At 42.6% G+C, this 72,089-nt stretch overlaps 2 long non-coding RNA genes across 2 annotated transcripts; both read left to right on the forward strand.

Annotated features, from left to right (window-relative positions):
* The first annotated feature begins 6,196 nt into the window (after positions 1-6,196).
* Positions 6,197-17,719, forward strand: LOC141575994 (uncharacterized). Its single transcript, XR_012504142.1, has 3 exons — positions 6,197-6,323; positions 14,717-15,027; positions 16,921-17,719. It is a non-coding gene; the product is annotated as an uncharacterized LOC141575994 (long non-coding RNA).
* Positions 17,720-23,114: 5,395 nt separating this feature from the next.
* LOC141576034 (uncharacterized) lies at positions 23,115-43,545 on the forward strand. Its single transcript, XR_012504250.1, has 3 exons — positions 23,115-23,324; positions 26,992-27,081; positions 42,544-43,545. It is a non-coding gene; the product is annotated as an uncharacterized LOC141576034 (long non-coding RNA).
* Positions 43,546-72,089: the final 28,544 nt, after the last annotated feature.

Consider the following 72,089-nt stretch of genomic DNA (forward strand, 5'->3'; position numbering starts at 1 on the left):
CATTTGCTGATTCCATCCTTCGTCAGCTCCGTTCAGGTATTAAGTCCAATCAGTGCATATTTATTTCATACATTGCTTTCCTCCATCCTTGAGTTTCCATTTGTGATTTTTTTTATAATTTCTAAATTTTGAGGAATCTTCTTGTATTTTTATTCATTGAGAGCATATTTTTCTTTATGACACTGAGAATAGTAAATATAGTTAAAATAAAATTCCGTCTGCTTATTACCATATATATTCATTTTGGGATTGGTTTCCAATCTTTTCGCTTAAGAATGGGTTAAATTGTCCTCACTTTTTTTTTTTTTTTTTTTAGCCTGTTGGCTGAATTTGTATTGTTCCCTGAATATTCCAAGGTGCAGAGACTGGAATGCTCCTGTTTTCCTAAGTAGAATGCTGATTGTCTACATTTAGCGGGCAGTTATCTAGGGTTCATAAAGATCAGCTCAGAGTTCATTTCAAAATGATCTGAGTTTCCCCTGTGTGGGCGTGGTTCAAAACCAGCCAGTAAAATGGCGATTTTTTTACACAGGATTCCAAGCTCTACCCCGGTCTCTCGTCCTTTTGGAAACTTCCCTTCACTTTCTGGTGGCAGTGATTATTCCGTACTCCATCCTCCGGTTCTGTAGGCCAGAAAAAGTATGGATTTTCCATCAATGTTTTACCTCCTCAGGGCTGATTCCAGCCTGCTCTCGGGCTTAAGTCATTAAAAAACAGGAAAATCACTCCGTGCCTTTCTTTCTTCCAAACAGATTCTCTGCTATAATCTTCCTGCTTTTGTTCACTCTGTGCTAACTCCAGGCAGTTACCAAAAAAAACTGTCCAAGTTTATAACTGGTTTTTTTTTTGGGTGGGAAAATTGGTCTGGCAGGAGCTTCCCTGGCCACGCCTAAAGTGGAACACATAAAAAAGTGACATTGCATTTTTGTTGGCTGGAGCTACCAATGTTTCATCTTCCCAAAATATGTTTTCTCTTAATTTACCAGCTTAAGATTTCCACAGCCCTTTGATAATATGAGTTTGGTCTGGATAGCTGTGTGAAAGTCAAAGTAGGATTTAATTTCTCACAAAAAGTATTTCCTCCCCTAAATTAGAGTCCCAATGCAGATGGCTAGTTGCCTTTTAGTATTTCTGGCCCTCTCTGGGGCATGTTCCTAGCACTATTATTATGAATAGTATTCTTTCAACATTTTGCAAATACCTATTGGAAGTTCCCAATCTTGCATAAAGTAAGACGTTGACTATTCTGTTCTCTTCCCATGTGGGTGTTAAAACACCAACATTAATACCCACGTTTTCTTTTCATATCAAGGAAATTATCTTACCCTTGCTAGATAGCTACCGTCTTTAAGGACTGAAAGTAATAGAAACCTGTAAAAATAGTTACCAAGGTAACTACCTTCCATAGAGACATCTTGATGAGCAAGCAGGCAAGACTGCCCCATGCGTGGTGAAACCACTTAGAAGCTGATAAATGGGCTCCTTTCCGAGTCAACCAGGACAAAGCGGTCTCTGGATCTGGTAGAAAGACAAGCCTCAATCACGCAGAGTTTATGGGTCTTGCAAAAATAACAGCACACGTATGATGGCAGAGTCACTACCCTGCGCCTAAGCCAGAAAACAGACAGTCTAAGCCAGAACATCAGCCAAAACGCGTGTTATGACCGTTTAGTTCATGGGAAAGAGAGAATGCTCCTTGTTACATGTTTGGATTTTGTCCAAAGAGAACTGCAACATAATTTTTATGTAACAATAAAAAACATAAAACGATGTCAATTTGTTTGCAAAATCAAAATCCCTATAAGAAAGCATTGTAACATTAAGAAGAAAGTTATTCTGAGACAATGACTCATGAAAAAGTGTTTAGCGCCAGATGCTTAAAAGCTGAGAGCATTCCAAGAAAACCTCAGTGGTTTGCAACATTATTTTTATTACTGATTTAGCGATATTTTTGAAAGTCCAAATATGTAATTAAAATGGCAAGAAGAAATACATTACAATGATAAGCAGTTTAGGCATTTATTGTGAACAAGCTATGTTTTGATAAAAATGCCTGCCAGTCTATTATCTTCCTACAAACTCTAAGCAATTCTAACACTCATTTGTGATTTGTGTTTTCCTGATAACATTGCGTCTTTATTAAGCTATATACTCTGTGGCCTTCAGAACAAAGATTTTGCCCCTGGCAGTTATCTAAAAAGGCAACTAGATAAATATTATCTATATAGTCTTACTTGGAGAAATCCCTTAAAGTATTTTAAATTTCATGGAAGTTCAGATTATGGAAGATGTATTTATCATTAATGTTATTTTCAAAACCAAAATCTAGTAAAAAGGAAAATGAACAGATTGATTTTCTAAGCCTTCTTCTATCATGTACAGGCTGTACAACTTTGGGCTTCTTATTTAAGATCATCATTTTGTAATTTGTAAAATAGGAATGCTTTCCATTCTTCAGAAGATTGTTGGAAGTCAATTATATGACGCGTGAAAATGCTAGCACGGCACCTACAACATGACAGTCGATGTTCTATAAATGTCAGGGTGTTGTGGGTTTTTCTTTTAAAACCTCTTCCCCTATATTCACAGTTTATAAGTTTTAAATACATTATATTTTTCAAAATAAACCATGGAATTTTATAATACATTTGACTACATTTTAAATGGATTTTTAACAACAAGCTTGAACAATGCAGTTTATTAAGATAAATGATCATAGTAAAAGACTAACAAAATATTTATTTGAAATTTGAAACATTATTGTGAAATGCACTAGCAAGGAAATCAAAGATACAGAGAGAATTCTACTGTGAGGAGCGACAAGTCCAAGCTACTTTGGTTTAAGTGACATCTGGAAGGGGAAGAGATTGGACCACTCTCTATTGACTAGTAAATAATTTATCCTGCAGGATGAATTATACGTTGACAACGAAGCCAGGAGTAGCTTGCTTTGCTTCTTCTCAGCCGAGCAATGGAGATGACTGCCAAAAAGTGCAGCTTTCCCAAGGTTAAAAATGGAGCTTGCTTCTTTAGTGTATTTCCAGAATAATGCATGTGCTACTTAGTCAAATTAAGGGCTTCACATCTCAAGGCTATTTTCTCTGATTCTGATGAATTCAAATAAGGAAATGATCAGTCTGAAGAGAGATGGCCGTGGGATGTCGGGGGCGTTGACAGAGCAAGGGCTCCTGAAAGTTCCTCTGCTTTATAAAAGCAATCAGAACATTGGCAAAAATGATCAGAATAGACTTTTCTAGATCTCAGGAAATTAACCAAAGACAACAATCCAGGGAGTGTTTATTCAGGAAAAACCGCTTAGTCTCGGGAAGAAATGCAGTGCTGTGGAGTTTTAACATAACTTTTCCCGTCTCTCTTCCTCCCCTCCCAGCTCCCTGGTTGTCCTGGAAACAACACACATCTTGGGGAAAACCAGCAGCTTGGCAGCCACTGACAGTACAAGCCCAATTTCCAGAGAATAGTCATTATTTTAAATGTCTATGGGTCCCAGAAAACCGCACTTATCAGCTTTGCCTTTATTTGACCTGACTCAGAGCTCACTCAGAACAACAGCCTTTTTGCAGGGTATTTGCTGAAAACAGTCTGTGGCAATATTTTAATAATCCAGTGGCCCCAGTTGGTGAGTAACAGTAGAGAAAACAACAGGCAAACCAAAAAAGGCTAAAAGGAAAAGCTGGAGGAAAAGATAACTTGAGGGAGATTTACAAAACTCTGACATATCTGGGAATCTAGAAAGCCATGAGCATGCATGGAGCTGTGCACACGCCCGGGGCTGCGCTCATGTGTCGGGGAAGACCTACGCCAAAAGTTCTCACCTCTGGCTGACCTTGAAACTGCCCATGTAGAAAGTGAGGGATGAGGCAGAATTTTCAAATGCCTGGCTGAGTCCTGAAGGCACACCCAAACACCAACACAGAACGCATCAGCCAGGACTGGGAGACTCATTGTGTCCAGGCATTTAAGGAAAATCTCTTGAATCATTAACTGACTGCCTAGCTAACCAAGCAGGGACTTCAGCACCACATGTGACAAAGGATCTGTATTCTTTACAAAACTGGGTCTGAAAATTCTTTAGCAAAGAACAGCAAATACTGTGAGGGGAAAGAATCTGATTTCCAGTGTTGATGTGTTATGTTATTTAAAATTTTCATTTTCAACAAAAAAACTGCTATACATGCAAAGAAATAGGTAGACATGACCTAGACAAAGGAGAGAAAGCAGTGGAGAGGAATCATTCCTGAGGAAGCCCAGACATTGTACTTACAGAAACAACTGTTATACACATGCTTGCACTGGGCTCAATAACGCCCCTCCACCCCTAAATCCACACCTGCCCAGAACCTCAAAGTGTGAACTTATTTGAAGATAGAATCTTTAGAGGCATAATCATTTAAGTTATGGTGAAGTCATACTGGATTAGGATGGGCTTTGGCTAAAGGGATTATAGAATTCTCTGTTCAACAAGAGCAGAATGCACATGGAATATTTATGAGAATAGATTATAAGATATGCTGAGCAATGATCGTTCATAAAGGTAAAGGCAATTCAACAGGAAAAGAACAGTCTTTTCAACAAACAGGAGCAGCACAAATGGATACCAATGCACAAAAGAGTGAAGTTGGACTCCTACCTACGCATACAAAAGTGAACTCAAAAGGTAAATGTCATGATGATAAAACTCAGAAAAAATTAAACGTACATCATCATGACTTCGCTACAAGCAATATTTTTAAAGATATAACAGTAAAAGCACAAGTGAAAAAAGAAAAATTAGATCATTTGGGTTCATCACATTGAAGAAGGTTTGTGCACCAAAGGACTCTATCAAGAGAGTGAAATCCAGAGAATATGAGAATATGTTTGGATGCCAGACATCTGAAAATGGACTTGTATTCAGGATGTAAAAGAACTTGCAACTCAACAATGAAAAGATAATTTAAAAATGGATGAAGGATTTTCATAACATTTCTCCACAGAAGGCAGAGAAACAGTCAATAAACACATACAAAGGTGTTTCAGGTCGTCAGTCGTTAAGACAGTTCCACCCACGTCTCAGTGAGACACCCTTGCCCACACGCGGGGACGGCTATGGTGAAAAAGCCTCGCAGTAAGTGTTCACAAGGTGGAGAAATCAGAGCCTCACGCGCTGTTGATGGCAATGTAAAATGCTGCAGCCACTTTGGAAAGCCGTCTGGCAGCCGGCAAAATTGTTAACGTAGAGTTACCATTTGATCCAGCAGTTCCACTTCTGGATCTATATCCAAGAGAGACGAAAACATGTGCCAAACAAAACCTGTACATGAACGTTCATAGCAACATTTTAACAGAGGAGTCCCAAAGTGGGGGAAAACCCAAATGTCCACCCAGTAATGGCTGGACAAGCACAACACTGCACAGCCATGAAAAATGAATGACTCTCTGGACTACCTGAAAACATGGATGTACCTCGAAAACTATGCTGAGACAGAAGTCAGAAACATTCATATAAAACGTCCAGAAAAGGCAAATTCACAGAGAGAGAAACTAGGTCGGTATTTGCCAGGGGCTGAGGGGAGGGGGACAGAAGAGCGACTGCTAATGGGTGTGGGATTTCTTCTCTTTTTTCTCCTTTTCTGGTTTGAAAATATATGGGAAATACACAGTGGTGATAAACACACAATGTTGTGATATACTGAAAATCGCTGAAGTGCACACTCTAAAAATGTGAAACTCATGGTATGTTTAATCTCATTTTAAAAATGTGTAGGAAAAGAAAACATAGACCTACTGTATAGCACAGGGAACTATATTCAATGTATTGTAATAACATAGAATGGAAAAGACTCTGAAAAGAAGAAATATATAAATAAATATATATATGTCTGTATCTGTGTAACTGAGTCACTTTGTTGTACACCTGAAACTAACATAAATCAACTACATTTCAATAAAAAATTTAAAAAGAATAAACAGATACACACATCAAACCTCAAAAAAAAAAAATAAAGAAGACATAGCCATGCAATGGAGAACCAGACTTTATCACTATATACATATTATATACTTAAAAAAGAGTGCCCATGGCTAGAAATGGACATATCTGGGCATAGACTTCCTTTTTACAGGAAAAGTACAAGCACTCATTTCCTGTATCTCAAGCGACTTTAATTTTGTAACAAAACCCTCAGTGACATTTGCCGTGTGATCGTCGTTTGAGAGGCTCTGACTCAGGGAGGCCAGTGCGTCGTCAGCGCCCGTTTATCTATGCAGCCCTCATGAGATCTCATCAAAGGACGGGAAGCCTTCACCATCCCAGGAGTTGACAGGTTTGGGCGATTCTCTCTATATTTTTCGTGCCACCTCGTTTCAGACTTTCAATAACCTTTTCACTTAGACTCAGGCTCTCTTGTTCTCATGTTATGTGTGAGGGGCTAAAATAACCAGAGCACTTCAGGGTCGTTTTCAAGACACAGTAAACCAGCAGTGCCAGTACCCGTCTCCTGACCCCCACTCTTCAATGATTTCTTAAACGCGTGGAAGAGAGAACTTGCACAAAGTAAAGTGCCCACTAATTTAAACAACTGGTGAGCACATTTTCCCTACTGACTTAGAAAAAAATTCCTGCCACTCTGCAGTCTCCTTGTTGTGAATGAACTGTCTTCTTGTAAAGCCTTCCTCCCCCGGACGGTGCGAAGCGTGCTCGGGAACCATCAGTTCCCAGCGTGAACCGGAGTGTCCCCGGCGTCCTGTCACCCTCGTACAAAGACGCTTTGACTCTGGTGGTTTACAGACCGAAACACGTTAACGTGCAGGACATTCATCTGTTTACAGAAAGTACCAAGGCAGACGGCGAAGTCATTGTGAGTAAAAATAGGTCCATTTCTCACACAGATTCCTTAAGAGTCACTTAAAAAGGGAACTGAGAGCACCCGTGAAACCTGGCCCAGGGAAGTGACACCCTGTCCCGAGCTGGCGAACAGGGTGTCGCCAGGGCAGCCTGCGTCAGCCGGGAGCGGCGTCCACACACGACCCGCGGTGGTTTCTATCATCGGGAGCTTTTGCTGGGCCACCTAGACTTACTTGGCTGTGTCACCGGAATCTCTGACTGGAGCCTGAATGAACCCGGCGCTTGTTTGCTGGGGCTGGATCAGCTGACATCCGCCGGCGCCGCACCCGAGCCGAGGTGGAGGCTCCCCGGGGACGGCCCTCCTGACTCGGGCCGCTGCTGTCTGCGGACAGCCCGGGGGCGAGCGCCGGGAGCGCCGTCACTCACCGCGGTGGCCCTGATTTTGCCTTATTTTGGTTGGGGCTAAAAAAGCAACCAGAACCAGAGAACACACTGTGACAAAGGCCTTGCCGTTTCTCCTAAAGTGAGGCCCTGTGGGGAGCCACGTGCAGCCTCCTGGGCCGGCCCGGGGACTGGCCTTTACGGGGAATGTTTACAGGGAACGTGGCGATCACGATCGTCCAGGCAACGAAGGTAGAAGCCAGGACTGTGAAGGAGGGGGAAGTCACAGCCAGGCCAGCTGGGCTGCGCGCGGGGCGGTTAACATGCTTGTTGTAAGATCGTGTTTGTTTGTGCCATTCTTAAATAGAAGGTGTTTTATATGAAGTCAAGTGATTTATCCAAGCTTTTTCTAAAGAGGGCTGTTTGCTTCTGGTTAACTTTTTTTTTTTTTTTAAGATTTTATCTTTTTCAGAGCAGTTTTAGTTTCACAGAAAAATTGAGAGGAAGGTCCAGATTCCCATCTGCCCCCTGCCCCGCCAGCCTCCCCGTTGTCCACACCCCTCCGCCAGGTGGGACACCCGTAACAACCGGTGAGCCCACACAGACCCGTTGTCGTCTCAGAGTCCACTGCTGGCAGCAGGGCTCACGCCTGGTGGCGCACATTCTGTGGGCCTGGACACGTGCACCCTGACATGTGTCCACCATTAGAGTGTCACACAGAGACGCTTCAACTGTCCTGAAAGGCCCTGCACTCCTTCTGCCCTTTCTGTTCCCACCCCCTGGCGTCTCCTGACGCCTTTACTGTCGCCGTGGTCTTGCCTTTTCCAGAATGTCACAGAGTCAGAATCATGCCTACGTAGCCTTTTCAGACTGGCTTCTCAGGTTTTCCTTTGGACGTTTTCAGTTATTAAAACTCTTATGTGAAAAATACAGGAACTATTGCTGTAAAAATATAGTAAAGAGCCTTTCCACACTCTAGCACTTTATGATAGTAAGACTACAATTCGTCTGGATGACCGGTTCTTGTAAGCTCCGGGGATCGTTACAGAGAACCGCAGGATGGACATCACGCATCTACCCGAATGCACACGTGTGTCCACACCGCGGTCTACGGAGAGAAACAGAGAGTGAGTTGAAGGGGAGAAGTTAAGGAAGGGGGTGGGGTGCTAAATTGCTCCCCGGGAACTCAAATATCAAGACTTTCTGGACACTGGGTCCTGGCCCAGCTGGGCTCTCCACACCAGCTCTGTCTCTGAGTAGCACACACTTGAATTTGCTTTATGTGCTGGAGTGCAAAGTCGCCGAGTGAACACGAGAGACAGTCTACCTGTCATTCAGAGACAGGTGAGAGGGATGGGGCTGTGAGCTGAAAATGGGGCCCTTGGCACAAGCAGGCCCTGGACGGGAGGAGAATGGCTGGAAACAACATGAAGGGAAGGAACACTTAGCAGGTTGGATTGTTCTGAGTCTGTGAGCCACGGGCTCAGAGCTAAAAGCAAACACAGGACGTGTGACCCTCTCGCCCATTGCTGTGGTCAGAGAGGCTCCTGCAGGACCAGCCAGTGGAGGTGGCGTGGGAGAGGAGGCCAGGAAGGGGCTGGGAGGTGACCCGCTACGTGGGTCATGGAGCCTCCCAATTTCACATGCTCGGTCCTTCCACGGGCACACCAAAGGCTCATTTCTTAATTTATTTTTTAAGAGAAATTAGAGAAAAGGGAAAACAGAAAGACTGGAGCAAAGCGGTAGGCAACAGCCCTGCCTGCTGCCTCCGACTTCCTCGGCCAAGTCTGCTCATCCGCCCGCCGGCCGCAGAGTCGGAGGGACCCGTGCTAAGATGATCACTTCACGTTAAAATCACGATTTGTAGAACCCCTGTCAGATACGGAGCGTGAGGTGACTTTCCACACACACGTCCGCCTGGAACACGCTGCCTGCAGCCAGTTCTCTGACGGGAGATACTGCACAGCTGTGTTCTTGGCCATTTGGCAAAACCTTGTGTTCCCTCCCGAGTTACAACAGCGAAATCTGGTTGTTTTTCATCACGGACAGCCATTTCGTTAAATGATACGACTTTTGCACATCGGGTCATTTATTCCCCTTTGACATTGGACCCCAAAGTTTGGCTCCTAGGCTGACTTCAGCCACCCCCGTGCCTGCCCCAACCCGGTCACGTGGATCTGTTAATAGACTGAGTCCAGCCTCGCGCGCCCCAGTCCTCCACGGTCCCCCATGATTCAGAGGGATTGAGGGAGCGGGAGGGAAGGCGCAAGAGTGGGCAGGGAGAGAGAGAAAAGGGAGGGGGGCAGAATGTAACTGTCATCGGAGGAAAGGATACATATCTTTCCTCAATTTAACAGCCGTGAGAAGTTAATAGCACCAGGTATGACGCTTCCGTCATATCATGATCTGTCACACGGTTTACCTCTTGTGGCCCTCACGTTGTCCCATAACTAGACAGAGCGTTACTCCAGGACAAATACAGCTTACTAGGTCCTAGAAGGGGCGGGGGGGGGCCTCACAGTAGCTCTGCACACTCTGCGAGGGACGGACGGCTTAAATACTAGGCAGGTGTTACATGAAAAGGAGTAAATCCTTCTGCTGAAAACGACAAGTTCCTGCTTGTAAGTATCATGAACCCTAATCCAACGTATTTCTGAATCTTATGTTTTATATATATATATATATGGACTCATTTTTAAAGCAATGATCCCAGGTTTTTAAAACAGATTTAAGAATACGGCATTTAAAACCCTGGACTAAGTTGCAACATTTACTGACGAAATCTCATAGAACAGTGCACAGTCACTGAAGTACTAGTGCTTGATTCAGGTACGCCTCACGGGTCAGAACCCACCCTCGGGAAACGCCGCGTAAGCAGCTTGCATTCACGCTGACTCCTTCTCGTTTTCTTTTCCGTCCATTTGATTCCCTAACTGCAGCGTTGATGCGGCTGTTTTAATTTGGTCAAAGCGAAGGCAGGACTGTATTTATCACATCGCCCACATTTTCCCTTCAAACCGGCGCCTGTAACTGAAGTCAATGGGCGCTGCTGAAAGCACGTCTAAGAAAGGCATTTGGCTTCAGAAGTCTTTTACTGGCTGTAAATAAACTGCTTGTGGGACTGCAGATCTGAAGGCTTTATTGTATCAAAACTGGCTCCGAGGAAATGCTGAATTTCATAAATAATAACAACAACAACGAAAAACTTGGATGTGTCAACTTCTAAACCAAGCTGGAGCGTCAAGTAACTCCCAAAGGAAGAAACGCTTTTAGCAGCTGTAGAGTCAAAATGCAGGTGTTAGTCACACGGTGGGCTCTTCATTAAAAATAAAACCCTGACGAACACAAAATCACTTGTAAAAGTACGTGTGTGTGAATACTATATATATACCATATGTATTCTACGTATGCACATCATTATATCATACATATGAATATATAAAACTACATGGATATGAATACATATGCGAACATATACATACATTTTAAAGGCATGTATACTATAAGATGTATATGTACAAAGCATATAAAGTATATAAAATATATACAAGTATATTAAAATACTTATATACCATGACAAATATATAGTATATATAAAGTAGTATTAATATACTAATATCAAAACATTAATACGTTAGTATTATTAATGTTAATAGTGTGTACTAAGCATACAGACTAATTTTTCAGTATATACTATATTAATATATACTCTTCTGATATACACTATACTATATAGAAATGTGTTTTTTAAAAACTGAAAGAAACCTGGTTTCCTTTCTATTTGTGTTCCTACGTGCGACATCCATGTTTTCCCTGGTCTGTCTCATCAGCTGTGATCAGGATTTCCCTGAATTCTGAGTCTACGTTCCTCAGTGTAGTCTGAGGGTCCCCGGAGGAGGGAGCTCAGGATTTTGCAGGCTGAGGATCACGGATACTTACAGAGGATGGACAGTAGGGGGCAGAGGTGTCCACACTGCTCTGTTTTGGATGCTCTGCTTCCCACCCCGGGGGAATCTGACTTCAGATACTTAACTGCCCTTAGAACTTTGAGGTGAAGACTTGTTGCCTGTTCTCTTACTTTCCAGCTTTAAAACAAAGAACTTTTTAATCATTGTGAAGTGAATACAAATTCTTTGAACAAAATGTGGAAAACTCTTAAGGTGTAACAACAGGAGGAAAACCAGAAATGATCACTGAAATTTTCATCACCAAGGAATAAATATTCTGTCTTATTTGCCTGTATACTTTTGTGTGTCTATATATGCATATACACAAAATATATTATTAAATGCATATAATACATACAATTATATTGTATCATATTTATATCATAGGTCATTCACACATATACAGTTTTCAAAAATGCAGACTGCTTTGAAATTATATTCTGTTCCTTTTCTCACTTAAACTATACTTTTTCTGAGTTTCGGTGGTGAGCAGATAAAGTTCCTTACAAAATATACCAGGCTTAAGCACTCTACAAAATGGCGTTAGTATTGTGCTGACCGTAGGCTACGCGAAGGAAAAAAGGTGTATCTCTCATTTCCTTCAGCACCTCTGGGCCCGAGACCCAGGTGTGAGCTCATGACAAACTCATGTTCAACCAAAGAGCCTTACCCAGTGCAAGAGCGTCAAAGTCTTAGCCTGTCCCTTTGTTTACAAGCTCTGGTTTTACATGCACTTACCTACTATGAATTTTGTGCCTTAGAGATTTCCATCTTGTGAGGTTCAAGCCTTCTGAAGGCATTTTTTTTACCTCCAGTATTTACTTAGAATATTTTTCAATCATTTTTTTTCTCTATCGGGTCACTTGGAAAGCCAGACAAAGATAATCTTTCAGACTGCCAAGAACTAACAGTCAGAAACGAAAGCAGCTAGGTTTACGCTTTCTCTTAATAAATATTTTGAGATCCTACTACAGTCTGACTCATGGACCAATGGTAAACAAGGCAGAGTCGGCCAACTTCCTAGCCGCTGCCTAAAATGCCACTCTTGGCAGCAGAGAGATGCTTTTCTCCATAACCTGTATGTTCACTAAGAGGAACCTTACTTTGAGCGTTACTGAGTCAGGCACACAGCCCTAGAGATGCCGCGGGCCTGCAGTCAGCCCCAGGGTACCTGCTAAAAGCACCCCCTGCACCCCTGGGGCCCACTGACCACTTGCAAGGCCTTCCCGAATCCCCCGGGCTAATTAATTTAATCAAAGTCAACTTTACTTAACATCAGGTTCTACTAGAGAATTGGTTAGATACTCTTGTGGATTAAAAAAAAGATTTGCTTCTCATTCAGTAAATATTACTGGAAATCAGATATCCATGTGGAAAAAGTAGGCGACATTAAAAAATAAGTTTTACCTAATGTGGAATGACATATAAAGAGCAAATCTTTAAAAATGTAGAGGAAAACATAGAAAAGTATCTTTATGTCTACAAGGAAGAAAAGAATTACTTACACCAAATCATAAAGGAAAAACACAAATCATGAATACAATCATTAATCACTCAATAAAATTTGATAAATTAAATATTTGATTAAATGTTCCATATAAAAATAGGAAGCAAGCCACAGATGGGAAGAATAAACATACTCTTTTTTTTTCCAGTTTTTTTTGGTGGGGGGAGGTAATTAGGCTTATTTATTTATTTATTTATTCTTAGAGGAGGTGCTGGGGATTGAACCCAGGGCCTCATGCGTGTTAAGCATGCGCTCTACCACTTGAGCTATGTCCTCCCCTCTAAGAATAAATGTATTGACAGTGCACATAAACTACAAAAAACTAGCAATCCTATAGTTAGAGTTCCCTAACATATCTCCAAGAAAAAGACCGAAAAAGGAAAGCAAAAAGCATAAGAAGAGTATTCACAGAAGATGAATTTTTATTGGTCAATAGAGTGACACGGTGGTGCTAAATTAGTGGGGAAAAAAGAAAATAAACCGAATGTCTATTAGCAGAATAGGCAAGTATCGTTTTGTATGGTTATAAGCCGGAACACATTATTGCCTGGATTTTTGTATTCCTGGAATTTCTTATTACAGTAGTCTTGGTTTGTCTTTTCAACAATTTAGACGGAGCCACAAAATGGATCTGGTGCCCTTCATTTAAGGTAAATTGTACGTGCCAGCGGACAGAAGTGGATTCAGCATAACTTTGTTTACGTTTTCTCAGAGCAATGTGTTTTTTAAGAACTAAAGCAAGGCACTAAATGAACTAAATTTGTGCAAAAGAAATAGCTGCCTTTGCTAAATGGCTCTTGTGCCTGAAATGAAGCAGGAGGCACCTAAGTGGAAATTAAGGTGCTGTCCAATTGTGAATTTGTGTTTGAAGGAAAGCTAATCTCAGATGAGTGGCGAGTTCATGAGCGTTAAGATCTGAAGGAAGATAATTCCCAGACCAAAACTACGAGCCAGAACGAAGGGGTCTAATGATATCAAAGCTCCGGTCTGGGAGGTGAGCAAGCGGTCAAGTTTAAGAGCTGTGAGGACGGTGCTCAGGGAAGAAGGCTACTAGTCCAGGCTGCTGAGTGCAGAAGAAAAAAGGAAAAGGCCACCCTTCTAAGGATGGCACCATTTTCCAAAAAGATGGATCTGATCTCATTCCCACTTAATAGCTTTGAACATCTCCCAACTGTCTGCATTTTTGGTTTTGTACTCTTTTTTGGAGCAAAGGTGGTAGGATCGAAAAGCTATCACTGTTTCTAATTCCAAAGCTTCTGCTTGGATCTTTCCTAAGACTCTGTCCGTCACCTCCTCTCCGGACAGTTCTCCTGCTGTTCCCGGCACCCACGGAGCAGAAAGATGGCACCGTCAACCGCTCTAAGATTTAGTTTAAATTTAAAATAGGCCCTTGCAATTAACTCATGGGTAAATCCTTTAATACCCTAAAATACGTATGGAGGATTCGGATCTCGGGTCCTGTGGATGACTCAGCGTTGGGCAAAGCCTCAAGCGTCGGGGTGGGTCCGGCGAGGCACCCCACATCCATGACGACGGGTGGAACTTCCTCATCTTTTAATTACTGGTTGGGGAGCAAACCGGGGACTGAAAGGAGCCTTTTATGATTTTACAATGCCATTGCGTCTGCGAGCAACTATCACAGTGAGCTTCACAGCCTTTCTGGTGGTAGTTGTGACACTGTGGAGGTTGCTTTCCAAGATAATTTTGTCAAGTTTATTTATTCATTTGTTTCAATGACGTTGGCGGCATGGAAGGATTATTCAGTGCCGTTTAGCAGTAGGCTGTGTTCCACTGAGACGCTTTTCTGTTACAGGCAAATCCTATAAAAATGGAACATCTTATCAATCTATGAACGGATGCTGAGTGAGTTCTGACCCTAACACTTAACAAAGTTCAGAATCAAAATGTATTAAACCTATTTGAAAACAGACATGTGTGTATTAAGCGAGGTGTGAGAATGTTGACATCTAGCTGTAAAGCTTCTTTTCCATCTTCTTTACTTTTTATTAATGAAGAACCCTTCACCTTCAATTTTAGGTCCGCATTTTCACATAATTCCCAAGAGGAACCTATCAAATAAAAACTGATGGGAGCAATACCATTATTTCTCCCCAGCAAATCCCGGTCTCCGGGGAGCAGTCAGTGTCCCTTGGGTCACAAAGACCAAGCTTGGAGCATCGCATTTTACTGGTATGAGAGACCCTCAGATAATTTTGTTTTCGAATCTGCATCATTATGCAAACAGAAGACTAGACAATTGAAGTTAGGAAGACAGATTTCTGGCTGTGGAAAGTAGTAAAAGCTGTCTGTCCAGAGAAAGAAGACAAGCAAAAGATTTCAGAGCAGAGGTGAGTGGTGCTGTGGGCTGGGAGGTGGGCATTCACAGGACGGGGACACCAGGCACTCGGTCAGGGGGCATTCGTGTGTCAGCGTTTCAGTACTGACCTACATCCTGACTTTTTACACGCAAGATCACCTTCTCAGGGGGAGGGTATAGCTCAGTGGTAGAGCACGTGCTTAGCATGCATGAGGCCTTGGGTTCAATCCCCAGTACCTCCATCAAAAAACTAACTAACTAAATAAAACTAATTACCCGCCCCCTGCAGGGGAAAAAAAAAATCACCTTCTCAATAAACAGGCTGCTTCAGCCCTGGATGGTCACGTGGGTCTGGAAGGTGTTCAGGCAGTGGGGGACGTACAGCACTGAATACTTACCCATAACATTGACTTTGAAACCCAGATGGGCATTTAGAGTTTTAGAACACCCAAAAGCACCACACCGTCTTAAAAGGATGCCTAAAAGAAGCGTCACCCAAGACCTTACGGTCAATTTCCCCAGGTACTCCAGTTTGCTTTAAAAGATTTTATTTTTTTCAGAGCAATTTTAGAGTCACAGCAAACTGAGGGGGAAGGTCCAGAGATCTCCATATGCCCCTGGCCCCACTCATGCCTAGCCTCCCCCATTATCAATATAGCTCACCAGAATAGGAGAGTCATTTTTCAAACCAAGGATGAACCTGCATTGACATGTCATCATCACCGGAAGTCCATAGTCTACCTTAGATTTCACGCCCGGTGTAGCGCAGCCTGTGGGTTAGGATAAGCGTGTATGAATGAAGCTGCTATAAACGTCCACGGGCAGGTTTGTGTATAGACAGAACTTTTCCACTCCTTTGCATAAATACTGAGAAGCAGTCACTCCAGTTTTAATCAAGGAGCGACAGAGGTCCTGGGAAGTCGGGGGTGGGGGAAGCAAAACAAAATGAAAACAGAAACTGAAATGAAGCTCTTGCGTTGCGTAGTAGGCTCAGAACACCAGACGGTGGAAGAGGGTGGTAACCCGGAGAGCTCCTCACCCACGAAATGAATAGTTTGTGAGCAGGTTAACCTCTATCTATTGAGTCAGAACCTGGATTTGTCACACACGTCAGGTGACAGACTTGTCAAAACAGCCTCACGATGAACCAAAGGGTGTGTCACCTGGCAAGGCAAATTCAAACATTGAAACAAACACCTTCCAGAACGCACCTTCTTTCCCCTCGAGGAACCTTCTGTGTCACGTGCCACCTGGAGCACGATGCTGGAGCTGGAAATACATGCCATGCCTGCCGCACTGTTATTTTCATTTCAGGGGACTGATGACAGTGATGGAGAGGTTCATAACTTGTCACGTTTCCCAGCATAAGAGCCACATTTCTCCTAACATCATTTAATACTTCATTCCTAGAATTCTCAACGACGTCAAAAATCTGAATCCTTTTGCTTTTTTGTCGTGTAAGCCAGAAAAGGAAAACATCCATGTGCACAGTCATCGTGCAGATGTCACTTAAAATCAAGTAGCAGATAATAAAGGCTGGCAGCCACCGTAATGCTCAGGATTCTTTATGATTCAGAAAACATCACAATCAGATTAAACAAATACTGTTTTTTATTAAATGTCACTCAGTCCCAGGGCTGCTCATTCATCTGTGTCCCACTCAAAGACTCAAAGAATGTAGTTACAATCAAAAGACAGCTTGAGCTGGAACCCACAAGTCCTGTCAGTCATACTCTGCAAGGAAAAGAATTTTAAAAAACAGGAAGAATTGGGCGTTGAGGGAGTTGCAGGGGGACAGAAAATGGTCTGATGAGGTGGAAGATGGAAACCTTTGTGTTGTGCCTTTAAGTAAAGCAGTTACCTTCTAAAGCTTAGAATCCGATGGCAAAGAAACTTATGAGTCCCACTGGTTCTTTTGTTTCAGAATCCATGCGGTTTTCTACATAAAGAAGATTACAGGCGTACCTCGTTTTATTGGGTTTCACAGATACTGCATTTTTTAAAAACAAATTGTAGGTTTGTGGCAACCCTGCGTCCGGCAAGTCTGCCAGCACCATTTTCCCAAGAGCATCCGCTCACTTTGTGTCTGTGGCGTTTTGATAATTCTCACAGCATTTCAAATCTTTCTGTTGCTATTGTATTTGTTACAGTGAACTGGGATCTGGGATGTTTTGTCATTGTTTTGGGGGGCTGTGAGCCAAGCCCATATAAGATGGTGAACTTAATAGACTGTTGACATGACAACAAGTGATCTGGAATATTGCATAAGCGTAGCTGATAGAACAGCGTCCTCTGGCAGTCCCCGGGTAAGCGGGACCATGCCAGTCCGGTCGTCGGCATTTTAAGCTGAGACACTGTTGTCGGTGAGATCTCCCTGGCCCACAAGCCATGCTGGCTTTACCACACCGCCAGCACATACAGCCTCCGGATCATCAACTCGCTGGTCTCCATTACCAGACCGTCTGCTCCTGGATGACCCAGGGACGCTCAGTGAACATCCCTTGAATGAGTGGCAGTCAACAGTCAGTGGAGGATTTTATATTTATATGGACATGGTTTAACTTGCTGGGAACGCAGTGGGAAAATTTAAATGAACATAGTTGTGGCATAATTTTCCCGAGTCACAGACACCAATGCGGTAAAGAGAAGTGGTCAGTGGTTACAGATCAACGAGCAATTACGAGATTTTCTTCCTAATAAAGATTCGGTTTGTGTCTGGTTTTTTCCAGTTTGGGAGAATATTCAGGGTAGGGATGGGGATCTGTGATTTTGAATTTCTATATTTGAAATACATGCAGTACCTCCATCAAATTTGTTGCAAGGGATCCAAATCTGGGCGGTTCTTGATAAATTCTAAATGATATTTGAGTGGTTCTTCTGACTCGGGCCCACGCCTGATTTCTGGCTGACCGAGGGGATGGTGACCGTGTCCTTCTCGGGGCTCAGGAAGCAGGCGGATACCTGCTGTCCCTCACCCCTGCCGAGAGTCACACCCGCCATCTGTCCCCTCAAGCCTGCGTGAACAGCTGCCTGCATGAGTTATTCTAAGAGATAGTGGAGCTGGAATGTTTGAAAACGAATGGAAAATCTTCCTTGTACCAAGCCTTAAATGGCCGTGATTCTGCCACTGAAGAAACTCCAGGAACCCGCCTGGGGTGAAACAGAGCGCTGGGAAGTGTCCGTGGGACGGCGCCCGTGTGCTGAGCTACTGTTCCGCCTCCCAGCGTTCCCCGCACCCTCACGCTGCTCTTCGCCTCTGCCGGGCCGCCGCCGAGACGGGCCGGCCGATTCTTCGACTGTCTTTCCGTCAAGAGATGAATCGGGGTCCCTTCTTGAATATGGTCTGGGCTTCGGGGTGAAAAGAGTGAGGTTGAGATGATGCTGTGTGGCTTCTGAAGCCAGACTCCAGGCAGCAGGCTCGCTCTCTCCCCATCTCTTCCTGTCTCCCAGGGTGCTTGCTCTTGGAGCCAGACCACTGCCAGCTGCGCAGCCCCAGCCAAAGTGGCGTGGACGAGGGTGGCATTAATGTTGCATCTAGCAGTAATATTAATACTATGTGATTGGTTCTGGCAATGAAACAGAGGTGGGGTGGGTGTGTCTCCTTTCTGGGTCAGACACTGGAAGCCCCATGTTTCTCTCCTTTTCTACGGCAAAGAGGGGTGCAGCTGGGGAGCTACGAGGCGGTGCTGGTCCCACCTGTCTGGGATCCTGAAAGAGTAACAAGCAAACACACGCGAGGCCTTGGCTCTTCAGGCCCCAGTGATTAGACTTTTAATGGAAAGGCATGAGAATGTGTAGGAATGCACGCAAATAAGAGATGCGGCCAGAGTTCAGAATAAAAAATCTAGAGCTTTTCTTCCTGCTGGTGTCAACTGGCCACACCCTTCTTATTTTCTGAGACAACTTGCTGGAAAAATGTGGCACTCAAAGCCATCCAAGAAATTGATTTTCCTTCATGAGCAAACTTTTCTTTTCATATTTTCTTTTCATTTTTAAGTCTATACAGAAGATAAATTACCCGTGAGACAGGTTTTCCATCTTTGGGTTCATGTAAGTTGAGGATAAGAACTTTGAAGAATCGGCGTGTCTTTCAGTTGCCGGGAATGGCATACATTAACATTTAAGAGTCACTAATTCTATTGATCGGCTGCTGGAGGACGTGGCTTAGGTTGTTCTTGAGCCTCTGACGTGGGGGCGAGTGGGACGCAAACCGAAGCAGGAGGGGAGCTCGACGCTCTGTGTGTTTAGGATGGAAGAAAGCGGGCAGAGTCAGTCGCCTCTTTTCTTTTGTTCTAACGTCTTCCTTTTCCTTCGCTCTTCTCCTTTTGTCTTTGCTAAGGAGCGGCCTGTTCTAACCCCCCCCCCCCCATCCTGCCCGCAGAGTGCTCCGCCGTGGGGACGGTTCCCCCGCGCTCGGCGGCATTCTTGCCGGGAGAGTCCAGACATGTCTCACGTGGCTTCTGATTTCTATGGGGCTCACTTTTGAGCTCCAGGAAGACTGATGACAAAAGATGTATTTTCGGTGCCTCTGTGAAAGAGAAGCGCGGCGTCCTGTCATTTCCCGTAGTCCTGCTGTTTGGAGAGAGCGGTGCCCACAAAGCCACTCTTCATCACACAGCGCTCAGTCCTCCCACCTCCGTGGGTCGGTTCGTTATCCACTCGGCCAAAGTGCATCACATGAAGGTGAACTAGCGCGGCGGGTTCTCTCGCCCTTGTTAGAGGGACCGAGGGTGAGCTGCGCCTTTTGTTAAGCCCTGGATTACGCATTCTCACAACATTGGATTTTAAATCTTCAGATGTTGAACAAGGATGTCATTTTAGTATCTCATCAAGGGAGGTAATTTGGAAGTGTTTCTCCCTCTATTTCCTCAGTCTCTGCTCCCATAAATACAAAACACCCTTACATATTCAAATTAAGGTTTGGCTAATGTCACCAAGTGGTGAGAACCCCTATGATGCCAGAGCGGCAAGGTTCTCAGGGTCTCTCTGCAGATCCATAATTCAACAGCGTGCATCTGATAACAGGAGAGGGCGCAGCCTGTGTCAGTGCTTAAAGAAGACTATTCAAGAGAGGGAATGCCTGGGCACAGTAACCTGGCAAAGGAAAGCAGGTTGATGAGAGGAGTTAGGGAGAAGAGGGTGAACTTGCACACAATCCCCAGCACGGTTCTCCAGGGTGAGCGGGAGGGGCCCGTGGGGATGCAATCAAGATAATTTGGGGCATCATACATGTCATTTCTGAGAACAGAAATCAAAATAACCACAAGGCTTGAAACTCAGATGAGTAATAGAATGAGGTGCCTTCACATTAAAAAGAAAAAGGCCACTAGGAAGAGATTTAGAAAGACACAGGGTAGGTAAAGGAAAATGGGGTATGTCAGATCGAGGAAGAGAAAATGGGGATAGTGAATAAAAACAGTGTTCGAAATAGCTGAACGGTGTGTGGAGAGGATGGTCAAGGTTAGTGGGTACTTTATGTGTGTTTCTATAGAAGACGGATCTAAGAAGAATCATAAACATTAAAGACTATGGATCAAAAAGTTGAAATAAACAGGTCTGTTCTGTCCCAACAATGAATTAGGAAACCTTGGTAAGTAGTGGCCACACACGATGTTCAGGTTTGAGGTTCACGGTCCCGGGCGGCGTGCGGAGAATTCTCGCTTAGGGTGGGGAGCATGTAGCACCCTTAACTCCTCCCAGCACCTCCTTCCTGTCACTCAACGCCCACATCCCATGTATGAGTGGACGCCCTGTGAATTCTGCGCGGTTATGTATTAGACTCACGTTTACTATGTGCTGCGCGCAGTCAGGTGCTTGGATTATACTGGTGAAGACCACACAGAGAGGTGGTTCCTGTTTTCACGGACGTACGCCGTAGTGGTAGATGGAGAGCGACTTTCTGGTCCCTACGGGGTGTATGGCCCTACGAGCCTTCATGGTCCTCACCTGGGCAAAATCCTGTTTATTTGCCCCTCCTAAAATTTCTCTTCAGATTAACTTAAGACAGCTTGCCTGCTCATCTGCTTTGTCAGACACTTTGAAAGCAGGATTGTGTGCCATTTGTTCCTGGGGAGCCCGAGCTGAACTGGTTTTGCCACGCGGTAGCTGCTCCTTTCTCACTGTAAGCCAGGGTTCATCACAATGACAACGCACTATGCATTCTGAAAGTCTAATGCTACGGGTGTGGGTTTATGTGTAATTTTTCTTAAGTTTAACTTATTTGTGTTAGCTAAATAATTTATCTAGCTTTAATGAAGACTCATTTTGTCAGTTTTTGTCAGGCTCAGTTGGGCTCTGTTACAAACTGAAAAGCACTTTCTGTACCTATATTCTGTTTTTCACCCTAACTAGCGCATTCTTAACAGCATTTAATTACTTACATTACCCAAACACCGGTCTGGCCAGACCATCTCATTCTCCACTTTAGTAACATCAAACAGATTATACGTGGTTGGACCAAAAATGGGGGTACATTTTGAATATTAGATTTTCAGAGCACGCCAAGCATATATTTTTGTGGCTTTTAAAAAATAATATCAAGCCAAGTTTGACCTCAGAAATTTAAATGATACTAACAGCAAAGCACATAAACTTTAGATACAGTTGAGTTTCCCTGTGTTACCGATTTTGCAACCATTTCAGCAACAACTGGTAGAAATGCCTAGAAATAGACTAGGCAAAAAATGAAAGCAAATTCATTTTTGTCATGCGGTGATCTTATAATCCAGCGTTCCTGTCTGTAATTTCCCGTGCTCTTAGCCCATGGCTCTCCGCAGGCTTATTGTCTGTGAAATGATAACAAGGCATAAAACAGTATTTCCCACCAAGACAAAGAACTCTCATCGAATAACTGAAAGGTGACGTCTCCCCTGAAGTTTATTGTAAATATATATACCTGGTGGGTTTTTTTCTCCCTCTCTCTGTAAGCCCTGCTTTTCATGGGGTGACATATCTGAAGCTCTTAGGCATTTAGTCTTACCAGCCCGGGTTCAACTGCATTAGAAACTCAGACCCTACCGTAGGGTGTGCATACAGCAGGGGCTTTATAAATAGACAGACACACATGCTGTTCTGTATTTATACAGACACATTGTTTGTCACTTTTGTGTCCTGACTGAGTGGCCTCAATCCTTTAAATATATAAACTGATTTATCCAAGAAGTTATTCTGTCCTTAATATTTATGCTTATATTTATGTTTATTTAAAAAACACTTCAGTTTTTCTAGGGCAGTTTTAGGTTTACAGTAAAAATTGAGAGGGAGGTACAGAGACTCCCCACTCACCCCTGGCCCCACACATACATAAGCTCTGCCATCATCAGCTCCCCCGTGGAGTTGATGGCTACAGCTGATGGACCTCCAATGACACGCCACCGTCACCCAAAGCCCATCACTGACAGTAGGGCTCACTCCTGGTGTTGGGCGTTCTATGGGTTTGGACAAGTGTATGATGACATGTGTTCACCAGCATGGTATTTTAAAGAGTGTTTTCATTGTCCTCAAAATCCTCTGTGCTCTGCCTGTCCACCCGCCCCCTAAGCCCTTGCCAGCCACTGACCTGCTTATTTTCTCCACAGTGTTGCCTTTTCCAAAACGTCATATGGTTGGAATGAAGCCTTTCCAGGCTGACATCTTTCGCTTAGTAACATGCATTTAAGTTCCTTCCATGTCTTTTCATGGCTTGATGGCGCCTTTGTTTTTAGCACTGGATAATATTCCATTGTCTGGATGGACCCCAGTTTATTTATCCATTACCTACTGAAGGATGTCGGTTGCTTCTAAGTTTTGGAAATTATCGATAGCTGCTATAAATATTTGCGTGCAGGTTTTTGTGTAGACGTAAGTGCTCAGCTCCCTTGGGTCAGTTTTAGTGCTGTCTTGGTTCCCTTCCATTCTGAAGTCAGTTTAGACTTTTTCTCATCTATTTAAGGTACACTAAGAACTTTCAAAGCATTTCATTTTTTCCTTGTTAGCCAAGTTTCTTCGTGTTTCCTGCCAGCAGAGAACTCTAACAGACAGGCCCTGGAGTTGGGCCGGAGCCCACCGGCATAATTTACAGAAAGCTCTGTAAACAAACTAACTCCGCTGTGCAATTGCAAGCTCAGAGCTGCACTTGGACCGCGCTGTACCGGCCTGGGAGGCTGGCAGTGATACCCGGCAGGGAACCTGGTCTTGCCCGAGCGCGTGGTATCAACGCTGCGGGCTCTCTTTGCGCCTGGTGCGACGGTCCTGCTGCGTGGGCCACGCGGATGACCTGCAGCCGTACTGAGCGACGTCCCCCCGACACCCGCCCGTGTTACGTGCCTGCACGAAGAACTAACGCTTCAGGTTTGACACGTATTTTATATCATATGCGGACTTGGAGGGAGGAAGTTGATCTTCCAGACCACGCAACGTGCTGTTGCTTTTCCAGACGTTGTCTTGTGCATCACCGTGCTTGCTGGTGGTGATGTGGGGGTCTGGAAGCTTGAACTTCTGTTCCAGGTAAACACTGATGACTCTGACTGTTGTCCACGCCGACTCTGCTGACTTCTGTGCCCTTTAGATGACAGTCGCTGACTGGTTTACCCAGGAGCTCGCTGGACCTGGGTCCTCAGTTGGCCTGAGCCAGTTCCAGTGGCTGAGAGTTCACAGACTCAATGTTTACATGTTGCCCCGAGTCCTGCTTTCATAACTTTAAGTTATTACAACATTGCCTCCATTTGCACGTAGTGATCTGCTTATTGGGAAGAAACAATTCAAATGTTTAAACTTGAAAGAGGTGCTCTTCCCACATCTGCTGCTGTTGATTTGATTGTTTATTTTTGTTTTTCAATAGAGTTAGTTTCTAGAAGAACTGGCTTCTAAATGTAGCCTTTCACGTGGCCTTGTGACCTTGAACGTTCAAGCTCAGATAGATACTGTTTAAATCAACACTGAAATAAATCTGTTGTGTTAACTTGCTGAGTTGTTGTGGAAATTGAATGATACAGAATCTATGATTTCCGGGTGTGGACGCAAATTCAGACTATCACAATCCAAATCTTTTCAACATATGGATGTAAAATTGACGTTCACATAGTGTGATTAAATTGCCAGGATTATGCAGCTAACTAAAAACCCTGTAAAAACTATAACATATTTTCAAAATGTAATGTGCATAATAGACAAACAAACCCCCCCCCCGAAACTGTAATGTGATAGAAAAAGGGAGATAATATGCTTATTATTATTTCCTGGAACCATTTTTTTCCCAATATGATGCACAGGATGGAAGACTAAAAGTAAAATATAAGGTATTTATTTGTTTAGGTAAGAGCCACACTGTGAGTCCATTCGGACAGAACTGTACAAACGGGGAGAAAACTGTTGGCGCGCCGTTTGCATCTGCCACCACTCACTTATTTCCCTTCTTCTCTGTAAAATAACAGCATCTGCTGAAGTCAGAATAGTGAGAAAGAGAAGGGACTTCTGGGCAAACGTGGGAGTTTTTACATTTGTTTTTATCTTCAGCCCCTCCTGGGAGGGAAAATATGAAATAGATTGCCTAATGTGTCTGACCTTATTAAGAGATGCTTTGCATTTATATTGAAGTTTGAAAAGATCGATGCTCAGAGAACCAAGGGCCCTCACTCGAATTTCAGTCCTTCCTTCAGCTGATACTGGTCAAGCTTCTGCAGCAGCCATTGTTCTTGATGCTGGAGATGCGGGAGTGACCAGAAGACAATGGTGGGGGGTGGGCAAGGATGCAGTGGTGTTTTGAGGAACAAGAAGGAAGCCAGAAGCTGGGGAGAAGGACCAAGGGTGAAGCTTGTAGGAATGAGGTTGAAAGTGGGAAACCCCATAAAAAGACTGGCAGGACCCCTAGACAGGGCCACTGCTCCCCTGCCGGCACCACCCGGTTCCCTGGCCCAGAAGCTCTAGCTCACTTTTTGCCTCTGAAACGGCTTACTTACCCCTAAAATTCTATTGGTTCCCTGAGCTCACTCCTGATTGGTTATTTCTCTCTCTCCTGATTGGTCCATTTCTACAAAGCTTGTTCCTAATTAGTCAACTTTTGTTATACCTTATTTGCATATGATGTTGCAAAGTGTAAACTGGCAGCCGATAAAAGCCTGTGTAAACCCGCAGACGGGGTCCAGAGCTTGGAGTGTTAACTTTTTTGGGCGTGCTGGCGTAACAAACCTGAGTTCTCCAGCTCTCCCAGTGCTGCTTGGTCTCTCGCCCAGATCCAGGTTGCTGTCACAACTGAGCTGTAACACTGAGCTGTAACACGTTTTTTCTGCCACAAAAGGAGTTGTGAGGGTAAGAGATGGTCAGAGGGACTGGCCTTCAGCCACTGAAGAGAGTGGCTTTCCCGCCAATGGAGAAGAGAAGCCTTTTCATGGTTTTGAGCCGAGACTGACATGCCAACAGGATCGAGCTGGATGCTGTGCTGAGACAGAATGAAGGGGACAAGCAGAGATGTGATGTGATTGGCTAGGAGGATTATCTGTGAAGTTCAGGTGTGGATTGTGTGTGTCATGGGTACAAGTAGGAGCCCAGGGTGTGGTGAGATGAGGCCGGCTGTGGGCTCAGCCTGAAGGCAGACCTGGTAGGACTGGCCCTTGGCTTGGATAGTGGATAAAGAATGAGTTAAAGGAGAATTCAAGCATCTTGGCCTGAGCAATGAGAAGGATGGTGTTCTCACTTACAAATATGGAAAAATTTTGTGCAAGGAGGCATTTTGAGACCTGAACTGGGGCAATGGAGGTGGTATAAAATTGGGAGTTTTGTTTTGGGCATAGTCATTGTAAGTGTCTACTGGACATCCAGTAGAGATACAGATGTTCCAATATACAAGCTAGGGGCCCAAGCAGAGGACAGGCCCAGGGACTGAGCTCCACGGTGCTCTGACGTTTAGCAGGTGGAGAGACAAGCTGTAATCAGCAAAGGAAATGAAAGGAGCAGCTAGTGAGGTCCAGGGAAAGGTCTGTGTGGTGTTTGAAACCAAATGAAGTGGTTTCCATAAAGGGCAAATGACCACCTGTGCCAAGTGCTGTTGTAAAAGGAAGAGAAAAAATGACCACAGGATGTCGTCAACTTGGGGGAAAGGCTCGTCTGAGTTGGCGCAAGAGAAAGTGGGAACACGGCAAGTGTAGTTTTGTACTTCTTTTGAGGAGATTTTCTGAAGAGAGGACCAGAGACGTGGAATGACGGAGGTGGAGTGGGGTCAGGAGGGGTTCATTTGTTTTTGGTGTGCTTACATACTAAACAGAATGGTCTAGTAAGAAGAAAAGGGGGGAAAAAAAGGATGATTTTAAAAAAAAATCATTGTGCCTAATCAGTTTCCTAATTAGTTTTCTCCAAGTTAATTTTCACTTTATAGGACTGGAAAGTCTCTAGGCCCCATCAGTCGTCAGACAAAGTTACACGTCCGTAGACAGCAAGGCCCGAAGGTGGGTGACTGGGGGCTGCTCTAGCTGGACACCACTCTGGATGCGGGGCTTCCTTCAGGCAACACTCTCGCCCCACGTTTCGTAAGCTTACAGAGGCATCGCATTAAGAAATCGTCAGTGTGCCCACGTTCTCAGTAAAGGATGCTGAGCGTTATTTGATAAATTGCAGATAAAGAGTTATGTTTAAAAATCAACCATTAAACATCTAACAATTACTTAAATGAAGTCTACCATTATTAGAGGGGCTTTCTGGGATAGAAGAGGCCAGTGCAGTCTGGTTTTTTTGTTTTTGTTTCACAAAACAAGCCCTGCTCACCATCATGCTGGCTCCAACGTCGGATTTTACATGCTTACAATTTATTTAAGATTCTTCTGCATCAATAATCGTAAGTGGGATTAATGCGAGGCTTTTTTTAGTACAGTTTTTTGGTAAGGTTTTCAGATCAATGTTTCACCTCATGATCTGGCAAAAAGGAAGTGGGGTGCTTCCGTAAATACAATGTAAGTGTGCCTTTAGGGGGGCTGGGACTCAAACCACTGGGCAGATCAGCGTCAGCTCCTTTTTCCTTCATCCTTAGGCTTAAAAGCCAGAGCCCCACAGACCACGGCGGCCCGCGTGGGAGCCCGCACTCCTCCCACACGCGCAGGAGCGAGGCTGCAGGTCAGAGGTGAGTCTTAGTGCTTGAGCCCCCTCGTCCTGGGTGGGGGCGCAGCTCTCCGAGGGCGGTGACAGAAAACGCAGGGATGTGAGACACCCTCGTGGCTACTGCCTCCAGGGGTGGGGCTCGGGGTCCCTTCTCAGCTGATGGGTCACGTTACCAGGCCGTTTAGTGACGTGAATGAGTGTCTTTCATGGAATTGTGTCTGTTAAAATATAAAATATTTGCCCCTTCCCCCCAAAAACATTACAATTCAAGGCAATTTCTGTTCTTTTCCTAAACGTCATTCCTAACTCAGGTCAGGGCATGTTCGGGATGGGCTGGGCGTGAATGGAGGAAGGAAAGTAGCCACAGTGTGACGCTGGATGAAGTTCACGTGTGGCCGCGTTTTCGGGCTGACGCAATTGTACGAAACACATTCTTAACGTCTAGGTGTGCTGGATACCTGCCGTGTCTCTATGGGACGAGTGAAACCTTAAATTTTATTTACTTACAAGCTATTTTTTTCCTACAGATTTCTTTTTAATGCAATTTACTTAACATTAGAAATTTGTTTAACTGAGGCTCTATCTGCCGTCTCTGGGAAGTAAAACGTGTCTGTGGATTTTTAACAAAGACGAAGTGGACTTCTACCCTCCTACTTACTTACATTTTCATGCTGAAGTTTAAACAGAGTAACAAATTATACACAAAATGTTTGCCAGAGACAGTTACCTTAGGTCATTCATAACTAGCACGTTATTTGGAATCTGCAGAAAACATGTTGTTTACGACTTAAGGCTAGGGGTTATTTTTGAATCACAGTCTTAGAAAATTCTAAACGAGACATGAATAAGAATTATAAGCTAGCTTATCTGATACGTTAAGAATTTGGTTGTTAATCTAATAAAGCCCTTGAACCGTGAGGGTCAATCCTTGTATCGATTTTCACATGAAATGGTGTTAAAGCAACTTGATGCTACAGCCTTCGAAGCGCCCTAACTGGGCGTTTGGCATTAAAGGGGAACTAGCTGCATACTCAAAACCACCGAAGGAAAGGAAACACTCAGCTTCTGTCCACTCGAGTATAAAGCCTCCTGCAATCCCTTCTGAACCGTGAAGGATTCCGTTGCCCTTGAGAGGACTTCCAGCTCGGGTCCCTTCTCGCCCCCGCTTGCAGTGAGTGGGACCGGCAAGATTTGTGGAGTGCAGGGTTGTTCAGTAGCTGAGAGTCTATTACCTGCCAGCCAGTGTTCTAGATCCCCGAGAAAAGAAAAATGAGCATAAAAAGGACGGTGTTCCCAGCCCTCCTGGTGCACACCTGCTTGTAGGAAACACGTCCCTAAGAAAGAAAGACCCGTCCGTAGTACAGAAGGAGCTACCACAGAAACAAACGGGTGATGTACCAGTCCTGGCGCGGAGAGCAGGGGATGTGCGTGCTTAGGAGCAGTTAGAGAAGACCGATAAAGCACGGGATGAAAATATGCAAGATGACACCACGCATCACGGATTAACCACGTCACAGCAATTAACCTGAAGGTGATGAGTGCTCATTATCTAAAATAAAAAAGAGAGAGAGTAGTACTGCCGTTTCGAACTCCAGCTCAAGACATTATTGATACAGACACGAGCGCAGTGTGCTTTTGGTAGACATTCTGTAGCTTACTTGTAGGTGTTCCTCCGTGCTCTCTGACCAGGAAACACTGAACTGTCCACCAGTTGGCGAAGTGGCCAGAGTTTCCGGTAGAACAGTTCATTGAACTCCTCTAAAATTCCAGAAATGTGCTAATACTGGTTCAGGAATAACGCATTTCAATAAACCTTAATACCTTGGCGACTGAGTTCCAAATGAATAGCCTTCATCCTGTTCGCTTAGAATAGGGAAACCACTCAGAAGGAGCATGAGTGGCGTGTGGTTATTTGCTGCCAGTCACACAAGAAGGATGAGTTTGGTGCAGCCATTTCACCATGTTCTGTATGTTTCTTGAAATATCACCGAAGGAAGAAAGAAATTGTGCAGATTACCATGAGATAATGATTGCATTTTGGGGGGAGAATGTGCAGTGAAGAACCAGATAAATCATACCAAAAATCAGACTTATGCCTTATACCACCTCCCTAAATTGAGCACATCTAACAAATTATGTCATGAAGTCACAAATAGGAAATTAGTTTTTAATACAAAAGCCGTACCATTCAATTGCTTTAAAAATTCAGGTTTTTAAAAGTATATGAAGACAAATACACGTATGTATCTGTATGGATGGGACTTTGTGCTGTACATCAGAGACTGACATATTGTAACTGACTGTACTTCAATTAAAAAAAACAATTCAGGTTCTTTCTGGACAGAGGAGGGGAGTGGGTGGCTGGCTTTCCCCAGCTCATGCAGTAGGCGCCAGACCCCTGGTGGCTGGGCTTTTCTGTGGTCCTGGGTACATTAAAAGGACCTGGACAATTTGATATCCAGGAAGAGGTGTGCAGCAATCAGAAAAGATGCCAAAGCAAATACTGTGTCAGCTTCAGAGTGAGCCAGGGAAAGGCACAGGAAGAGAAACGCAGGAGGTAGAAAGCACTGGGAAGTGTGTGTTCTTCCCAGAACAGTTACAGAATAGCAGCTTCAAGACGCACACAAAGAAATGCTGACTCATACCTTCCAGCCCCCAGTGGTGTCGGTAGCCCGGTGCCCAAGCAATAGGGAAGGAAAAGAAAAGGGGACGTGGGTTGTTAGTCAGAGGAGCCTCTGTTGCCACAAGTAACATTGTTTTTGTCTCCTTACCCAGTTTTCTGGGAGAATTTTTACAACAGTTTTCTTTGGGGATAAGTGATGTGATAGAAGGTGCGAAAGTTTCCAGCACAGCTGTGCCCATAAGAGAATCCATCTGAGCAGGAGCAGAAGACAGCTCCCAGACACCCGTGAGATGAGGCATCACTTGTCAGAGCAGGAGCCGTTTGTGCGTGGTGTGGGGGCAGGGGTGTTGGGGGGGGGGGGAGAAAACATAAGCATCTTTAAAGCAAAGAAACCAGAAGTCAGGGAGGGGATTTAACAGCTGCTGTTAAATTTCACACTTATGTGTGAAACATGGGGGAGAGTGAGAGATGTCTGAAGAATAATTTTGGAAGTTTTGGATGTGTGAATGACTATGTCAACCCCTGATTCACCACTTCAGGGAGATCTACAGTAAGCAGATTCTTTTTCAAAGATGTTGGTTTTAGAAAAGGATTTCTATTCCAGGGTGGAGGCTGACCCTGGGGAGACTTGGCTTTGTCCAGATTACACATGTGTTTATCAAGAAAGTGTCCATAAAGAAACACTTCCATGCACAGTAATGGCTGCAGACATCTGAACAGAAATTCATCACTGCGCTTGCCCCAGGGCAACCAACCATTTCATGTGCCCTTATTTTGTTAAAGGAGACACTGACTCCCCAGCAAGAACAACATCAGCAGCTTTCTTGCGTTTTCCTGCGACGGTTAGCTTACCGGTGCCGTTAGCTGCAGTGAACGGGGAGAGAGCTGGTGACAGTTTACGCTGAACACGTGTGGTTGATTCTGACGTTCCGTGAGAACCAACAGTAACGGTCCAGCAGTGATCCTGGGAGGCAGGTTCTCCCAGTACCTGCTTTCCTGGTACACTGCTATGGTGTCATTGTCACCTGTCCCAACGTACAGCAATTTCAACAAATCTAATTGGCATAAAAGAGCATGGACTAATTATGCTATAATACATTAAATGTTGAATAGGTGTTCCAAACCTCTTATGCCCATGTTAAACGTCTTCCAGTTGTGCACGCGTCCCTCGCTTTGCAGACAACGCCTAAACATCGGAGGAGTGGCTCGGCGCCGGCATCTCTAGGTATGACATCACTGCAGCCCTCGGTTTGCATTCATGGCACGGTTGCATTCAGTTTGTGATGACGAGGGGAAGTAACTGTCTTGGTTTTACACAGCTGCCTTTATTATATTAAAGTGTATTTTAAATTTTCTATGTCCTGTTATTTACTCTCTCTCTCTCTTTTTTTTTTTTTTGGCTTTTCTTTATCCACGGAAGTTTTGCTTTTGGTCTTTTTTCAGGGACTCCCACGAAATCCAATATTACTTCTGACTTTGATAGGTTCCCGTATTGTCTATCTTGTCTAATTTGCAGAATCATGCCTTTTACATTCTTATCAAGATCATACATACACTAGTCTAGAAAAAGTAAAAATCAATATTCTCTTGCCAACTATTACCGTGTGTTTCAGAAGAGTTTCAATTTGTCATAAAACGCCAAAGAGTGAGAGTCGACAATACGGCATGAAACATACAAAGAGCAGGAGCTGAGAATTCAAATCGCCCGAGTTTTATCCTGCCTGGGCTGCTCAGAGCTGTATTCCCTTCTATGCGCTGTTGTTTTATCACCTGTAAAATGGGAATAATCACATTGACCTCTTTTATTTTAGAAACCTGTTGTTGGGTATTTCTGGGGGTTAATGCAGGGTTGTTAATTCATCAATAATTGTTCCCCCATCTGGGTTATTTCCTCCTGTTGAAACCTAACCCGATGTAGGGGTACAAAAGCCAGAAGTGACACAGAAACTGCAAAGAGGAAATTAACTCAACTTATCTTTGGCAAATAAGTCACAAAAACACTTCTCAGACGTAAAAACGATAAAGGTATGTGCCAAACTAAAATATATACAAAACTGACAAGAAGAAAGGTTAAAACAGCTGCGTAAATAAGTGACAGACATTTTCCCACGTGAGGGTAAACGGAACCGTTTTTAATTAGGAAAGCTCATGATTGTGAGAACAGGGGTGTAAGTTTTTATTGAAAAATATAGAAGCAAGAAAATCAGTTTGGTCTTCATGTCATAAATAAGGAGCCAAATATATTTGTTTCTGCATTGAAGAATCTAGTTTGATTCCTAAAGCATGTTCTGCTCCAAAGCATACTTTCCTATTTTCAACCTACAAACTCACTTATCCAGTGTATTCATGCTTGTAGAGTAATGATGTGAAAATAGCTTTTATGAAAAAACAGGTATGAAATTGTCAGGAATGGCAATTTCTTTTGAGGAGTTAATCCATTAATTTCACGATGACATGTTATGGAGAGAGAGGTGAAGAGAGAGAGAGAGAGACAAAGACGGCGCTTTATGTTTCTCATTAACTCAGAAATCAGAACAAAGGCTGAAAAATTGATGATGTAATGTGGAAGCACCATCGGAAGGCAGGTCAGTGGCCCCCGCTGGCTGGTTTCTGCTCTGAGATTAGCATAAATGGTGGCTGACACGTCCACGTCAAAGTCACCACAGGCAGGGAGGTTCTTACCTTCAGAAAAGGTAAGGCGCTTAGCAAATCTCTTGCACATGATCCATGATTGCTTTAGAATTACTAGCTGAAGATAATCACCCTGTACGATCCATTAGAGTCGGGGCCTTTTTTCCTAAATGCTTTTAGAAATAGGAAAGGCATCATATTAATTCTCCTTGATATTTCATTAGTTTCATGTCATTTGTTTCATTAGTTATCCGCTATTTCACACTGGTGTCAATGACACAACGCTAATTTCTTGACACATACTGTTTTATGGTCCTCATGAATTGTGCTCATTATGGAAAATGGGATTAATTTTTTATTGGTTTATCTTGAATGAATGATTATAGCGAAATAATTCACTTTGTAATTGTTGCCAAGAAGATACGTTTGCAGAAGTGTGTATATTTCTAAAAGAAACAGTGTGTTGGGGATAGAAATGTAGAGTATTTGACAGACAATGAATATGAATTACAGAGTCACCATCACTCCCTGAAACTCACTTCCTCGATCGCTGTCTCAGAAGACAAAGATAATTTTTACAATCTAATCTAATTCAAGAACATGCTTACTTTTTAAAACTGCTGATATCAGTGACATTTTAAAAGGTGGGAGAAAGGCTTCAAAGGATTTAATGTGATAATTTTGCTTATCCAATATATGGACCAAATTTGGCATTGCTATTCAGAAGTGTATAACATTACTACTGTGCATTAAAACCTTGAAATAGCAACTATCCCGGGAAACATTTTGGCCACTTAACAAACTATTAAACAGAGCTGTCATATGAGTTAACAATTCCACTCTGAGGTACACGCCCACAGAGTTGAAAACGTGAAGTCCACACAAAAACTGATACGGGTGTGTCCACTGCAGCATTATTCACAATTGCCAAAGAGTAAAATCAGCACTAACCTTCGTCAGTGGATGAATGGAAAGTCAGAAGGTGGTTGTCAATATCACGGACTATTATGCAGCCATGAAAAGGAATGTGGTACTCATGCGTACTACAGCATGGATGGTCCTTGAAGACACTGTGCTGAGTGGAAGAAGCCAGACACAGATAGTTACGTCTTGTATTGGAAAGAGCACGCAGTGGATTATAATACACCCCCCGCCTCTACCATGTCCAGTGACCACGCTTTTTGTGAAGATGCCAGGGATTTAGAACAACAGGAAACAAACTGGGATTGTTAAGAACAAATAAAATAATTATTTTGATACTACTTGGAATTCTATTTTTATGAGGAAAGGGAGTGTTGTGACTTTTATGTTGCATTGCCATAATGACTGCATAAACACATTTTTAATCTAGTGGACATAAGTCCCAAACTATGAGTTCTCAAGAAAAGAAAAATTATATATATTTGTGTGTGTGTGTCAAATTTCCTTAGTAAGAAATGAAACAGGTACAAAGAATTTTAAGCCAGATGGAAATGAAGGGTGATTTGGCAGTGAGGCAGCCTGTGACCTTAATATGTCACCTTTAATTAACCCAAAAAAGTCTTATTTATTTTAGTTAAGTGGTTTGTGCTTATTCTTTTCATATTTTGTCATGGAGCTAACAGCATCATTAATCATGTAATTTTAAGTGAGCATAAATTCAGAACCTCTGAGGATGAAAAATGAAGGGGAAATAGCCCCAAATTCAATGGCAACAGTGACTTTACAGAAAAATTCACCAGAAAGGAAGCTGTTACACATGCAAATTGAAACTCCCAACATGAGGCAATTGAGGAGCTAAATTAAATCAACGTCATGAGACTGAGAGCGTGAAGGAGCTGTCTTCTTTGACAAATCCAGCTGTTATTAAACCAGGCAATGCACTCGGCCCGCTGCCAGCCTAGCTCTCAGAATGCCGCTGACGTTGGAGATGCCAAGAAAATATATTCCGTGAGCGTCAGGAATTCAAATTCCAGTCCTTAAATGTAATCAGGTAGCAATGCAAATACTCCAATTACTTGAGAATCAGAGGTTAGGCAATTCAAATTCCTTTTCAGCATGTTTTAGATTTTATTTTGTTTTGCTCAATTTTCTTTCTGTCCCGTCCTATGATTATCTGTTAAGAGGCTATCACAGCAAGTACATCCAGCACCTGCTTCCATCAATTAAAAAAAGGTGAAATCCTAAAGTAAATTACTGTTTTCTCCTTCCTGGTACAGACATCAATTCAATAATGGGGAGAAACAGTAGGTTTGGATTTTTTGTTAAATGCAAAATATAAGGTTTATTTGACTTGTTCTTTGCCTTTGTTTCATGCAAGGGGGGGTAAACCTTGAAGATATTCAATCTTAATTTCATGTGATTATGCCAAATTACATTATCCTGACAATGGTAATAGTGGTAACTGATTGTAAATATGTCTTTTTGATTGTGACTAAAAGAAATATTACAATTCTAATTGTAGACAAATTAAATACACCAGGGATTTGGCACCTGAAATTTCAGCCAGAAGAGGAAACAAAATATGTATAATTTTCTTTTGGCAGACTAATTCTGAAGGGGGGTATGTTAGATAGAAGGGAAATGTCTCTAGAGCAGAAGAAACAGATATATAACAGAGCCTCCTCGCCTCCCAGAGGCCCCACCTCCTGACACTGTCACACTGGGGGTTAGGTTTCAAAATATGAGTGTAGGGTCCACAGACATTCAGACCATAACGTTTCTGGAGGAGGTATCTGGACCAGGACTACGGCACCTCGATGATGCCGAATTATAGAATCCAGTCCTTCTGAAACTATTTACTTCCAAACCCTTTTGGAAACATAAGGGGTGATGCAGGACACGGGGGAAACAGTCAAGGCTGCTGTAGTGGAAGGCCTTCCCTCTCTGGCCCAGAAGATGAAGGGTGTTGATATCTCGGCACACCTGTCACCTGTGTATGGCAGGTGGTGGACCCTGACACAGTGTGGGAATTCCATCCCTCCCACAAGACCCAGGTCTGACCTGCAAGGTGGACAGAGTCCCCTGGAGAAATGCCGGACACACTCAAGGTTGCTAATGGCAATGAAAAATTTGCACAAGTCTTTTGAATAGCAATTTTCCGATAGAAGGAAAGAGAGAGCGGGGGCGGGGTGGGGCAGAAGGTAAACAAATTAGGGCACACAGTATTGATAGCATCCTTGGAAGCCCTTAAAATACCTAATTATGATCCGTCCTCAGAGCTGCTGGGTCTGCAAGGGACTTAAAAATGATAATGGTGCCTGGGTTGGCATCATGGTGATTTTTATCTTAATGTCTTTGCTGTCATTAAAGCTGAAACAATATTCTTTTAGCAAGACCCCTGTAAGGCTGAGGGGTATTTTAATCCCTTCTTAAGATGAGAGGAATGAGTTAGAGGGAGATATTTGGGTCCTTCCTGCAGCTGAGAGGAGTGGAGGGTGGGAGGTGGAAGTGCCCCAGAGCCTGGATGCGGGGCTTGGACGGGCAGGTTTAGCGCGTGGGTGACAGCCTCTGGGCTCTGGGCGTCCGCGCTGTTTGACGGCAGGGGATCAGACCAGGCAAACTTGCCGTATTTGTTTCCCAGCCATGTGGCCACATTCTTCATGTTCCATTTTGTCACAGGAAGGGATAATAAGGGGAAATAAGGCGAAAAGCTGAACGCCTTCACTTCGGTTTGGTTTTGTCTTGTTTTAGGTAAACACGTGCTCTGCTTGGCTGCAATGATGCTGGCCTGGTGTTTAGCTCCTTGGTTCAGCCGAGGTACGGTCTCCACCCCCGGGTTTATGACTTTAATAGTTATTCACTCGAGTAGCTGTGTTTCTGAAGCAATTTGGATCGCGTCATTGGACACAGTTAAAGTCAGGCGGGCTGACTGGGGCCGCCCGTGTTTCTTACCGTGGGTAATTGCTGTTTCTGCAAGTGTCGGAAAAGTGCCGTGTTTTCACAGAGCTGCGGACAACACTGTGGGTTCAAGGGAAGCAAAATGTGAAAACGATTTCAGTGCTTTTGGGTATTGATTTAGGATGAAACAATACGAATCCATAGTTAATACGCTAATAAATCAGGGCTTATAAGCTGCAGATAGCCATCAATCCGAAGGATCTAGAAAATGGCCAGGGTAGCATCTTGACACTTCTTCCAGAAAACAGTCATGATCTTCTTCAACTGCTCACCTGCTCCGTCACCGCAGGCCTGCCAACTCACGTGTAGCCAGGAGAGCATCCGAAACTGAAGCCTTATTTCTAGTCATCTTCTGCGTGAAATTTTTTTGTGTGTCGAATGTGCTAGTAAGGAAGAAGGTCTTGAGTGGCAGTGATGTCCACGAGGAAATTATAATACAGGACAGAAACTGAGAATCAGTGGTGGCTGGGGAAGACGTGAAATGGTCCTGGTGTATTTCTTTCTGTGCCTTAATGTTTCCACAATCCGCTGTTCAGGCAGCACAGATTTAACGCCTCCGTGGGGCAAACCATGGCTCTGTGCTAACAAGGGATGAGATTTAAGTTCCTGCCTCTCTTTAGGGGGATGTGAGAAACATTCCTTTGGGTCTAGAAGGGGAGGTGAGCATTTGCAAGTGTGGAAGGAGTGCCCTTCAATGCTGTCACTCCTGGGAGGCAGGTCCCTGTCAGGCTGCACCTTGAGCTCTGCTGGTCCCAGGCAGTGCCACCTGCCCATCCTCTGTGGACCACTGCTTACACCTGGGGCAGACAAGGATGGTGCCCAGGTCAGGGCCAAGCCTGCTGAAGGCCTCACACCCAGGAAGGAACACACCATGGCTCAAAAAAGAAGACTCATAATTATAGTAAGTAGGCCTTTTTGTTTTGAGGTGGCTTCTGCACAGACCTGACTGTTTAAAGAGTAGCAAGACCAGGATCCACACACTCCCTGGTCCTCCCTGGGGGGTCAGAATTTGGGGTGCACTTCCACGAGGAGTTCAGAAAGCCCTGGTGAGCTGAACCCATTTACCCTCGACTGGTTATGATGGATGTGTGTGCTTTGTGCCTCCGCTGCTTTTTGATAACGAAGTGCAACAATGTGACACAGAGCCCGCACCGTCATTTTCACCCATCAGGAAGCCTACACCAGCTCCCGCAGCCTGGTCTGAGTCAGGCGGTTGACCTCTTCGCAGTAGAAACAAAGAGGTAGAAGGGAGCTAACTCTGTAAGGAGAATCCACACACCTCACTGCATCTCTGGCTGTGGCAGAGAACGGTAAAAAAGTACAGAACCTCATAATTTCTCCAATTGCTTGAAAAACCTTTGCTGTCCTACCCTATGTTTCAAGCATAATGTAGCATGGAAATGTCATGATTTTCCGTAAAATCTAATTGTACAGATTTTTCTGTGAAATCTTAGTCATGTCCTTGGCCCATTTTTCTACTAGTTTGTTTTCTCTTTCTTATTTAACTTTTAAATAAGAGCAGTAGCTATTTGCCTAAAAAGTATGCTGTTTTGTTTTTCAATTTGTGTTTCTCTTTTATGACTTTACAATAAAGTTAAAATGTTTGTATAATTAAAGTCATATATTTTGTTTATGGCATATTTGTTTTTGTACAGCTTAGAAATGCCTTCTCCACGCCATGTTTAGAGATCAGTGGTTCCACATTTTCTTCTAAAGAAAATGTGGGTTTACTTTTTAAAGTTTACTATTTGATTCTCCTGGAATATATTTTCATATAAGAAATGAACTAGAAATCCAATTATATGTTTATTTTAAAGAAAGGGTGAGATAGTGTTTCATCACATTTATTGAATATAGGATTCAATTTAGAGTGAGTACGCACCTAAATAAATCCAATTACTTGCACTAAGCAAAGCAAAAACATCATGCAAAGTAAAGCCATGGGTGGATTGTTTCTTTTTACTTTTACCTTTGAAGATCAAAAATTACATAGGCCTGGAAAAAAATATAAGCATGTATAATCTTCTAATCCAATAACTGTGAGAAGAATGCTCATGAAATAGAAATCAAGAAAGAAATATTTGAAATTGCTACTAAATATTTTAATTGCTGGTAGGTTTTGGTTTCCTGCCTGTCTTTGGACACTTCCTTAGAAAGAGCAAAGCTCTTCAATAAAAAAAAAAAAAAGTTAAATAAGAAGACATCGCAAAGCGACTTACTAGGGCCACTGAAGAGTCCTGTGAGGTGAAGGAATAGAATTAGGTTAAGTCATGTTGAACCTGCTTTACTGCATGTGGGGGGAGATAATTTCTGCAATAAACAACCAACAAGGGTAGCTCAACCTGATGCATATGCTGTAAGATTTTAGATCATTATATTAAGACCCCAAAACTTATTATTGCAAAACTCTTGCTTTGCTTAAGGTAACAAGTGTTTTTATATAAAAGCAGAAGAAAAAGAAGGAGGCGGCGAGGGGGGAGGGTGGGAACGGGGAGGGTATGAGGAGGGGGAGTGGGAAGGACAGGGATGCGCTGCTATTTTAAGCCTTCTCCTTCCTGTGTCACATCTGTAGGGAGTATTCTGGTTCAGTATTTCAGACAATTCACCAATGAATCCTAACAAGGTCAAGAATGAAAGGAATGTAGGTATCCAGTGTTAGCAAAACCTGAAGGAAGCCTCCAGATCAAGTCAGGAACTGTGGTAGACTCTTAATTTTGCGTTTGAAGAAGAACGTGTCAGTGGGTAGACAGGTGAATCGAGTATGTATTAAGCTCCAAGTTAAAGGTCACTTCTAAAGCCAGTGATTCCCCACCCCCCGTCATACAGAAGCAGACACACACACACACACACACACACACACTCTTCCTCCTCTGAGGAGGCACCTGGAGAGAGACAAAGACTGAGTTTCCCGAATTTATATCCGATGCTGACTGTTCTAAAGAAACGGGATGTGGGCTATCTGGTTTCACATCAATGATGCTGTTAGGAAGAAATGGCAGAGGCTGATAAGGACTAAAGGAAGAATGCTGTGTAAATAACCTGGCCTGGCTTGCCGAGGAGACTTTATGAGGTCATTTACACGGTAGAATAGAAACTAGTGCACTGGGATGGATGTAATGCCTTGCTCGCAAAGAATTAAAATTCACTTTGTTGCTCCACACATTTTGAGAAGTATGGCATTCCTCGTGACTGACGTCTGCTTCACCCTAAAATAAGTCACTGACCAATGGTTAGGATACAGCTACATGCTTAGAGTAACTGCTTCTTGGTCAAAATAGAAACAACTCAACTAAAACAACAGTCTTCCTTCCTTCCTTCCTTCTTTCCTTCCTATTGAAGTATAGTTGATTTACAGTGTTGCGTTAGTTTCTGGTGTACAGCAAAGTGATTCAGTTACACACACAGACACATATATATTATTTTTCAGATTCTTTTTCATTATAAGCTATTACAAGAAATTGAATATAGTTCCCTGTGCTCTACAGTAGGTCCTTGTTGTTTATCTATTTTATATACAGTAGTTTGTATCTGCTAATCCCATATTCGTAATTTATCCATCCCCCCTCCTTTTCCTTTGGCAACCACAAGTTTGTTTTCTGTGTCTGTGAGTTTGTTTCTTAAAACAGAAATCTTCTATTCAAGCAGGCAAATTTGCATGTATCGTATGTAAGCCAGAGCACTGAGACACAGTCATTTTAAAGGTGCAGCCCTCACCCACCTGCAAATAGCTTTGTGGTAAAATTACACTCCTCTCAGTTACTTGTTCATGATAGAAGATGCACACAAAGAAATTTGGGAACTAGTAACAGCCATTTCTTTTTATTCCGCCACTTGGCTCTCCTATTTAATTGTTAGCTATAACCCCATTCATTGCCACTGGAAACAATAGCAACTTTCTCTTCCGCCTCAGCAATTGCTTCATGAATCAAAGAGCACTCACTGGTAGGCTGCAAGGGTAATAATCATAAAAATGCACCATAAATTTCTCTAAGCGATCATCGTATTTCATGCCTTATTATTAAATGGAAATTTGAATTTCTCCACTTAGGTTGAATGGAGATGTTAAGTTGCATAAAAGGTCTCATTCAAATGTATTGCAATGTGATCTATGAGGGGGTGGGGGACGGTAGGGGCACAGGATTCCATAAGGGGACTTCCCTCATTTGTGATGATGAGGCTGAAACCCAGGTGTGCAGACTGGTCGCTCAGCCTCATCTTTCCCCACCTCCAGCATCCTGGGCACCAGCGGGCAGTATCATTGCAAATGGGGCAAGCCCCTTTCTTCCCCATCAGCTCGTCTGAACCACTGTCTAGGAGAAACAGATTTGGGATCCTGTTTCCAGTTCGCGCTGCCCTGGGGAGAGCTCTACATCAAGATTGCAAACAATACCCTAGGACCCTGCTGGTTACCTTGTTAGCAACCTTTTGGTGATCCTTATGTATCCCAGCTGGTAGCAAAATAAAACTTTTTGACAGTTCGTTTTGAAACATACGTTTCTGATGGAAAATTACAGCGGGGACACAGGGGGACACAGGGGGACACAGCGGGCAGCGCTGACCGCGCCCTGCAGCAGGTGTCTAGAACAGCGTGCTGCCTCTTGTCTGCCCAACACACTCCCCTCGTAGACAGGACGCTTTTGCCAAAGTTTGAAAACTGCTGTGGTCGATGTTTAGTAAGTGCTTACTGGCCGTTCGAATTTTAAATGTGTCTGCAGGATTACTTACAAGTGACAAAATCAAAAACTATGTCAGATAAAACTGTATAAATGGTCCCTTTTCTCTTAGGCATTCAAATCTCAGACCAAAATCTGAAAACAAAAGAATCCATTAATGTGACACTTCAATCTACAGTAGGTACATTCAAAGAATTCCAGACGGACATTTATGCCAACAAAGGTTCACGCTGTCTGAATCATGGTGTACGCTGGTACGTTACTTCACGCCGAGAACAAAAGTGCTCACAGAGACTCCTTACTATCTTGAGGGGCACTGTGGGTATTACTGCCCGGGTGTGCGCTGGGGTCGGGTGGGGAGAGACTTCCCCCCTTAGTAAACACAGGAAGTCACCCTTCTTTATTTTATGGAAATCCGTTCTTCCACTGGCATGGTAGAATTGCATGTGGATAATTTTCACTGTATTTTACTGGGCAATTTTAAAGATTCGAAAATATAATTTAATGTTATAAAATTCCAATTAAAGGGCTTTCAAAGAGTTGTTACTCTTGTAAAATTGTGTGAAAGATATTGTGCTATAACAGCTTGGTATAAATGAGGTTGTATTTAATTCTTACCACTGCCCTATAATGTAAGCACAAGCATCCTTACATAGGAAATTGATGAGTTCTAACACCTATCAATTGCAAGAAAAAGCACTGTCTGATTCTGTGAAAGGACGCAGTTTTCTGAAAGATCTCAATATTTTCAGAACAAGTAATACAAAAACAAATATTTTTGTAACTGTGTAAATGATATGTGCATGCACATGAGGAGTTCAAACAACATCTCAGAAGAATGACGCAGCCCACAAGCACGCGTTTGTTACAACCAGTCTCTCCTTCCGGGTTATTAGTGAAACTCCACGAAATTCAGGCCCAAAGCAGAGTAATGGTGACTGTGAACATGTCAGGAACATGATTCTTCATTCTTATCAGACACTCACTGCCAGGGGGTTCGTTTTGTGGATGCTGAAAATTGTAGTGGAACTAGACTGAACAGTTGCCTCATGAAACAAACGCACACCGGGTTTGCTCCCCAAGGCCGTTTGTGGAACGCCGCGTGTCCCCGGGCCTCTGACTCTCCATCGCTCCAGCAGAAACGGCTGGGCTAGTGGGAGACACGGCCGCTGGGGACCGCTCCCGCGGGCAGCAAAGCACCTTGTGTTTTAGCCAGCGCTCTGCACCGCAGCGAACGCCGTTTACTGTCCCCAGTTGGATGCACCTGCGTACTGGCCCACTGGGTCTGACCAGGAGGACAAGGGTTTTGGCCCTGCTCTCTGCTCAGGACAAAGGCAGAGCTGGCCTTTCAACCCAACAAGGCGCTCCACTGGACATCGCAGGCTCCCACGGGAGCTTGACTCTCCGAGGGCAGGCGGGAGTCTCCCAGGTGACAGACAGCGGGGTCAGCCGGGGTGAGGCTGACGTGTCTGGGGTGGTGAGCAGTCCTGGTAAGGCTTCCCTGCTCTCAGAGCTTGCGTTCTGGGCAGCTCCGTCAAGCACGCAGGGCAACACACAGGCAGACATCGAAGCTTCCGTGAAGGAGCTCTAAATTAAAAATGACAAAAATAAACGAACTCAGACTGTCTCATTTCTGTTTTTTTTTTTTTTTCCCTTGTTCCTTTTTCTGTTTTGGAAGCCGGTCCTCCAGTACGTGCTTAGCCGCTGAGCTAAGCAAGGGCAGAATCTGACTAGGAGTGAAGCTCGCCTGAACCGTCCTTCTGGAACCCTCCCAAGAACAGAGTGAGAAACGCTTGGCCTTCCGGGCCCATTAAGGGGTGAAATGTGACCAACGACAAAAGTTTTCTACTTTTCCAAACCAAGCCACTCCAGGAAGTGGCAGTTGACTATAAAACAGGCTTTTAGCCTGAAATGGAATCTCACTATTTCTCTACATCTTTCCATGCAAATATCGTTTTAAAAACACCATCAGCTGATGGAGACAATTCTTCAACTATTTTACCTCAACTTTCTCTGGTAAATGATGAGGGATGCAGCGGACTTCATCCTCTGTCACACGGGGCATTTTTTTCTATTACGTGAAAGCAGAAAAGTAACTTTGAGCCCCAAGAATACATGGAAATACATTATCCCCATTTCCTCCATGTTGTATAATGAATCCCTTTGAAATATATTACATTTCTTTCCAAATTGGATAAGTGTTATTTGTCATTCTATATGTCTATGTACGGATATGCACGCAAGTACTCATATTTATGTTACATCTAAGCATAAATATTTATACGCCTAGATTTTACATATTTTATTTTAATGTTACATATTTTATATTTTACTATCTGTATATATATCTGAGCATAAATATTTATATACTTATATTTATATTACATCCAAACATAAATATTTATATGCGTATATCTCTGAATATGGGCGCTTAAAAGAGAATCACTTACTGTGTTTGCATTTGCTCACATAGGGATTCTGTGTATCTCAGATATAACAAATGTTTACTGAGCAACTAGAGTGCCAAGCACTCTCTTAGATTTGGGGGTATTTCAGTCAAAGTTAGACCAAAATTCTGTCCTCATGAATTTTAAATTCTGTCAGTTGCAGCGTTCTTGACTTACTGTTACTATTTGGGGGGAACCACTATTTGTGGTTTTGTGCACTGTGAAAAATATTATTATACGGGAAGAATAAATAATTGACATTATTATGTTTTTCTGCGTTCTTGCTTCATTTGTATCAATTATTAAGCCTAAGATACTTCTATCTGGATCAGTTCCATTTTGCTACTTTATATAAGTACGATCTTTATTAGGAAGCACTCTATGGTATTTTTAATTCGTATTTTAGCTTTTAATAAATATTGCCCAGAATAAAAAATGACACATAAAATTCAAATCAATGTATAACTGTTTATCTTCTATGTTAATTTATTGAAAGATAAGGTTGCAAAGAGATTTCTGTATTCTGTATTCTGAGCTGATCAGCCAAGCCAAATTTCCTTTTGAGTGTGGTCTTCTCTCAAATCAATCGTGCTACGTTGTTTGCTTCATTACAAAAATTATATGAGACCGCTTGTAAAAGTGGGTAAACTACAACAGGCTAACATGTTAAAGCTGATGATAAAATGGCAGTGGAGAGACATACAGGCATATGTGTGACTGAGATGCATTCCTGTTAATGGGTTCTACTTAGTGTCTGCGTTTCTCAACCACAGTTGCCGATCAGCATGATTTAAATAGCTCAGAAGTACAGACTCCCTGAACCCTTCACCCTCAAAGTCTGACTTGCTTGGTCCCTTGAGGTGGGAACCTCGAAATGGGAGCCTTCCAAGAATTTCATAAGTGGTTCTGATCTAAAGCGGAAGTGCTGTGTTAGTTGGACCTAGATCTGTCCTTCAGCTTCTGGGCAGGTCAGATGCATCTGACTCTTTCTTATAACAATTCTTTTTTTTTTTTTTTAAGACAGATCAAGAGAAATAACTTTAATAAACGTAACAAAAAATCCACTAAAATGTATTAGTGAGATCTTCACTTTACATTACGGTATATATTTAAATTTGATATTGGACTTCTAAAGCTTGCTGAACTGGGGGTTATTTTTTCATTTTAGATGATTTATTGTTTTTTTTTCTAATTTCACAGGCTGTCTATGTTCATTGTAGATAGGCAGAAATACATAAAAGCAGAAAGTAAAACTTAACTGTCACCTAAACTCCCCCCCAGAAAAGCATTATTAGCATTTTGATGCATTTCTTTCCATTGTCTATATATTTTTTTTTAAATTGAGGTATAACTTGTCTTTATCACTATGTTAATTCCAGGTGAACGACATAATAAACTTGAAACAGTTGTGATTGGTGACACCGTATTTGTGTCATTGCTGTCAAATTTTCTCAGCTACTTTGTATGCATTTTGTATACTTTCTACATACTCTGTATGTAATAGAAACAAAAGAAAATTTAGAAAACGTGCAAGCCTGGAGAACTGCACTGCAGTAGATTTTACGGCAATATTACTTCTAGCTTCTTTCCAGTAGACATTGATTAGATACAGGCTAATTCTTACTGCCTTGACTCAGCTGTATTAAACAAAAGGACTCCCTTCGTTAAATTAACAAGGGAAGCAACCTATAAAAGTAATTAGGGAGGAAAGAAGGGTAAAATTAATCCCAATAAATGGTAAGAGAAGGGTTTATTTTAGGAAGACTTGGACATTTGGCGATACGTGAGGATAATGTTTTATGTGTCCTTAATCTTGGCAAAGGGCTGATAGCAGTGGAAATTGAACACAGTGACACACCAAAGCCTGAGCTACGTCTTAGCTGTAGTTTTAGAGTTAGGGCTTATGAATCTAAGCAGCAACTTTTTACTTTTTCCTGCATCTTTTGGTGTGACAGAGAAAGGATCCCCATTAAAATCGATTAAAAAGCTGGCATTATTTGGAAGCATGAAACGCTTAATGTAAAAACCACCCCCCCCCAAAAAAAAAAACAAAAACAAAAAACCCAGATTGTAAAAGTTTAATATTGTGACCTTCAAAAAAGCACATCACACAACACAGAGAGCAACACCCTTCCTCAACGATGAGCAGGGGATCACTTACCAGCGGCATGACGCCTGCAGGCGGCCATCGATCATGTCTATCACCACCGTCGTGATTGCTGCTGGGGCGGTTAATGACTGCCGCTGAGCCTGCTATGAGCCCTCACCATGGACGTCCGCTACCTCCCGTCCCCAGTTTCCAATATTTCAGGAGACTAGGGATTTGAAACTCAGCTCTGAAAGGTCATCCAACCTTAGTGTTTTCTTTTTGATGACATGTTTGTTCCAAAAGATACTGCCAGATAGTTCAATAAATATCTTCATATTTATCAAAGTAATGGTAGCTCAAATTCTATGCTAAACATTATTGTTACTTCATGTGCATGAAAAGTCTGCAGGAAAAGCCTACTGGCCACCCTAAAACTTTTGGAGAACCAGGACTGGCCGCTGACCATTCACGTACTTGGAGCCTCGAGAGAAATGGTGAGTGAAACTCTTGGTCCTGCTAATAAGGATGCACCATCTCAGGACTGAAATTTTCAGAAGAGACACGTCTACTCTATTCTCCAAGGTGAGGATCTAGGTTGTGAGGAACACTTACTGGAAACTGAAAAGTAAAAAAACCCCAAAACTTTCTTTAGGGCTACCATTGTTTAAAACTTTGACTTTAAAGAATATAGAATAGTTGAATGTGTGCCAGCGTCTAGGGACCCTTGAATAAGCTTGAACCCGGTCTGCAAGAGGGGTTCGGAAGGATGGAAGGATCCTCACTATTTACTTGGCAGCCTGATAAGGAACTACCTGCATAACAATGACACAAAAGCCGGTGCCGGGCAGTCAGCGCAGCCTCAGCAAACACACAAGCCGCGAGCAGAGACGGACACCAAAGGCAAGAGTGGCAGGAGTGATGGCGAAAGGTTCCATCAACTTAGGGCATTAGCATATTGACAAAGACGCAGCCCTGGGAAAAACAGCATGAAATTTTTAAAAATTACTGAAAATGACACGTTCTTTCCTTTTTTAAGAAAAACAAAAGGGCCATGAGGTACTTGATGCTCCGGTGCAAGACACCTTCCTGGTTACCGGTCCTCGAGGTCCTAGTCCATCCTCAGTCTGGACACTGGTCGTCAGATAGAGAGCTTCACAGGGTTACAGTCAAGGCATGGGTCTCGTTTGAGGCTGGACTGGGGTAGGACTGGTGGCTGTTGTCACATTCAGTTCCAGGAAGGTGTCATAGTGAGGGCTCCTTGCACTCTTGCCATGACCAAGAAAACATGCCCAAAGTAGCCTGAGAGAGAAGATGATGGACTCAGGGCACAGACACTCCCACCACCCTATCCCAGAACCTGTCAACTGCCATCCACCTGTTGCCTCTCAAGACTGTGTTAAAAAAAGGACTGAGAAGTAACTTTCACCTTTTAATGTTCCATTCATGTCCAATAAATGTTACTATACTTTTAAAAATAATCTTTTCTTCCATTTTAATATCAGTGGACTCAGCTAATATCTTACAGGTGTAAATCACCTTCAGGCCTTAGACAAGGCTCTAAATGCACAAGAACCATGTCAAATATTAAATGGGAGTCAGTTAATCTCTAGTTAGGCTTCTGTGTTTAGCACCTACGCTCTCTGAAATCTTTAAACTGAAAATGTGCCTATTTTTATATTTTGCCTTTAGCGTTTATTTTTAAAGCCTGCTAATGACTTTCCAAATGTCTTTTTGTAACCACATGTTTTTATTATAGAAAGTGTGATAGGGATTTTGAGAAACCACGTGACCTCTCTGAGCAGCCAGTATGTTAGCATCCTGAACAGTATTACACAATGGGAAGGAATTCCAAAAGTAACTCCAAGGAATGTACGATGCTCAGGAATAATCTTATTTCTGAGCTAATTTCATGATCTAAGCTTTGTTCAAAAATTGAAAATAAAGCTGCTGGGCAAAACCATCACTTGTTTCGGTGGGTTAAACTGGATGTCAGTTTAAGTTCTTGTTTGCTACTGTACGGAGATATAATTCATTTGCAGTAAATTACACATATTTAAATTCATGACTTGAAGAATGTTGACCTGTGTATGCACTGTGAAACCATCATTGTAATTAAGATACCAAAAGTTGTGGTATATTTATACAATGGAACACCACTCAGCCATAAAAAAGAATAAAATAACGCCATTTGCAGCAACATGGATGGACCTGAAGAATGTCATACTAAGTGAAGTCAGCTACAAAGAGAAAGAAAAATACCATATGATATCACTTATGTGTGGAATCTAAAGAAAAAAAAAAGACAAACGAACTTATTTACAAAATAGAAACAGACTCACAGGCATAGGAATCAAACTTACAGTTACCAGAGGGGAAGGAGGGTGGGAAGGGATTAATTGGGAGTTTGAGATTTGCAGATACTAAGTAACATATATATATATATATATATATATATATATATATATATATATATATATACATATATATATAAAATAAACAGCAAGTTTCTACTGTAGAGCAAAGGGAGCTATATTCAATATCTTGTAGTAACTTATAGTGAGAAAGAATATGCAAATGAATATGTGTACGTTCATGTCTGACTGAAGCGTTATGCTGTATACTAGAAATTGACACAACGTTGTAAACTGACTATACTTCAATAAATATATATATACAAAAGAAAAGATACCAGACATTTTCATCTCAAGAGTTGTTTTCAGGCCACCCACCTCTGTCCCCCTCCAACCCTGTCCCAGCAGCCAACGATCTGCTCTCTGTTAGAAAGGATGATTAGGGTGCAGAACTTCACACAGGCGGAATCACAGAGCAGCGATGAGATTTCTTCTGCCTTCTCTCCCTCAGCGTGACTATTCTGAGATCCATCGAGGTCGTTGCCTGTACTAGGAGGGCACTGCTTTTCATTGCTGAATAGTTTTCAATGGAATAAACATACTGTATTTGGTTTACCTCCACTCCTATTTGGGGTGTCGCCAGGGTTTGGCAATTACAAATGAAGTTGCTCTGGACACCCACGTATAAGACTTTTCTGGACATAAATTTCCTTCTCTCTTGGGTAAATTCTTAGTAGTGGGAGGGCTGCTTCTCATGGTAAGTGTAGGTCCAAGGTGTTTAAAAACCTGTCACACTGTTTGTAAAGCAGCTATACATTCTCACCCACGGTGTCCGAGACGCCCAGGGGCTCCAGAGCCTTGGATGCGTCTTTTCACCTCTCTAGGAGGTGTGCAGTGGTATGGGATTGTTGCTTGAATTTGCATTTCCCTGCTGGTTAATTATACTGAGCACCTTTTTGTGTTTTTTTTTTTTTAATCTATATTGGAGGGAGGTGTGATTTGTGTATCTCATTTTGTGAAAGACCCTTTCAATCTTTTGTCCATTTTATTGGGTCATTTGTTCCCTGTTACTGAGCTGGAAGAATGTGTCATATAATCTGGAGACATACATGTCTGATATATGTATTGAAAACATTTTTTCTCAAGTTGTGCATTTACCTTTTTCTTTCTTTTTTTTAAATTTTATTTTATTGAGTTACAGTCAGTTTACAATGTTGTGTCAATTTCCATTGTAGAGCACAATTTTTCAGTTCTACATGAACATACATATATTCATTGTCACATTCTTTTCCACCATGAGCTACCACAAGATCTTGTATATATTTCCCTGGGCTACACAGTATAATCTTGTTTATCTATTCTATATATACCTGTCAGTATCTACAAATTTCAAACTCCCAGTTTGTCCCTTCCCACCCTCCTGCCCACTGGCAACCACAAGTTTATATTCTATGTCTATGAGTCTGTTTCTGTTTTGTATTTATGTTCTTTTTTTTTTACATTCCACATATGAGTGATCTCAGATGGTATCTTTCTTTCTCTTTCTGGCTTACTTCACTTAGAATGACATTCTCCAGGGACATTCATGTTGCTGCAAATGGCATTATGTTTTCATTTTCATGGCTGAATAGTATTCCATTATGTAAATATACCACATCTTCTGTATCCAGGTATCTGTTGATTTTATTAATTGTGTGATTTTCTTAATTTTGTGGAAGAAAAAATTGTTTTAATTTTAATGGAGTCCAAATTATCAATCATTTTTTCTTTTAAGATTTGTGGGTTGTGTGGGTGTGTGTACTTACCCAAGATCATAAAGTATTTAAATAATTTTTTTTTACATTTTGTATTAGATGTTTTAGTTTTAGGTTTCATATTACTGTCTATGACCCATTTCAGGTATATGGATGTATGGTGTGAGTAAAGGGTCTGTGTCTACTTTTCTGACATCATTTGTTGAAATGACTTTTCATTTCTCTGCCATCAACGTCTAAGCATGCAATTACAAGCTTGTTTGGTAGCTGCATATTTGTTTTTTTAAGAAATTACCAAACTGTTTCCAGAGTGGTTGTACCATTTTACCTGTCACTTATCATATTACTGTAGGAATAGGAGAGGAGAGGAGTTTCCGGCAACTTAATGACTAATGGTTTCCTTCACGAAGTCAGGAGACTCAAAAGGGGGCACGGGTTTGGCCAGGTTAACATCATGGAGCTTGTTTTGAACACAATGAGTTTGAGATGCTTGGGATGGAAACACTAGTGCAGACGGTCAGCAGCCTTTGGCTGGACACCCACTGCTCAGGAGCAAGATGGGCAGAGATACAAATTGGAGATATGTGGCCTGGAAGTCATATTTGAAGCCACAAGAGGACATCAGAGTTGAATGATGAGAATAGAAGGCCAAAGAAAACCCCTGAAAAATAGAAGGCCAGGGGAGGAAGAAACCAGGAGAGAGACTATGATGTAAATTTCGGACAAATTAATGAAATACAGCAAGTGCCCACGTCCGGGAAGCCAAAATGGACCAGGAGTTCATGTCACACATGAACCACTTTTGGTGTGTCCAGGTTTGGTGGGCTGGTGTTACAGAAGCCTTTTTAAAAACAAATGTGGCCAAGACAGTGTAGACAGTGCTCTGGTCTTTGATCCAAGGGGAAATCCATCTGAGAGGCAAAAATGCCTGCTTCCACCAGAGCAGAACTTCCTCCCTGAGCCCCACGTTTGCTTTCATCAGAACGGCTGGGAAGACAAGCTAAAGGGCTCTCCTCGCAGTGAGAGGGGACGCAGCAGAATCTGGCTGCTTGTGTACGAACTCCTCATCCCTGCATCGTCATGATCTGATTCTTCAAAATCTTGCCAAAGCCATTCAACAGTATCTTAAAGAGTGGGCAAAACTTCTTTCAAAGAGAATGTTAAGTTTAGGTATGTTGATGGAAATAATCAATAACCAATTTACAATAGGAAAAGGAAAGTGTTTTATTTGGGCCAAACTGAGGACGATAGTAGGCAGCCACAGATCCAAGAAGCACTTGAATTGTGTTCCCCAGGCTACAAAATGGGGGCGGCGTATAAAGGCAAAGACCACAAAGTTACACAAGTTACTTGTCAAGAATTACAGTGGGAGCTGGCAAGAAATAAGGGTGCCTGGGTTCTGAGGTAGCTGCATAGTTACAAGCGGAGCCTTGCGACCGTAAGGCTGCAGCAGCTAGCAGATTCTGTTCTGATAATGGCTGGCAGTGTCCTTGAATTTGATACAGTTCAGAAAATTCAGGTTCTCAGTGGTGCAGAAACGCGTTTGAAACCACATCCACAATGGCCTCCTGGCTCCATTTTGAATGCCTGAACCACAGTGCCTCCACTCTTATGGCCCCATTATAAATTTTAATTTATAAATGTATTCTTTAATGGTTAAGGCAGATGGACAATGCACGTTTGACAGGCCATAAGACAGGCTGTTTCAGTTAGCATGAAGTTCAAGCCAAATCACGTATAAGCCAGAATGACCTTCCCATTGCACAGTAAGTGAAAATTTCTTCCATCAGACATTAAGAATGTAGACTGATCACAGTAAATAATTAAATAAGTGATAATTTGCTGATCAGAATCTAAGGGACGGATATTGGGCAACTGTTGAAATACATCTCTTAAAATTGCTCACAGTTCACTCTATCGGGAACCTCTAAAAGCCATAAAAACAACGTATGTCAGGTTTTAATGTTTCAATAATTTTTAAGTACTCCTTTTATTTACATTGGCTTCTGTTTCTTTACTCAGATTATCTATAAAACGTTCAATAAAATTATGTTTGTGATCAATATAATTGTATCCCCTTAGTTCTGAAAGGATTCTGTGGGTTTTTACACAACATCTTATAAGATAAATGACAAGATAATTGTTTGATTAGCACATGGATGGTAATGACGGGGAAAATGGGCTTAGCATTTTAAAAAACCCATTATAATATATTGGGCAGTAAGATCCAGAAAACAAATGCAGAAGAATGGTATCTAATTAACCCTAAAAACAAGAGGACGTCCGAGGTTTTCCCCTAGACTGTAAGCTAAAAACCGGCTTGCTTTAAAACTCATCAGGAAGCTCCTCCCTCCCCTGCTCAGCTGATAGTAAGCCAGTCCACCCCAAATCTTGGTACTTACAAGGCTTTTACAGCAAATGAGAAAATAGTAAAGTTAATGCCCCTGAACAGAGATTTCATTTGCACCAGTTTCATCCCGAGTATGACAAATCCATTCAATACACCCGCTCTTTACGCAAAAATGATTTAAAGCGGATGGTTACCTGGGTACGGTAGCAATTGAACTTTCCCCCTTGGCCATGAGGAAATTATGTCTTTAGCAATAAAGACTCTTTAAAACAACTGAATGTCAATACAAAGAATGACCTCAGAGGCTGAGGGTTAATTTCTCACTTAATCTCTCCATTCTCTCTCCCTCATACCTCTCGTCTGGAATCTCTGTAAGCCAGCTTCCTTAACTTCTTTCCCCTGATGAGTCTAACTGTGCTGCCTTCCCACCGGGAGACGGGCTTGCCCTTTCTGCCCTGAAGGACACATGACTCTGCTTCTAAGGAGGTTAACTTCGCCGCATAAGTGTTTTCAGTTAGTCTGCGCCATATGAACTTCATACTAAAATATGTACTGGGGATTTCTTCTCTCCTCTAGAAAGTGTGGGGTTTCTGACCCCACTCTTTCATCTTTATGAAGCCATATGGTTTTCCTGACCTTGGATAATGCAGATATTTGGCAACTGAGGATGTGCCAAGGCTTCTGAGAACCTACGGAGAAGTAACGGCGCGCTCTAACGGAGTCCATAATATTGCCCGCATCACCTGCGTCTTTGACACGTCCATTCTTTTGGGTGCGTCAGGCAAGAGACTCGAATTGTTATCAACAAAAGTGAATGTCAAATGCATTGCTCAGGAGGCCAAGATATTCTCCCCACCGTTAGGACATCCCCCTGGCAGAGCATTCAGTGCTTGTGTAGATGCAGAGATGGGAGAAGTGAAGGCACCAACCGACCCAGTGGCATTTAGTGAATCCAGCAGCTAAACACCCCTGCCTGTCTGGGCAAGCGGCGTCCAGTTCAATACACTGAGGTTTCTTAGTTCAATTAAGACGTGAGGATGCTTGATCTCAAGGAGGCTAGGAAACCCAGCCCAACCTTCTCTGAGTTTTCACCTAATTTTAAGTTCCATTTTACTTTGGTCGTAGCTTCTGTTATTTTCAGTACAGGAAACTGCAAAATAAATTTTTTAAACTGTGAGAAAGTAAGCAGCTTGACTCAAATATCAAGTATAAAAAAGTCAGCTTATATAAGTCATCTGCGCGCTTCGGCCGAAGACGCTGAGTTATCCGAGGCAGGGTATTTTATGCTCTGGTTTTCCTAGTCTCTGCGTGGATAACAGTCCTATTGCTCCTGTCCCGTAAAATGGGATGTCTGGGTGACAAATGGCAGCGTGCTCCACGCACTTTGTTCTGTCCTGTTTATGTCTGAATGCCATTGCCACAGTTAGGCAGTTTGAAAAAAAGCCACAATATATTCTTCTGAATAAAATTACACATATGTTACTTCAGAGTCATTTCACTATTGGGAATATAAGAAATTCCTTAATTTCCAAAGTGTATAATAATCTTATTATATAGAGAAAAGAATTACTATGAATATGCTTTCCTCATCATTTAAAATTGTTTCCCAAGGCAAAGACAGGTAGAAGGGCCCTAACCCCATGTTAGTACGTTCATTTAGGGGAATTTTTTTTTCAGAGAAAAATAAATAACATATTTTAAGAATGTGATTCCATGGATTTCTAGTCTCAGGTCAAAAATCGTTTCCACGCATTTTTCATAAACTTGTATATAATCATTCATCAATAATGTACCCTCAGTCTTTCCCCTACGCCTTCAGGAGTTTTGAGAATGAAGACACAGTTCACCTGAATTTCGTGGCACACGTGGATATCACAAATGCCTGGCAGCACTGAAACACAACAAATGGCAACATTTCATCCCACGAGAACCAATATTTTTCGCACTTTGATAAAAAAGGGAGTCAATGGGTTGAAAGCATTTCGACATCAGAAGATGGTTATGTAACTTTAAGAAGTTGTTTATAACATCATTGCAACCAGTATGGTAGCAATTTGGACTTGAAGCATGCAGTCTAGGAGGGCTCAGGAGAAAGTGTGTTTTAAATAACTCAACAAAGTTAACGAGCATCAGTACCCAACCGCTTTAGGAACACCTGCTCTAAGGCTCCAGGTGCATTTTGAAAGGGGTCACCCTTGAGACCGTGCACATCATCGTGGCCCCCATCCTTGGTTCGAGTGAAAATACCCTACTGTCTCCTGTCTTTGGTTCTTGGTTGGAAAGGACACTGATCCACTGTAGCAGAGAACGGCTCAGTGGCAAACTGCTGTCCACGGCCTAATGCAGCTGTGAAGGCTGCTTCAGAAACTGACAGCAGGAGGCAAAGGGAAAGAACCAGGTACTCCAGGAATGATCAGGTGGGCACCCTCACCCCTGCCCACAGCTGGGAGGCATCTAAACTCTGCAAGGGAGGCGATCAAGAGGAAGGTAGACTTTTCCATCGCTGCAGAATCTGCCTGGGAATTCTGACTTGCATAATTTCGAAGTCTCATCTCCAGATCAAATTTTATTAACTGCCAACCCAACCACCAGATTCCGCCAGTTGAAAAAAAAAACACTCATATTATGGACGCCCTCAACCAGTTGATTTGTGATTCTGACAATTTGGCAAAAGAAATGTGTTCAATTTTATCAAATTGAAGCCCTGATTTCTGCATACTTTGTACATCTCTAAATTCCTTCTACTTGAAAGAATGTCCTTATCAATAGATTGAGTTAAGAGGTTACTTCCTTCTGCTCTGCACAGTAAGGTTACTCTTACTGTGTAATGATGCTCTTCATTGCTCTCTTTCCCCAGTGGGAAAAAATGGCCAACAATTGACCTTGAACTGCAAATCTCTTCTTTTGGCCATGTGAGGCTATTTCTGGAAATTCTATTGCAAAAAAATAAGAAAGTCAAGGGTGGGAGATGCAAATTTCTAGTAAGTCATGGGTTACAAACCATGAGTTAGTTATTCTCACAGATAATCATCGAATATCATATAAAAGAAGGAAAGAAACAAACCATGACCAGCTGTTCGGAGTCTGTTAGGTGTGAAATCATCACCTGTAGTTTCTGTTCTTCCAGTAACAGAATGGGGAAAATCGACAAGAAATTTTATAAACATTTACTTGGGCAAGTCTTTCTCACATCACATATATACATGATGTAAGATCTCACTGTAATATGCTAATATTCTAAGATATTGTTATGAAGACCCCCCAGATACCTTCGGTTGTCACTGCTATGACAGCAAAGCAAGCTGGTGCCTGGCGTGTTATACTGTCCCTTTTTGAAAAACACAAAATCAGGATTCACAGGGGCTGAGCCTTGTGCATTGCGCTTCAGTAAATTATTCCAAGAATGTTGCACCTCTTTCCCAGATGCTTTCTATGAAAAGAAAGAAATGCAGGGTCTGCAGAATCTCTTTGTTAAGAGAGTGGATAAGCGTCGCTCGATGTTTTCATTAGAGAGCAGTGAAATGCGCAGGCTTGCGGTGCCTCATTAAGTAAAGAGAGTTTCAGTTGATTGTCATCTGTGCACTTGCTGCAAATTAAATCAGAGGGCTCTGAGTGGAGAGCTGCGTACAGTCAGTGTCATTAGTGGGGGTACCCGTCCCTTCCCCAGCACACACCTCTCAAGAGTGCTCCTCTGGTCTCCATAAAACTGAGCTGGGGGCTGTGGGCAATTCCCCATGCGTCCCCCTCCCCCCTCCCCTGTCGCCCGTTTTCCTGGACGGACAGGCTGGTTTTGTGGGTGGGGACAAGTGGTTGCTCTCCTGAGTTGGGGAGAGAACGAGGTGGGAACATCCCAAAGTCGCTGATGCTGCCTGGCAAAGCCATCGCTTGTCACATCCACGAAGGGAGTCTCCATCTCTCGGCCTCCTGAAGTGTCTTCCTCAGAGAAGCTCTCAGCCAGCTGGTGAGGACGATTCCTCATTTTGCCAGATCATAAAAGAGCGGACTTACAAGTTCATTTAAAGTCTTACTATGGGCTGTGGCTTTAGTGATTTAATGGTATTACAGTGAACTACTTCTTGGCTACATAGATGAAGCACATTCTAGTGCTGATGCAGAGAGCATCTCCTGGCTGGCTCCGCCCGATGTGCAAATGCACCTTTTATCAACATCTTGTTTCTGACATTATTTGGCTTTTATCTCATAAAGTAGCACGTGCTCACTCTATAGATGACCCAACACCAGTGCCATTATCATTTTGAACCTTAGAGAGTGAAAGAGCAAAAATGTTGCTACTGGGCATATTTAAAGAAATATGGTTTGTTCAGAGAAAATTATGTGAAATAGACAATTCCTTCAAAATCTACACTTACACAAATTTGTCATCGTATTTCTAGCTAATTTTATCCAGGTACAGTTGTACTCAATCATAGTTACTGCTTGGCTCTCTTAAAGTGGGTGGATTTACCTCACTTCCATCAGTAATTACAATTCATGTGAGTATTGACAGTGAAATTCATTCTGGCAGGAGTCACTAGTTCATGCAGGGTGTTCCCAACTCTCCAGGCAAGAAGTTAACAATTATTTCATTTCGTGCTTTTAAGAATGAAATTCATGGGCAGTTAATAATGTATTTAGAACCGTATGTGAAAGATATCAGAAATGACTGCTCCTTCGAAAGGTGGGAAGTCACTTTTAAAGAATGGGTTAATGCGTGGTGAGAAATAAAATACTCCTCCAGCTTTGAATTCTACTCAAAACCCACAAAGCCTGGAGCTTCAACCTGAAATAATGATTTTATTGCTTTGCCCAAATCATTTTTCCCTTTTCTCCAATAATTTTTTTTAATTCACTGAATCACAGAAAACAACTCCAGATCTGCACACCTGAGGCAGTAATTTTAAAACGAATTGAAGGGAAAATCTGAATTACTCATTTTCTTTTCCACTTGTTATTGTTCTTTGGGAAACAGAGGCAGTGGGCGGATATTCAGGACCAACTACTCCAGTTTCCTTCAGAGGCAAGCAAACCTGTGCCCAGAGGCACCAAGCCAATGACCCAAAAATGCAACAGGTCCTTCGCGGAGTCGAGTGGCCCATCAGGCCTTCGAGTCTGGAGGACGGAGGGCCTGCATCCCAGGCAGTGGACTCATCTTTTCCCAAATGTAATATTAACTTATCCTTCTGCTTGTTTAATTTGGAAACAAACAATCCTGCAGGGCGTTTCTTGCTATGCAAATGCAAATTTTAAAAAGGCAGGTTTCTCCGCTAATAAAAGACCTTCATTTGTCTTTAAAACCTTTGCGTAAGAAAATGTAATAAATAGGCAGAATCTGTGTCTGGGCCAGCAGCCTGGTGTGGGTGCTGATCCTTTTCCAGGGACACTCATCCTCACAGGCTCTGAAATCTAGGGAGAATGGCTCGGAAGCATGCAAGGTGGGTCCCTGTCAAGGGCACATGTGAGTCTGAAGATGCAACCTTCCTGAAGGAATGCCCCTATCGGGATGGAATGTCAGAGAGTCGTGTTAGTTTTAGATGAAGAATCCGCCTGTGGCGTCTTCCATTATGCCATGTGCATTTATGCATGAGCTTATTCAGATTCCGTCTTGTTTCCAAAAGGATATGTGACCATACCAACTCCCTCCCTCCCTGAGGCCAGTGTTTCCACCCAAGTTTAAGCAAGCCTTCTGCAACATTTAGAGACTCTAAGTGCATCATTAATTCTGTGGCATTTAGATATTTTTAGTCATTAAGTACTACCCAGAGATACAGGACTGTCCCTAATGCATAAATACAGAGGAAAAGATGAATAACTTATGAAAATCACAAGCAAAAAAAAAAAATAGAATTAAAAAAAACTGCAAAGACAGAAAGAAAAATGGCTAAGTATCCAAATAGCCACATTTAAAAAAAATTAAATTGTTTCGTTTATACAAAAATAAACTCAAAGTCTAATAAGCTCCTTCATGCTAAGTACCAACATTCTGTCTCGCTTAGCAAAACGTTAATGTAATGCAAATGCTATTTCTCTATCTTAAATAAATGTACTCCACTTGACTATAAATTAATAGAAATAGACCCAATTATAAGACTAAAAATCTCCCCCCTTTTTAAAACCAACTCCTGAGTTACATAAATATTAAAATCTAGAAAGAAAACAGAATCTATTTTTAGCTCAATATCTTACCATAAACATCTCAAATTAGTTATTAATTTCCTACAATCAACCAATTTATTTTGATATACTAAAACATAAAGGATTCCACATAAATTATTGTTAATTACATCAATTTCATCTGTAATGCTGTGTGTTTTCCACTGAGCTTTAATGAGAGCTATTTGTATATGTACTGTTATAAACACAGCACGTATTAGGTTTTTTTCCTAGAACTGCCGTCATCAAGAAGAGAGTAATCAGAAGTGAAGAGGTGGGATGAGAGGCGCATAACTCAACAGAACGCTAGCAAAGGCAACAGGACATAGCTCTCTGGAAATTATTTTGCCTTCCTTTGGGCCAGTCTTCCCTCACACAGAGTCACTGGCCCCAGTGTTCTCACGAATTGCCTGCAACAGTGCATCTAAAACTAATACACATAGCGAGTGACCGGAGGGTCTTGCCGGGATGACGGTTCCAGCTCTGCAGGTCTGGGGTGGCGCTGCTGAGTCTGGACTTTTTTAACAGTCTCCCGGATGACACCAAGCACGTGACTTGCAATCACAATTTGTGTAGCAATGTTGTACAGAGATGCATCTCAAATGTGGCCCCTTGCCCACCTGCTGCAGATTAATGAGATGGCTTATTTATTTTTTAATGCAGAATTCTAGAGATGACCTCAGGCTCAGTGACTCTAGGTTCCAAAGCTAGAGCTGATTTTCAAGCAACCCCTCCATGTGGACGTCTCTGCACAGCAGTCTGTGGAAATCTACTGCATAGGGAACTGGCAGGTGTGTGTGTGTTTAACTCTAACTGTGTAACGTGAGAGCCCAAAGCAACTTTTCCCCGAATAATTAGATGAGTATAAGGCTATAAAAAAGAGACACAGGGAACTATGTTCAATAGCTTATAATAATCTATAATGAAAAGAATATGAAAAAGAATATATATACATATAACTGAATCACTGTGCTGTACACCAGAAACTAACACAACACTGTAAATCAGCTATACTTCAATTAAACAAAATAGAGAGAGAACTGGTGCAAACAATTACTGCCCAAAAGAGGTAATTCCAGATCATGAACTTTTAAAAATAACTGTCATCTGGTCTCTGAGGCTTCCACTCCTAGCCCAGCAGCTCTCAGACTTCAGCATCCACCAGAGACGCTTGGAGGTCTTGGTAAATCCCAGCCAGTGATTAAGCAGGTCTGGGCCAGGGGTGCCAAGAGTTTGTTTCTAAGTCCCCAAGGGATGCTAATGTTACAGGTCTGGGGACCACACCTGGTCCTACACGACCTGGTCCCACACAACCTGGTCCTACACGACTGCACCATGTTGACAACTCACAAAACCTGGAACACAGATGTCCTTTTGTTTCTATTCAATCCAAACATTGCTTAAAAAAGGGTGTGTTTATTCAAAGCAAAGTACCCGCCTGCTGAGACAGTCATGGGGCTAAAGAAAGAATCACAAAACAGAGCTGCATTCTGAGGAGACAGGTCGAGCTAACATACTGTGCCATTCTGTGGCACCTCGAGGGAGCACACAGCAAAGTGTTAAAAGGGAATGAATTACACCCACTTTAGGGGTTCTGAGAATTCAGTATGGCCTGGATTAGCTTGTATTGTTTTAATTAACAGTATGGAACTGCAGTGTTCCTTGAAAATAGTGTGTCCTGCAGATGGTGGAGGTAATATTCTTCCTGTGTCTGGGGGGCCTGCTTTGTCGGCATCTCTTACATCCTTGCGGCTTGTCTTTGCCCTCTGCTTGTTTTGTCAGCTACTTCGGAGGGTGAGTTACCATCTTCCGCTGTGCTAGGGGCTTGTTCCAGCCCTTTGGTTCTTTAGTTTTGTGTATTTTTTGAGGCGATGTTATTAGATAAATTCAGATTATTAACTATTACATCTTCCTGGTGAGCAGAGCTTTTATCATTTTGAAATGCTCCTCTTTCATGCTATTTCTTGCCTTAATAAAGTGTCTCGGTTATGGTTCTGTGATAGGACTTTTCCCACCCTTTTACTTTGACATTTGTATAATCTCATACAATCTTCATATAATCTCCAGGTAACTCTCTTGTAAACAGCATAGAAATGGGGTGTGTGTGTGTGTGTGTGTGTGTGTGTGGCTTTAATTAAGCCTGACCATTTTTGGCCTTTTAATTGGAGTCCTTTTATAAAGCAATAATGTTGCGGAAAAATGTGTTACAGCTCGGTGTTACAGCTCAGTTGTGACAGCAACCTGGATCCCAGCGAGAGACCAAGCAGCACTCGAAGAGTTGGAGAACTCAGGTTTGTCACACCAGCAGGCCCAGAGGCGTGAACACTCCAAGCTCCGGACCCCGTCTGTAGGTTTACACAGGCTTTTATAGGCTGCCAGTTTACACTTTGCAACATCATATGCAAATAAGGTATAACAAAAGTTGACTAATTAGGAACAAGCTTTGTAGAAACGGACCAATCAGGAGGGAGAGAAATAACCAATCAGAAGTTAGGGAAATGGACCAATCAGGAGTGAAGGAAATAACCAATCAGGAGTGAGCTCAGGGAACCAATAAAATTTTAGGGGTAAGTTCCACTTTCCTAGAAGCAAGCCCTTTCAGAGGCAAAAAGTGAGCTAGAGCCTCTGGGCCAGGGAACTGGGTGGTGCTGGCAGGAGAGCAGTGGCCTTGCCGGTCTTTATATGGGGCTTCCTACCTCAGGAACTGACATATTTGCATTTAGATTTGCCATCTTGCTATTCATTTGCTATTTCTAAGGTCATTTTTTCTCTAAGATTAATTTTTTTTAGATTATTTCTGTTATTCTATCCCCTACTAGCTTTTAAATTGTACTATTTTAAAATTATTTTAATAACTGTCAGAGGTACTGCAATATGCATTCTTGACTTATTATTACCAAGTATGTGCTGGCACGTTTACCTCACTCAAGACAATTATAAAGCGTTTACAACTCTCACTCAGTTTAACCCTCACCCAAATTATGTTCTGGCTGCTTGTTTTGATTCTAGGTTCATTTTTCATTTTAGGAGTTTTTTGTTTTTTTTTTTTTAAGTATGTAGTTAGTCCTTTTTCTGTTTGCCCGGATCGTTATGTTTTTCTCTTCACTCTTCCTGCATCTCTAAGCCGACATCTGGAAGATCTTTCCTTCAGCCAGAAGAACACTTTTTAGTATCTCCTTTGGTGAAAATTTAAGGGTGATGAACTAGGTTAGGTTGGTTTGTAAAAATAATTATTATTTCACCTTCATTGTTGAGGGATAATTTTGTAGGATGTGTAATCCTGGATTTGGAGTTACTTGCATTCAGCACTTTGAGCACGTTGTTTCCCGGATGCTCTGGTTTCCTCCCAGGAGCCGGCTGTGTAGTTTATTCTTGTTCATTTGAGAGTAAGCTGTGCTTTTCCCTCCGGCTGCTGTTACTGCTTCTCCTCCCTGGCTTCGCTGTGTTACCACGATGTTATAAAACGCTGTCTTAACATCACTTTTTTTTATCATGCTTGCTGTTCAGATACATCTTTAATTGGCAGCTTGATTCCTTTTGCCATTTTCAGAAAATTATTAGAAAGATTATTTCTTCAGATATTGCTTCTACCCTGTTCTTTTCTCTTCCGCTTTATTCTGAACATTTTCTTTGAATCTGTCTTGTTTTTTCAGTCCTCACACTCTGGATGCATGTAACAAGTCATATGGGTTTCAAAGGCATCATGCTGAGTGAGAAGTGTCAGTCTCGAAAGGGCATAGATCGTGTGTTTCCATTTGTGTGACATTCTCAAAATGGCAAAATTACATAGCTGGAGAGCAAATTAGTGTTTGCTCGGGGTTGAGGAAGGGTGGAAGGGAAGGCCTGCTGACGCACAGCACAGGGAGGTCCCTGTGGTAATGGAGCACTCTGTATTTGGACGACGGTGGTGGTTACCCGAACTACACTTGTTACAGAGTGACACAGAACTACACATGGACACTGTGCGCAGTCAAACTCCTGGTCTTGCTGTTACACTATGATTATGTAAGATGGGACATCGAGGGAAACTGGGCAAAGGGACAGGGACTGCTCTGGACTAGCTTGGCAACTTCCTGTGAGTCTGTAATTATTTAATAATGAAAAGTTTGTTAATTAAACCAAAAGCCAAGATAATTTTTACTGCGAATGACCACACTGCAGCACAGATCCGGCACTGTAATGTATAATTAGCACACGGAACAAACAGCTTTTATTTATGCAAACACCCAATAAAAATGGGAAAATATTCCTTTCCCAATGACATTGGAAAGACAAACTACATAAGATCAGTGCAACAAAAATGTCACTATCTTTATGAAGAAAACTTTAAAAACTTCTGAAGGATGGGAAAATGATGAACATGTCATTTGATATGTCCGTTCAAGATTATCCCTCCCAAATGACAACAGACTTTTATCAGGAATTAGTTAATCTTGTTCTAAAGTTTATCAGAGGAAAAGCAGAAAAACAAACAAAAAAACCGTACAATAATGAAGACTAATTAAAAAATCATGGAACAATGAAGAGGGGTTGTCCTAATCGGCGTTCGGACGTATAATAAAACCTCAATAAGGAAAACAGTTGGCTACTGCCAGGGCATAGACAGAAACCCTTTTAGGACAGAAAGAAACATCTACAAATTGGGATAAACTTATTCAATGCTGTATATTATTTTAAAAAGGATCTCAAGTTAGTAGAGGAGGGAATTCTGCATATGGGGATGGTGGGCTTGGATATTTAACTCTTTTAATGAACAGAACAATAAAAGCTGGGGGAAAATCTTAAAAATCAGATTGATGTTATCAGAGATCTAGCAATGAATGAAAAATTATGATGCCAAGATCTGAGACAACAAGGAGACACCCGAGGTGAGCTGGGGTCTGGGGCGACTTTACAGCTAGAAGCATCTTCAGAGAAGCAGACCGTGGGCCCATGAGGTCGAGAGGCAGGACAACAGACACCGCAGAGCCGTGGGACTGGGGGATGGAGTCCGGGGGAAAGCACGTTCAAAGACGTGGACATGGTTTTCATCGTTGAGGAAGGTCAGGTTTTCTCTGGTGACTTTGTTCACTGTTCCTTCCGGAAGCTAATCAAGCCCCTTTCAGTGGCCTCGCGCTCACCGTCAGCACCTGCCGCGCACCACCCACGGGCTTTGTTCCTATGCGTGACTGATTGGTGTGCTTTCTTTGTTCCCAAGGTTCCATCATTTCTTTTCTGTCGAGAGAACTTCCTTTAGCCTTTCTTTGAGTGTAGGCATGACAAATTCTCTTAGTTCTCTTCATTCAAGAAAATATTTTTTTTCTTTGTCTTTAGTTTTCAAAAGTTTAAAAATGATGTATCCTATTTGGGTTCATTGGTCTTTAGCCAAATTTGGGAAACTTCCAGCCATTAGGCTTTGGGTATTTTTTCAGTCCCACCTCTTCCTCTTCTGCTGTCCAGGGAGGACACATTAGCCCTTCGGTTACGGTTCCCCAGGTCCCAGGCGCTCAGTCCATTCTGTCCCGCAGCCTGTTTTCTCTGCTGTTCAGACTGGCTACTTCCTGTTGTTCTGTCTTCACGTTTACCTGTTCTCTCCTCTGTTCTCACCAACCTGTTCTTGAGTCCATCCACTGAGCCTCTTACTTGTGACGTGTGTGTTTCAGGTCTAAAATCTGTTTCTTCTTTATATCTTCTGTTTCAGTGCTGAGATGTTCTATTTTTTTCATTTGTTCCAAGAGTGCTTCAGTGCTTCATGGCAGTAATTTTCTGCTGGCCGCTGTACCGTCCTCTTCAGATAATCCCACCATCTGTGTGCTCTCAGTTTTTGCATCTGCTGATTATCTTTTCTCATTCACATTGAGATTTTCCTGGATTTTGATGTGACCGGCTTTTAATTGAATTCTGGGACACTTTGGGTGCTGTGTGATGAGGCCACGGCTCTTACTTAAATCTTCTGTTGGCAGGACGCCTTGAACAGCACTGGGAGAAGGATGGGTCTGCCTTGTAACTTCTAGGTGAAGGGGGGGGTCTCAGCTCCACAAGTGGCCAGGGTGAAGGGGCACTTGTTACTGCTGGGTGGTCGAGGGAGACAGGCTCTCCGCTGATGACAGGCAGAGGGCCCCTGTTACTGCCCCCACGTGGCCCCAAGCACACTATGGCAGGGGTCCTGTGTGCCCTGGCAGTGCTAGGACTCCCAACTCCCTGGGCTGGGGGTCTAGGGGCAGAGGGAGGGACAGACAGATCTGTCTGCCTTGTGATGGCTGGTTTTACGTGTCAACCCGACCAGGCTGAGGGGTGCCCAGGCAGCTGGTGAGACATGGTTTCTGGGTGTTCCTGTGAAGGTGGTTGTGGAAGAGGTGAGCATTTGAGTCGGTGGACGGAGCAAAGCAGATCCCCTCCCCAGTGCATGAGCCCCCTCTGACCTGTCGAGGGCCCGGACAGGACGAAGAGGCAGAGGGCGGTCTCGCGGGGTCCGTCCGGGCTGAGACGCCCGGCTTCCCCGCCCGCGGACACCGCAGCGCCTCACCTCCCCGGGCGCAGAGACGCACTGCGGCCTGGCCGCCCGCGGGCGCTCCCGGCTGCCTGGCACGCGGCCGCCGGCCTTCTCTGGGGCCGACTCTTCTCACGCCTGTGACTCCCTCTTTCAGGGACTGCGGTGAACAGTAAACAGGAAACGCTGTGCGGCACATTTAGGACAAAATCCGCCGGCCAGCGCGCCCTCCGATCGATCCTGACCCGGTTCGCGTTTAGGCCATCAGTGCGGCGCTGAGTTTGCTCTCTTCATTACAGTCAGTACCGACCCCTGGCTTGTGCTTTGGGCTTCACCGCAGTGTAACTGAGACTTCATCAGCTGCACGTATCTCAGGTGTGCGCCCATCGTCACAATCAAGAGGCTGAGATTACCTGGCCCCGGATGCCTCTGTGTCTGGCTGTAATGTCCCCTTCACGTCCTTCCTTGTCCCCTTGCTCGCCCATCCTCACACGAGCACTCACCTCACTTCTGCCACTTTAGATTAGCTTGCAGATTCTTATCTCTTTTATTTGGAGATATATATATATATATTTTTTTTTTAAATGAAGTATAGTCAGTTTACAATATTGTGTCAATTTCTAGTGTACAGCACAACGCTCCAGTCAGACATGAACACACACTCATTTTCATCTTCCTTTTCACCATAGGTTACGACAAGATATTGAATGCATTTCCCTGTGCTGTGCATAGCTTGCATTTTCTATGTGCAAAGAAATGGAATTACATAGCATCCATTTTTTTTTTTTTAGGTCTCACTTCTTTCACCCGGTGTAATTATTTTGAAATTCATCTATTCTGTTGCATGTACCGATGCTTCATTTATTTTCCTTTCTGCGCGGGATTCCATTTTATGGATGTGTGATTTACTTATGTACTAATCTACTGATGGACACTGAGATTGTTTACAATTTGGCTGTCACAAATAAAGCTGCTGGGAATACTCCCAGATTTAAATATAAGAGCTCAAAGAATAAAAATTCCAGAATGATACATGGGAGAATTAGTGACCTTAGTTTTGGCAACTATTTCTTAATTATGAAATAAGAAGAAAAGACAGTAAAAGAAAAGAAATCTATCAAGTGTACTTACCAAAATTAAAAAAACCTCTTCAGATGACACTGTCAGGAAAATGACAAGGTAAGCCACACAGTGGAGGAAAATATGTGCAAAATATATATGCCCAAGAAAAAATTGTTTCTAGAATATAGAAAGAAGTCTTACAACTCAATAACCACAGGATAACATACTTTGAAAAAAAAAATAAGCAAAGATTTGATCAGACCATTCACCAAGGATGATACATGGATGACTAACATGCGAAAAAATGGTCAAGGTTGTTTCTTCATCACAAAAATATAAACTAAAGCAGCAAGGTGACGCCGCTACGTGCCCACCTGAATGGCTAAAACCCCACAGTGACCACACATGTGTTCACGAGGATGTGAGCACCTGGAGCCCCCCCCCACCCCCGCTGCTGCTGACTTAAAGGGTATCTCTTACATCTGCCTTGGAAAACAGCTGGCACTTTCTTAGAAGGCAAACACAAATCTCCCCACCACATGACCAAGCCACTCATCCCTCGGCGTTTACCCCGGAGAAATGAAAGCGTGTGTCCCCAGGAAGACTTCTAGTTTTAGGTTAGAAGAACGTGAGCCAAGCTCCGTCTATAGAAGCCAATGTCTCGAAGAAGTGAGTGAAGCTTTGTACTATAGACCATTTAAGGTCATTTAAAATTCTTTAACGAGAGAACATCAGGTCCTCTTCATTTTCTCGGGCTATTTCCTGAAATGTGATGGGAATCAAGGGCTACTGGAAATTACAGTGTGAAGGGGAGAAGGGACACAGAAATAGAGAGGGAGAAAAAGAGATTATTCAGCACTAAGAGATAAATCTGAAGAAGATATATGCTAATAAACACACCAACAAATAAAATAATTTTAAGACAAATACATAAGAGTGATTATTCCACACACAGTCCTAAAATAGTCAAGGTGTGTTTACAGGTACCTGTCACGGGGGCAACGTGCTGTGGTAGAATTACACAGCAAATGAGGTCCAGGCTGTGACCCTGGGCACGTCACTTGATCTCCCCAGTTTCAACTGGATATTAGGTTCCCAAGGAGAGAAATGTTCTTGTCATTGGTGTTATTTCTACACCATTATAACATCATTACTCCCAGCAAATAAAGGAAAACGGGAGTGGTCACTGACGTATGGAGTGGCTGTTTTACAGACAAACTTCTTAAAGACAATCTTAAACACATGAATGCTTTATATAATAGTCTTGCATGATTTACAAAAACGAAGCACCGCCAGTGTGGTGCATGCATTTAAGAGTTTGGAGAAGGTGCGGTAATTCAAGTTAGCAATGGATGTTATGTAAAATGTACGAACGCAGCAAATTCCTTCACTTACTTCCAGCCATTCACGGGCTATATTAAGCTGTAACTCACACCCCAACTGACAGCTACAAAATAAACCATTCCAGAAATACGAAAACTTTGCCTAATAATTCTCCCCATATATTTCTGGCAAATAAATAATTGAGGCTTCACAGGAACGCTATCCCTGCTCTTGCTTCAAAAGAGCAAAGACCTTGCATCCTTTTCTAGTTTTTCAAAAATTCTTTGCCTCACAGATCAAGTCAGTTACATTTGAAGGAAGCCAGTATTAATATTTCCTCTTCATCTTTATGTGCTTATAAAGTAGTTCAAACGATTTCCACATATCTGCCACTGAGATGTAGATGGATCATGTCCTCTGAAGATGTAACTCTACCATTTCCATGCTTTAAAGATTCTCCAAAGGACTGTCAACTGTTCAGCCTAAATCACATGGCTAATCAGCTGATGACATCAGCCTGAGTCAATGGAAAGAGAAGTAGGAATCAGACTTTGCTGTCTAATCGCATGTCGAGCAAGAATGAGGACACCCCCACCATGCTCTTAGTCATTTCTTTAAGAAGCTCACCTAAGCCATCAGAAATGTGGGCAAACCCCCTTAAGCATAGTTTCTCTCCATTAACAAAAAATATGTCAGGTTGTACGACATGGAGCCTCAGGTAAACAGAAATAGAAGTAGTAAGTAAGGCAGGTACATTTTCTATCCCCCTCTGCCCTCTTTTTTTTTTTACCCCTTCCAAGCACACCCTGTGCGCATCAGGCCAAGCAGTTATATCCTGAGCTGTACTCCCTTCATGAAAAACAGTAAAACAAAACAAAACCCAAACATTAATTTATCTGAGTTCCAGTTCTCCGGATATAAGAAGAAAAAATAAATATGCATTAAGCACTTATAGGCAGACGGGGAATTTTCTACACCTCAAAAGAGTGAGAGTTTGAACCACAACGCGGAGGCCAACAAGCTCTGCAAGCATCCGCTGTTTCTTCACAAGAGGCGCCCGCCTCCATTTCCTCCCCAGCCACTTCTGTGAGCCTCTTGTCAGCGCACAGCATTTCTTGTTTGCCACTAATAATCCTTCTAGCTTTGACAAGATTTAAGTAATTTCAAATTGTTTTCAGGGCTCCCTCTCAATTCACGTTTTAAATTGCAGTTTATGAAGCATGTAAAACACTTGTTTCAATGAGAACGCGGAGCCTGCACTTAGGATTTACACAACACGAAATAAATCATGTCAGAACTAATAAGGTCTAATTCTATTAATGTCAGAAAAGATTAACGTAGGTCCTCTCTCCAAAGCAGACTTCCCTGATCCTCTTTGAATTATTCTTGGCAGTGTTAAAATTAGCCCAGGCCCACAAATAAAGCAGGCCCGCAAGTAAATTGAAGTAATAAATGAAGACATTGTGTGAACGAAGGTGCCTGTGGTGGAAGAGGCCAGTGGGACAGGAGACCCGGAGCAGGTCTGTCGTCAACAGTGCGCTCGGTGCCTCCCCTGACGGTTCCCGTCGCTCTGAATTGAGCCTGGCTCCTCTGTGTGTTTGTTACGAAGTGCAGTCTTCTTGTTGGGACGCAAAAAAGTTAGCGGTAAGTCAGAGCGGCCACACCACAACCAGTGCGCGTGATTTACTGGCGTCACAAAAAGGGGTCTTGCTTGGCAGGTTGATTCCCTTGATCAGAGGTAGCTAAAGTTTGTATGGAAACCTCGTGAACTCACACAGTTAGAGAAACTATGAACAAGTGGCTTCCTTTGATTCTTTCTTTTATTTCTATGTGTGTTTCCCTTGGCTCCCTGGTGCCAGTGAGTGCCCACCAGGATGCGTTTTTCTAAGAAGTGGGAAACAGAAGATGTCTTTAATTTAACCTTTTACTGAACTTCTTCTATCCAGCCATGAAAAAAGCATTGCTTTCATGCAAAAAAAAAAAAAAATTCTATTGTACAATCATTTTTGATAAAAATACTCATTCTGATTATATTCAAAATTTTAGATATAGATTTGAATATTATAGAAAATACAGGAGATAGAGTTGCGAGTCAAATCACAAGAAAGCAATCAAACTCAGAAGGCAGATATTCTTTAAAATAATTGGCTCGATCTTTCCAAAAAGTCAACATTTATATATAAAATACGGGTGAGATCGTAGCACATTAGAGAGAAAGGAAACAAAAGTGCAATACATGCGTCTTGATGATACACTAGTGAAGAAAAGCTGCAGGAGACATTAGCAGCCTATGGGGATCTATTACCATTAGCTGGAAATTGGGTTTTTTAAATTGAAATATAGCTGGTTTACTATGTCGTGTCAGTTTCCGGTGTGCAGCATAGTGTTCAATCATACATATACATACGTATAGTTGTTTCCATATTTAAAATAATTTTTAGATATGGTTAGCATTCCAACAGGCAGTAAATGACATTATTCCTGTATTTTATGAAGAGAAATACAGATCAGGTTGAGAAAGCTGGAAAAGAGAGAAGAGGTAAAGTTACCTGAAATAACATAGAACAACGTGGCAACAACATGCACCTCTACGTTCTTATTGGCCAAATCTTTGACCAAAGATACATGGCTATGCACATATTCTTTACCATGAACTTATATTATTAAGGATATGTACTATTTAAAGTGTATATGGTGTTTATTTAAGCTCTCTGGAGTATTTTGTGTAAAATTTATTATAATCCAAAGAACAGAACTTAGCTGACTCAGAGAAGAAATTTTTGCTCTGATAATGAAATAGGAATAAGTCTTTTTAAAAAAAAAAATTATTGGGGGAGAGGTAATTAGGTTTAGTTTTTTTTTTTTTAATGGGGGTACTGGGGATTGGACCCAGGACCTCGTGCATGCCAAGCATACACTCTACCCCTGAGCTCTACCCTTCCCCCAATAGGCCATGTTTTTATTTACCTTCAAAGAATATGGTTTGGAGGGTTAGTATTTATATGGCTTCAGACACTCAGCTGAAAGGAATGAGATGAGAACGGCAGAGATGATCACTGCAAGGTGTGCACACTGGCAGAGAGCAAGTGGAGATCTGAGCACTGGTGATCCGGGACACCCCCCCACGCCCCCTACGCCCCCTCCCTTGACCCATCCTAATGTCTATCCTGTGATAAACCGTACTGTGTGTGGTCAGCTTCCAGGGTGAGTCCTCTGAGTTCTAGCGAATTATCAAACCTGACCGTGGTTGAGGGGATCCAGAACTTGATGTCAGAAGCGAGGGTAGTTTTGGAGCCTCCCTAACTCTGCAGAAACACACCAGTCATGGTACGGAGCATTCTTACCAAAACTACATTAAACTTGAATCTAATCATGAGAAACAATCAGACAAATCCAGAATGTGGAGCAGTTAATGAAAACACCTTGCCTGAACTCTTAATTGTGTCAATAATCTGAAATCAGATGAACCAAAAACGCGGGAACAACTCTTCTGGTAGAAGACATGATGACCTTCATAGGAAGAGAGAAAATGTTTCTCCTCATCACGGGGTAAGTCTTTCGGTTCAGACCTTTTAGAGCAATGAGTCCCATGCCCGCCCTGCACCACTGAGATGTAGGAGCGTCTCAGTGCGCTGCCTGCTGTCAGCGTGGGGAGCCAGTCCCCGCGGAGCTGATGAGGCCGCTCTGGTTTGTGCAGCCTGTTCAGACACTACCCTCTAAACGGAGGATGGAGTCCTGCTTCCTTATCACACGTGCTGTACAGGGGACAAGAAAGTTAAGTGGCAACAGTGGCAATACATTCACATACAATGTCCAAGCAGTAAAGGTCCACCCCCACCTGAGACTCATGTTGGAGGACGAGCATGGAGATGTGGACAATATTTGGACTCCAACCACAAAGACCTCTTTTAAAAAAATATAACTAGAAATGTTGCAGGAAAACGTGTTACACTCAGTTGTGACAGCAACCTGGATCTGGGCGAGAGACCAAGCAGCACTGGGAGAGCTGGAGAACTCAGGTTTATTATGCCAGCGGGCCCAGAGGAGTGAACACTCCAAGATCTGGACCCCTCTGTAGGTTTATACTTTGCAACATCATATGCAAATAAGGTATAACAAAAGTTTAGTGGAACAAGCTTTGTAGAAATGGACCAATCAGGAGGGAGAGAAATAACCAATCAGGAGTGAGCTCAGGGAGCCAATAGAATTTTAGGGGTAAGTAAGCCGTTTCAGAGGCAAAAAGTGAGCTAGAGCCTCTGGGCCAGGGAACCGGATGGTGCCGGCACGGGAGCAGTGGCCCTGCCTGGGGTCCTGCAGGTCTTTTTTATGGGGCTTCCCGCCTCAAACATAAGCCAAATATCCTGGAGAGAATGACGAATAACAGCTGTTTGAAAACCACCAATTAGCATTGCTTGGAATATCACTTGCCTATATTCTACAAGTGCCCTTGTCTAAGACACCAGTCGTACTGATGAGGAACAATCTCTGTAACGAGGACTACCGCATTTCACCAGAAGGACGCACCCCACCAGCTATATTTTCCCCCTAAGATGGCCACATAAAAGCAAGATTCAGATGACCTTGGAACTTAAAATCCTATGATGCCAGAAATAATAGAAGAAAATAGAAGTGATTCAAGAGAGTAGAACTTTAAAAAAAAATGAGCAGAATACAAGTTAATAAATTAGATGTCTCTAGTAAGTTATCTGGGACCTAGAAATTAAAAACATATCTGAAGCAAAAATAACAACACAAGTAAACCTGGGAAATAAAGAAATGCACATAAAAAACCCCCAGCAATGTCTCAATGTAAATGAGCCAACTACATGATCAGACAGTACCCATAAAAGAATCTGAAGACAATTAGCCAATGGACATAAAGTTTTAAATTACATGAATCCAGGACTGCAGCTAGACATGTTGTGTTTGCCCCACGGGGGGATGCAGAAGGCAGAAATGATAGATTTGTCGCCAGCACAAATGATTGGCTTTTTAAAAATCTATGCTATTCATTTAATAACATAAAATTAAAATAAAATGACCATTATTTTGAAGCTTTTTGTAAGAAAAGAAGTCCTAATCAGGCATTGCAGTTTGGGTGATTATGTCTCTGATTAGTCTAGAAGAAAATACACATTCTAAACTGGCTTTATTTTTAATTCTAGAAAATAGGCTTATTTTTCTTTGTTATGATAAAGAAAAAAATTGCAATGATCAAGCCTTAAAATA

Source organism: Camelus bactrianus, chromosome 35, assembly GCF_048773025.1.
Source record: "Camelus bactrianus isolate YW-2024 breed Bactrian camel chromosome 35, ASM4877302v1, whole genome shotgun sequence".
In the NCBI taxonomy this organism is placed as follows: domain Eukaryota; kingdom Metazoa; phylum Chordata; class Mammalia; order Artiodactyla; family Camelidae; genus Camelus; species Camelus bactrianus.